This window comes from Mauremys reevesii, linkage group 24 (genome assembly GCF_016161935.1).
Source record: "Mauremys reevesii isolate NIE-2019 linkage group 24, ASM1616193v1, whole genome shotgun sequence".
Classification (NCBI taxonomy): Eukaryota; Metazoa; Chordata; order Testudines; family Geoemydidae; genus Mauremys; species Mauremys reevesii.
This window is the reverse complement of record NC_052646.1, coordinates 9821659-9891401: the sequence shown is the minus strand read 5'-3', so window position 1 is coordinate 9891401 and position 69743 is coordinate 9821659. Positions and strand designations below refer to the sequence as shown.

The following is a 69743-nucleotide window of genomic DNA, read 5'->3' as shown; positions in this document are numbered from 1 at the left end:
GGGGTTCAAAGAAGAGTCACGAGAATGATTAAAAGATTGGAAAACCTGCCTTATAGTGAGAGACTGAAAGAGCGGAATCTATTTATGTGAAAGAGAAAGTTAGGGGGTGACTTGCTCACAGTCTATGAGTACCTACATGTGGAACAAAACTTTGAGGATAGGCTATTCATTCTGGTAAGCAAAGGTATAACAAGGTCCAGTGGCTGGAAGTTGAAGCTAGACAACATCAGGCTGAAAAGAAGGAGCACAATTTTAAGAGTGAGGGTATCTAGCCACTGGAACAATTTACCAAGGGTTGTGGTGGATTCCTCCTCACTGGCAATTTTTAAATGAAGACTGGATATTTTTCTAGAAGATCTGCTCTGGTTCAAACAGGAATTAATTCAGGGAAGTTCTGTGGCCTGGGTGATCCAGGAAGTCAGAGTAGATGATCACAGTGGTCCCTTCTGGCCTTGGAATCTAGGAATCGCTTCCAGCGGCAGATGTAAATATGGGTCAGGTCAGAGCAGAGCCAGGATTTGAGAGGAGGAAGAATGTTTGAAAAGACAGAGTGAGCTTGGAGCCGAGAGGCTGTCACTGTCCGGAGAGTCAGCTGTCTCCTGGTCTAGGATTTTATAATGGCACCCAGGGCCATAGTATTGGTGTGCTCCATTACAGCAGTTTGTGTAGGAATGACACACCTAATTATAGGATTGTACAAGGGTTTTCCGAGGCTCGACCCCCTCCGGGGCAGCGGGGAGCCACACCGCCTCCCTACACACAGTTGATATTTGAGGGAATTAGTCTGGCCACGGGGTCTTCCTCGGCAGCCCCTGCGGTACTGGAACAAACACCGTAAGCCCAGGCCCTGGGTCAGGGCGGGGCAACAACAGCACAATTAGTAGCAAGCCCGGGCCCTAGGTCAGGGGCTCAGGCCCTCATGCAGGGCTGAGCAACAACAGTAGGCCCAAGCCTTTGCAGGCCTGGGAGAGGGGGAGACTGCCACTCACGAGGTGGGTGGCAGGGGGGACGCAGGCCCTCCCACTCCACTGCGTCCCAGCCCGGGGCCCTAGCAGTGGCAGAAGACCCGCTGCTTAGTCAGTGGGGATCCTGGCCGCAACACACTGACATGGGCTCTGACAGTGTTGCAGCCAGACTAGGGTCGGCTGCCACCGGGTTACTTCCTATCTCTCCCTCTAGAGGTACCTGGGTTCGGACGGCATCCTCCATGGGGTCACACACCATGGGCTCCTCAGGATAGCTGGCGAGCGGTAGACTTGGCAGCTCCTCGGGATAACTGGCATACAGTAGGCCTGGGAGTTCCTCGGGGTAATGAGCGAGCTGTAGGCTTGGCAGCATCTCTGGGCTTGGGCTAGCATAAGGCGTTGGCAGGTCTGGCCAGTCCTTGGGTCGGCCACCAAACTCCATGGTCTCCCCACCCAGAGCTACGCCACAAGCATCTGGTCGCTCCGGTGGCTGAGAGCCAAGTGAGCTCTGGGATCGGGCTTTTATACTTCCTGTCCTGCGCCCTGACCTCTGAGGGGCTGGCGCAGGGTTTGCTGGCTCCGCCCACTTTGGTGTCCAGAGAGGTTCGTCCCCCTCTGGGGTGGTGGGGAGCCAGACCACCTCACTACAGCGGCCTAGGCAGAATGCATGACAGATTGCTACTGATGTTCCTAAGCACCCAGGCAGCATTTCCCAGACACAGTCTTGCCAGCTGTTGCGATATTATCATGAGTCTTACAATGTATTTGTTGTTTTTGTTTCTGGAAGCCCTGGTTCCTAGAGTCAAAGGATCAGGTGAGAATCTCAGCTCTCATTTTTAAAACAAGGCAGTTTCTTGCCCTCGTGGTTGTAGAGAGAAGTTGGAAAAGGTGACCTGACTGTGACCCAAAGGCTCTGAATCCAGAAGGCAAAGAAAAAATCCAACTTTTTTTGTTTTTGTAAAAAATCTGATGCTCTTTAGGGCCTGACTCTTGATTCTTTAATGCCAGGGCCTGGTGTTGGCAAAGCTGCAGATGTTTGAAACCTGATCTCCCGTTCGGAACAACACCACAATTCATGGCCCCTCCCATCCCTGCAGTCCCCAGCACATGCTGTTAAAGGCCCGCACTTAAATCCTACATTGTCCTAGGGGAACATACTCCATTCTTTGGATAATTCTCCAGTAGATCTTCATGCACTCCCTCTCCTTCCTTACATGCTTTAATGAAATGGTTTTAAAGGCTGGCATGACCTGAATTAGCTCCCATTGAAACACATGGGCAGTTCTTGCCTCAGTTACTGTTTCAGGCTCTCTGCAGACCCAGGCAAATGTCTCTGCCCTGGTTACCCTTGGCCACCTTTTCAAGGTTTTCTCAACAACCAGAACAGCTGGAGGCTGACTTTTCTGTCAAACGCAAACTGAGACTCTGGAGGCCAGTTAAGAGACCTCTCTGTGTCCCCTTGCTCTATAAAATCCCGAGTGGGTATGACATACTGGAGCACAATCCAGACTAGTGGGGGACTCTATCACCTCTGCCCTGCAACCTTGGGTGCCTTCAGTGCCTTGCTGTAACAGCTCAAACTGGTCCTCTCACAAACAGCCTCCAGCATGCAAGCCACCCTCCAAGTGTCTGTATGTGACTGCTGCCTGCCAGCTACACCCTGACTCTCTCCAGCCTGCTTCATATTACAGAGTGACCCCAATACACTCCCAGTCCTGGATCTTCCCCCAGAAATTATGTCCTATACTGCGCAGCCCCTCTCCTGGGCAGTACAAATATATTCCTTTAAAGGAATAATATGCCAGTTTATTATCTTAAATAGGTACCCAGACACTTCAGTTTAAACACACCGGATTAGAGAAAACAGTAAAACAAGCTCATTAAGTGCAAAGAGACAGAGTTTAAGTGAGTACAAGCAATGAGGCACAAAAGTCAGAAATGGTTGCAAGAGACGCTCCTGCACTGGGACTAAAGAGGGGTCAGAGGGCTCTGCTCTCTGGGACTGACCCAGATGGACCAGGCTGTAACTTCCTGTTCTCTGGGCTAACCAAGGACTTTCCATGCTGTGTTCTAGACTCTCATAAACCTGCTGCCTTTACCACACTGGCTGAGAGTTACTGCACATTAGAGTTGCCAATTTTGTAATATTTTAAAACCGGACGCTCCAGCAGGTGTGCTGGAACCTCCCCCATCCCACCTCTTTCCGCAAGGCCCCGCCCCTGTTCTCTCCTCTGCCCCGCTCTCCCCTTTGCCCACTGCTTTTCCCCTCTCCCGTTGCCTCTCCTTCCCTCTTCCCAGGTGGGACAGACTCACTTGTGGAGCCAGGGCTGGGAGCTGCAGCCACCTGATGCTAGTAAGAGGTGGTCCCAGCTGAATAGGGGCTGGCGCGGATGATGGCCTCCCCACCTCCCCTGCCTACAGTAACCGAACTTTGGGTGTCCGGTCTGTAGATCTGACCAGACACTGTCAGGGCCCCTTTTTGAACCGGACATTCCTGTCGAAAACCAGGCACCTGGCCACCATACTGCACATGGTGAAGGTGGGGGTGCATTGCTCCCTTTGGGTGTTCAAGTCTCTCTCAGGTGTCCAACTCAGGTGGACTGGCTGAAGCGAGCTCATGGTGCAAAGTGGAGTGCTTAAGGCTCCGAGGTTCGGTCTAAGGAGGTGGTGAAGCCAAGAGGCTTACCCTAGTGAGAGTGTGACCCTAAACCGGGTCTGGGGCACTGAAGGGGTCCTCCCAGGGACCGGTCCAGAATTAATCAAAAGCACCAGACCCATGGATCCGTGACAAAGGGCACAGACGCTGTTTCAATGAAACCTAAATAGCAAAGTTCCTGCTTTAAACTGCCTCGTTATTATATCATTGGAGGATCTACAGAGCTCCAGCGTCCTTCTTGGCTTCATCAGGACCATTCAACTCCATTACCTGAATCAATACTCAGCCGCAGCATACAAATAATTAGTGATAATGCAGTAACGTCAGGCCTGCCATATGCTTTTGCATCAACATGGAGTTTCCGGGCTGGACTGGCAGCAGTTGTTTTGAAGAACAATAAATTCAGATACTTGGGACATGAACTAGATTTGACCCTGTTTAACGTTTTCGCTGGAAACCTGGGTGGGGTGTCTGGAGAGTTCTATTGTTTGTAAGTTGTGTTTGCTTTTATTGGGTGGCTCCACTCCCTATAAAAGGTTAGATCTGCAACTGGCGCATCAGAGCTCTGTCCCTCTGGTCAGAAGCTTCTGATGCTGAAATTTGCAGTGAGACACCTCAGTGACACTGGAACTGGGAACCAGGTGAGTCCCGGCCCTTCCCCTTAGTACATTCCTCAGTGATGTCATGTAGCAGTAGTTGTGATATGTCAACACGACAAATAGTAGCTTTAAAAAGCCCAAGGCTACATTGGTTTCTCTATATCTGTAAAATGAGGATAATGGTATTGAGCTGCTCTGAGATCCATTCATGAACAGCACTAGGCATTATTATTACACAGCAGCAACATGATTCTATCTGGCTGCCCAGCACACACAAGCCTCAATGCACTTATCATCAGAGCACCCAGTGAAGTAGGGATGGTTCTCAACCCTGTTTTACAGCTGGGGAGCTGAGCCCAGGGAGAGCCCATCACCTGCCTGAGGAGTGAGTGACAGAGGGGGGGACTTGAACCCAGCTCTCCTGAATCTGAGCCTTGACAAGCCCCCTCTGCCTGCCGCTAGCCCTGGTAGCTGTGCTCCAGGGCCCTTTGGCTGGGCTTGTGAAGCTGTGGCCCTGCAGTGGGAGGGAAGATGCCAGGGCATGAGTGAAATGTGTTGGCGTCAGTTCTGCTGCAAAGCAAGGAGAGAGAATCCTAGAAAAAGGTCTGAGATGGGACTTGGGTATTGATCCCCTCACTTCTCTTCCCTGGACCTGATCCCAGCACCAACTGGAGCCAGTGTGAGGCATTCCATTGACTTCAATGGGCTTCAGGTCAAGCCCTCTCTGCCTCATTTTCCCCATCATCAAAATGGGTATAATGAGACCTGGCCACCCTAAGGGGTGATGGGAGGCTCAGTTAGCAGAGGGAGTGCAGGGGGAGGGCTTGTTCTGGGCACATGATGCTACTTGGATTCCTCCCGGTTCCATGTGAAGGCACCATGGTCCCTGGTGCTCCCCTCCCAGCCCGGCTCACCTCAGTGGGCTCTGAAGATGAAAACTGCTCTAAGGATGTCACTGCAAGGCCATCCCCACTCCCACAAACCCCCGCTGAACTCAAGGGCTGCAGGGTGTTAGTGCCATGGGCAGGTTATGCAGAGAGCCCTGGCAGCGCTGGGAGCAGGAGGTTTGGGGAGGAGCCACTCCCCATCCCACCCCACCTCCTGTGCTCTGTGACACTAACTACCCCAACCTGGCTATTAACCAGCTGATTTACTGTTTCTCCTGCTGCAAAGTCAACAATGAAGCAACTCGCTCTCCTGCTGCTCCTCATCTCAGTGACCAGGGCGACCCCTTGCGGTAAGTGGCTGTTTCATTTTCCTCTTCTGGGAACTAATTCTGCCAAACTCTGACCCTGCCTCTGGAGTCAGGGCTGTGATACATGCAGGGGGAGAGCAGGGCGGGTTGCTACAGGGGAGGCTCTGCTGATACACAAGTGAGGCACCTGGACCAGGCCCCTGTCGTGCCAGGCGCTGTACAAACCCAGAACAGGAAGATGACACCAGTCCCAAAGAACTGACTGTCCAAGTTCACAAAGTTTGACTCTGAAGCTGAGTTTCAAAAGTGACGAGTAATTTTTGGGTGTCAATCTTGAGACACTGTGGAGGAGTCTCAGGTGTCTTGAGTTGGGCATCCAAAATCAGTCTGAAAATCTTGGCCCCAAAAGACTCCTAAATAAGTGACCTGATTTTCAAAAGCCCTGAGTCTCCAGCCACTGACACTCCAGCCAGTTGTGCAACCTAGCCGCTATGTCTGATTCTAAAATCTGTAAAGCTCTTCTACTGCTGATTTAAGGATGTGGAACAGGGTTTAAAGGTTTATATTTAAAATGCATCAGTTCCACTTTAAAGTCCCTGTGTGGGTCCCACCCAGAGCATTTCTACCTAGACACCTCTGCTCTGCCCCATCACAGAGTTATGCCCCTTCCCTGCCCCCAGGGCTTGGGATCTCCACTGGGTGCCATGATGACAAAGTGTCACCAGCTCTCATGATTTGTCATGAGTGACAGCATGTCAGCCGGGGCACAAGCTCCACTCGCTGCGACATGAGATGGTCCAGCCGCCCCCTTGGAGATCAGCCTTCAAGAAGCTGGCAGAGCCTCTCCCCCTCTGCTCCCCTTCTCACAGGAGGGGGCTAAAGAGCACAGCAGCTCAGTGCAGCTCCACGTTCCCCTCCCCTCCTGTGAGCAACAGGGACAGGACGGTTCCTCTGCTCCTCCCCCTCACCCCTGCAACACCCGACCTGGGAAGGCAGGAGGGGATGGGGGTGCCGCTGCAGCCCCCTAAGCCTGGGAGGAGTGACAAATCCTAGGCGCTGTAGGAGGAGCAGAACTGATGGGATGCTTGGGGGAGCTGGGCAAATGTGGAGCTGGGGGCTGGATAGGGACAGGATGGATGTGGAGCTGGGGCAGGGCTGGACAGTGGCTTGGCGCAGCCCTGGTAGGGGGGCTGACCTGATTTGAGGGCTGCGGGACAGACAGAATTGATGCAAGAGAAAGATGGGGGGCAGATCTGATCCTGGGAACAGGATTGATTTGGGGGTTGGGGTGTAGCGTTAATTGCTAAGCAAGCGAAGGGCATGTGGGGGGCGAGAGCTCCTGTAGAGGGGATAAAATCCCCTTCCCCGATACATTTGGGAGAGCAGGAAATACTAAACGTCACACAGCCATGGGGAGGGGCAGTGGGAATTCAGCTATCAAAGGCAGACTGAAAAAACACAATATAGACGTTCAATAAAAACCCAAAATCATGATTTTGGGGCAAAACATCCTGATTTTGGGAGGTCTAACTCATGATTTTGATCTCGTGAGTTGGCAAGGCAGCAGAACGGTGGGCTCTGCCATTCTGGCCCCATACATGGTAACAGAGAAAACTCCTAACTAACCCCTAGCCAAACCCTGTGCAGCCGAGAGCGTGGGTGTTGCTGAACTGAAACTCGCCATCCGTGACCTGCTGGAGAACTGGAAAGACACGTCCTCCTCCCAGAGTGGCCAGAGCGGCCAGAGCGGCCAGAGCTACCAGAGCCTGCCCCGCAGCTGCAAGGAAATTAAATCCACCCGGGCCGGAGCTGGAGGTGAGTGCGGAGGAAGCATCCCTGGACCTGCCAGAAGCTGCTTTGCCTCTGTTGGGTGCCTGCTCCAGACCCAGTGTAAAGGCCACAGCTGGGTCCAGTCGGTTTAGATGCACCCAAGCATCTCTATGCTGGGAGCAGGGGCACCTGCCTGCCCGTGGGCATGGTGGGGAAACTGCACTACCAGGGCTGGCTGTGACAAGCTGCTGTCGATACCCAGCACTGTGAGACACTCTGCTAGCCCTGCCAGCCCCAGCAAGTGGGGGGCACGCAGCAGCGGAAAGCTCCCTCCTGCTCCAGTCTGTCTGCCTTGCCAGCAAACTCCTCAGGGCCCTCCCAGCCTAAACCTCACCTAGCCGGTAACTCCATGAACTCCAGCCCCCAAGCTCCACGGAGACGTCTCTCTGCAGCACGCAGCCCCTAGCACTGCACAGGACAGGAACAACAGCTTGTTATCTTGACCGGAGCTAACAAGCCCCTCAGTTCAGTCAAAGCACGGGCTCGGGTTAGAGAAACAGTCAAACCAGTTTATTGAGTAAAGCGAGGGAGGCTTGAAGTGAGTTCCAGTAGACGGGCTCCAGACAAAGGGCTCCCAACAAACAAAAGTAAAACGACGCTGTCTAACGGCAAAGACGTAACTTCACAAGGTTTGTTCCAGGCATTTCCCGACCAAACTTCCTTTCCCAGCAGTGGCTGGTTAGTTCTTATCAGGATCCCCACAGAGTCCCAGGTTCTGCTTTTCCTTGTCTCCTGAGGCGAAGGAAACTTAGGCAGGGCCGCCCAGAGGATTCCGGGGGCCCGGGGTCTTCGGCGGCGGGGGGGCCCTTCCGTTCCGGGACCCGCCGCCGAAGAGCCCCGAAGACCCACGGCGGGGCCCCGCCGGGACCTGCCGCCGGCGCAGCTCGGTGATCTTCGGGCACTTCTGCGGCGGGTCCCCGCCAAATTGCCACCGAAGACCGGGCTGAACTCGGCGGCGGGTCCCGCTCCGTCTTCGGCGGTAATTCGCGGGGGGGGGGTCCTTCCTCCCCGGAGCTGAAAGACCCGCCGCCAGCGAAGACCGGGAGCAGAAGAAGCTCCTGCGCCTGGCCCTGCAAGAGTTTGCCGGGCCCCCCAGAGCGAGTGAAGGACCCCGCTCCAGGGGCCCCGAAAAACTCTGGTGGGGGCCCCTGTGGGGCTCGGGGCCTGGGGCAAATTGCCCCTCTTGCCCCCCCCTCTGGGCGGCCCTGAGCTTAGGGGTTCACTCCCCTCGCTTTATAGCCCAATAAACCTTTGAAATGGATCCGGCCAGCGTTCCTGTTCCTGCTGGGGTGGATGCTGGTCTGTCTTCACCCCGCAGGTGATTTCTACAGGGCAAACAAGCTCTTCCTGCTGCCTCCCATACAGATGACTCACCCACTGAATTTGGCCACCTCTGGTTTGAGCAGGGTTTGCTGGAACAATTTGTATAATGGGGGTGCTGAGAGCCACTGAACCAAGCTGTAAACCCCGTATAGGATGGAAACCACTTCAAGCCAGAGGGTGCTGCCGCACCCCCAGCACCCTTAGTTCCAGCACCTCTGGGTTTGAGGTGTCGGCCCCTTTCCTTTGTCTGGAGAAAACCTGTGGATCAACTCTCCTGACAACTGGTTTAAATGCCGTGTAGCTGTTGCTGTGTCAGTCCCAGGATAATACAGAGACCAGGTGGGGGAGGTAATAGCTATTACCAGACCAACGTCTGTTGGTGAGAGGGACGCGCTTTCGAGCCAGGCTTTCACAGAAGAGCTCGGTGCGGCTCAAACACTTCTCTCTCTCTCACCAACAGATGTTGCTCCAGTAAAAGATCTTCCCTTATCCCCTTGTCTATCTGGTTTCAACACATTTTACTCATAATTCCAGCACGTCCGGATAATCCTTTGGGGGTGACCATACAAACAAAGCCAGTCTCAGTTGTGTCCACAAGTCGTAGCGCTGTAACCACACCGGTATCATTAAAGTGCTACAGCTTGTGTGTGGAAAGGCTCAGGCCCCGTCCTTTTGGAGTCTCTGTAATTTGCACTCACTTCCCGCTGCCAAGGGGGCTTTAGTGTCCCTGGGAATCGGGCCGCTCTGCTCCCGGATGCAGGGGCAGGTCCTGCTCCAGTGACTCTGGGTTTGCGCCCTGCTGCAGGGCACTAGCAGCTCCTCACCTGAGCGTTTCCCATTTAATGGCTGGCTCCGAGAGGGACCTGCCCCTTTCCCCGGCCCTGGCTGACCAGCTCGGTGCTCCCCCCTTCCCACCCCGCCCCCTGCAGATGGGATTTACACCCTGCGCACCGAGAACGGCGAGACCTACCAGACCTTCTGCGACATGACCACCAAGGGGGGCGGCTGGACCCTGGTGGCCAGCGTGCACGAGAACAACATCTATGGCAAGTGCACCAATGGCGATCGCTGGACCAGCCAGCAGGGGAGCAACGCCAACTACCCAGAGGGAGACGGCAACTGGGCCAATTACAACATCTTCGGCTCCGCGGTGGGCTCCACCAGTGACGACTACAAGGTGGGGTTCCCTTCTCCATGGCCAATAGCCACCTGCTGGGAGAGAGGGTGCGTTAGAATGTGGTTCAATGCACATGGGCATGGAGGTTATATGGGGGGGATGGTCCAGTGGTGAAGGCACTGGCGTAGGGCTAGGCAGCCCTGGCTTCCCTGCCCTGCCCTGCCACAGGCCCCCTGTGTGACCTACGGAAAGTCACCTAGTCTCTGTGCCTCCATTCCCCCCCCCCCACAATGGGGATGGTGCTTCTCTGCCTTCTGGGGCATGAGCCACAGCTGGGGAGGTGCCCAGATGCCCTGGGGATGGGGGTTGCTGGGTAAGTACCAGGGATGTGGTTAAGAAGTTTCATCTGGGCCCTTGCTTTTCAGAACCCTGGTTATTACGATCTGCAAGCCCAGGACCTGTCCGTGTGGCACGTAACCAACAAGACGCCCCTGAAGGAATGGAAGACCAGGTCCATCCTGAGGTACCACACCGAGACCGGCTTCCTGTCCTTGGAGGGGGGGAACCTCTTCAAACTCTTCCAGGTGACGGCACGGAGCTGGGGGCTTTAGAGGGGTGTGTGCAGGAGGGACCGGGTGGCTCTGCTGGCCTCAGTGTATATGGAGGAACTGAGTTGGGCAAATCCTCAACATGCTACAAATGCTCCATGCTGGGGGGCCAGAGGCTGATAATGGGGGAAGGAGCCTTCCCCTCGGCGCATTGGAATCTGACCATGACCTTGGTGTGCGGGGAGCTGGCTGGTCTGAGCCACTTGCTGGTGTTCACGTCCCAAACCAGCCACCTGCTTGGCACTGATGTGCTGGCAGACTCAGCAGAGAGGCTGAACGGGCCACGGAGACTGACCCCACCTCACGCCCTGGAGACGGGGGCCATTGGACACAGGTGCTTTAGTGCTAGGCCAAGCCCTTTACCCACCCTTGAACCCAGCTTTGAGGTCCAGTGTCCTAGCAGGGGTATTTCCTGAGTGCCAGGGCAGCGGGCAATGGTGCTGGACACATGCTGATTCTCACCTATTATCATTTACTGCCCACATTGTGCCAGCCCCTAGCGGACACCCCACCACCAGACCAGGGCTCCATGGTGCTAGGTGCTGCATGGACCCAGAACAGAACAACAGCCCCTGCCCCAAACAGTCTGTGATAAATCCACTCCAAATGGCACCTTGACATGCCAGATTTCCCTGCCCACTGCTGGGATCACTGCTGTGCCCCAGGGCTGCCCTGTGTGGGAGGCGGCACTGACTGAACAAATCACCCACCGAGCATGTGTCAGTGAAGCTGCCTTGTCTGTGCTGGAGCTGCCCTGTCACAGGGACAAACTAACACTGGATTCTCGCTGCGTTTGTGGCTCCCAGAAATACCCAGTGAAATACGGCGCCGGCGTCTGCAAGACCAACAATGGCCCTGCCGTGCCCGTCATCTACGACTATGGCGATGCCCAGCAAACCGCCGGCTATTACGCTCCAAACAGCCAATGTAAGTCTGCAGTGAGCGTGCAGGTTCTGCCTCTCCACCTGCACTAAATTCTCATAGAGTATTTCCCGCAGCCCCCCAGTGTCTCTGCCCCCAACATGCTATAAAAACTCCAGGAGGTTAGAAAACATTTACCAGAGCTCCGCTCCGGACAGCTCCCTCTGAATTTAAGCCCTGGGCCTGTCGTTTCAGTCTGAACAACCTTCATTTTAGAGCAGTGAGACTCAAACCTCAGTGGTCCAGGAGCCAAATTAGCGATCAGCATTACCCAAAAGAGCCACAGGAGTGTGAAGTCATTGTTTCATTTACTATTGTACTAGTCATGTTTAAACAGCATGACAGGGGAACTATTTAGTTTATAGATATATTTATTATTCTCACAGCAAATAAGTTAATAATTTAGTGCCAGTTGATAACTTAGTTGGTTATTAATAAAAGCATCATTCATTTAGAGAAAGGGAAAATGATGAAACAAGAGAGAGCAAATGGAAAATCCCCAGGAGAGAGCACGGTGTGTGTTCCCCCCTTTAACATGATACAAGACAACTGAACACAAACCAGCTCTTGGGAATGTAAAGATGCCGTGACAGTGACAGATCTGTGAACAGCCCGGCTGAGCCTCACAGTTCCTGATCATTTGTGGGACTGGAGTGCCTGATCCTTAGTCCCTGGTCATTCCCAGTTCAACAGGACCAGTTGGGATCAGAGCTCTGGCCCTTCTCTCCACCTCTCCATGGCAAACAATGGCCCTGACCTGCCCTTTTCTGTCACCAGCTGAAATTGTTCCTGGCTACATCCAGTTCCGCGTGTTTAATGCTGAGAAGGCGGCCATGGCTCTGTGTTCTGGGGTGAAAGTGACTGGCTGTAACACCGAGACTGTGAGTATCTGGCCAGGGTGGGGGTTAGCTGTGGAACAAAGACCAGCTGATCAGCCTTGGGGCTGCCTAGTGTCACTGTCAGAGCTGGCCGGCTGCACAAGGACTCTTTTAGCTCTGCACTGGCACAGGGTAGGTTCAGTTTGTATCCCCTGTGCCAGCAGGGACAGCTGCGCCCGCAGAGGCAATCATCCCCCCGGATAGGCCAAGAGGGATGGATGTTACATCTTTTCTTTGAGGGACCATGTTGGGGGGAACAGCTCACAGGGGCTGTTGGCTGCTGGGGGCACGTTGCACCACTGGGAAGTCTTTCAAGGTGTCATTTCTGCCAGCAGGGGGCCTGCAGCCCAAGCTTTTGCCACGGGTAAGTTGGGAGTGAATCAGACCCACTCACGGTCTGCTCCTGACCCAGAGAGGGCCATGGGGCTATGCGCGATCGCATTTGTCATAATAATCCCTAGCTCTGGTATGGCTTTTTTTCATCAAATCTTAAATGCTGCACAGAGGAGTCAATATCATCATCCCCATTTTATAGAAGGGGAAACTGAGGCATGGAATGGAACAGCCAGGAATAAAAGCCAGATCGCCAGAGTCCCAGTCTAGTGCTGTATCCACTAGGCCACATTGCCTCCCCAGGTCAAGATTCGATTTCTGTTCCAGGGTGTGAGACATAGGTGGCAGATACTGCACCAATGCAGCCACTTCCCCAGCAGCCCCTTCTCTGGTGCCTTCACAGATCCACAGATGCAAAGGCCAGAAGGGCCAGTATGATGGATCTTGTAGTCAGACTTCCTGCATGGCACGTGCCAGAGAACCTCCCACAGGGATTCCTGCATCAAGCATTCTGGCCCCTGCCAACCTTCCCAGTACAGGTTTTTCCCAAACTTTCTGGTGAGGGTTGAACTGTGAGCTCCTTGGGGCAGGGGCTGTATTTCTGTTCTGTACAGCACCCAGCACCCGAGGGCCTGCCCAGGCCTGGGGCTCTGAAGCGGCACTGCAATGCAAACAATAAACACCACCACCACTCAATGGCCTAAACTGGCCTTGCCCCTTGTGCAGACGTTCACACCAGTGCAAAGGGAGTGGCAAATGCTGGCATCTGGGGACCCATTGCACCAGGGTAAGGGACTGCACAAGAGTTAGGGCAATGGAGACTTTGGTCCCAAGAGTTAGGAAGGGATTTAAACTCTCATGCTTCAGGGCATTAGCTGACCTCTGATGGGGGGTGTCAGGAGGTAACTTATTTTGTGGGCAGATTATTTGCCAACGGGCCATTGCAGGGTTTCTTGTGTCTTCCTCTGAAGCAGCTGGCACTGGCCTGGAGACAGGAGAGTGGCTAGATGGGCCCCTGCTGTGCTCCCATCTGGCAATTCCTCTGTTCTCTCCCCAGTACTGCATAGGTGGAGGAGGGTTCTTCCCAGAAGCGACTCCGGCTCAGTGCAGTGATTTCCCTGCCTATGCCTGGAATGGGTACGGAACCCATCAGGGATGGAGCGTATCCAAGGAGATGATTGAATCCGCAGTGCTGCTGTTCTACCGCTGAGTTCGGAAAGGCTGGCGCAACCCAGTGAAGGACTCTGCATCGCTCCAGACACAGCTACTCCCTGGGAGGAGAATTATGGCCTCAGCTGTGGACATCTGTGATGCAAATAAAGAAAGTGAAGTGCGCTGGGGTCTCGGTGTGATTTACACTCCCCTCATGACCCAGAGAGGGCTGAGAGGTTCTCAGCACCAGTCAGGATCAGGCACTGCTCTCATTACGAACACCTAGCCCGTAGCTAGCTCTCTGGATCCCTAGATCTCAAAGCACTTTACCAAGGCGGGTGGCGCAAATATCCCAACGTTACAGATGTGGGGAATAAGGCCCAGGAGGTGATGAAGTTGTCACGGCTCCTGAGTTAGCTGCATCTCTCCCCCTCACGTCTCCCTGAGGGACTCCCACCTTGATGTCAGGCCTTCAGCTGTCACTCTTCTCAGGACTGGATTCTGCAATCCCCTCCGTCCAGAGCAGGGCCTGGGCTGGAATTCACAACGATCAGCTCAGCAGAGGTGAGGTCAGTTCAGCATCTGCAGCCCTGTTCTCTGCCGGACCGTGGCTGGGTTAGGCAGTGACCAGGCAGCTCTCAGAAAGCCAAGTCCCGTTTATTCACAACAAAAGCATTTCCGAGCAAACGTCTCTGAAACTAATAAACAGTGTATCCGAGGTCTAGCTCAGCAGGTGCTCACCACCACCCCCAGGGTGACTCTGGCAGGTTTTTAAGTACTTCAGATCCCACCACAGGTTGTCTGGTCACCAGTGCAGGTCAGTTCTTGGACCCTCCTTTGATCAGGCTGAACTTTTATACAGTAGCGTTACTTTTTTTTTTCTTACGCCTCTTGACCCAGGTCAGACGAGTCAATGATATTTCCCAGTGGGTCAATCTTCACAAGCCTTATTACTGACATTGTGTCTGTGTTGGAGATTTGTGTTAATTACCCACCTGTTGTCTTTCTTTCCTTGAGAAAACAGCTCTTCTTTCATCCATGGAGCCAGGAATATCATCACTAGCCAGCCCCTAACGATACAGATCCCACTGATAGAGTTGATACATAAGTCTTTGAATGTTCCCTGTCTTCGTAGCTCTGCATCTGTCACAGATGTAACTTTCCCAAGGTCGTCCAGCAATCCGCTGACAGAGCCAGGAATAGACTGTAGGTCTCCTGAGCCCCAGTCCAATGCTCCATCCACTAGGCTATGCTCCCTCCCCTTGCTACAGGTGGGGCTGGTTGCACACCAAATTATTAGTGCCTCATACTGCCCAGGACAAGTCTCTGTTTTCAGCTCCATCTAACTTTGCCAGACTTCAACCCTTTGGGCTGGAGTTTTCCATGCCGGCTGTCTGCCTTGTGGCAGATTTTCAGCCAAATGGTTCAGTGGTTTGTGAGACCAAGAACATTGTTTTCCCCACATGGTGCCATTCTGACAACATTCTATCTGCACTGCTCTAGCCACCATGGCGTGGAGCTGGGAGTTGTGATGGTCTTTGGGTCAGGGATGTGCCTTTTGCCAGCCTGGTGAAAACCAGCCCAAGGTTGGCCAGAGTATAAGCCTTTGGGAAAACTGCACTTCACACGTGCTCAGTAGAAGCTTATTTCATTGTGGCAGCTAAATTCCCTGAAGATTCCCCTGTGGCAACCAGGGTCCAGACACTCCAAGAAGACAAAAGAAGGATTAAACTTCCAAAATAAGCAGTTAAATCCCTCGGATTGTATACACTGTTACTAGATTATAAAAACAGACCTAGTAAAATGTGACCCGAGGTGCCTGGGGCAGCCCTCACTGAAAATGCCAAGGTCAGGGAAGGCTGCAAAAAGGAGCTCAGATACTCCCAAAACTGGTGGGTAACACTGTAGTTACATTCACCAACAATCACACACTGTGCACCTGATCCTCCGCCCGCCACTGGTTATCAAGAAGCTGAAAAAGAAATCACCCAGCCCCCTTTATTGCATTCCAGGTCTCTAGCTTCCTATCAGCACAGAGGTCCAGCACAGGGAGAAGTTATTTAAAACCTCTGCTCACTATACAAAATGTTCTTCTTCTAAGCGAATCCACAGGTTCCATAGAGTCTCTATGGATAGAAATTTCATGCTCTAGTAAAAATATAACAGTAGGGATCTATTATCGACCACCTGACCAGGACAGTAATAGTGATGATGAAATGCTAAGGGAAATTAGAGAGGCTATCAAAATTAAGAACCCAATAATAGTGGGGGATTTCAATTATCCCCATATTGACTGGGAACATTTCACTTCAGGACAAAATGCAGAGATAAAATTTCTCGATACTTTAAATGACTGCTTCATGGAGCAGCTGGGAACCCACAAGGAGAGGCGACTCTAGATTTAATCCTGAGTGGAGCGCAGGAGCTGGTCCAAGAGGTAACTATAGCAGGACCGCTTGGAAATAGTGACCATATTACAATAGCATTCAACATCCCTGTGGTGGGAAGAACATCTCAACTGCCCAACGCTGTAACTATACAAAAATGAGGTTAGTTAGACAAAAGTTAAAAGGTACAGTGACTAAAGTGAAATCCTGCAAGTTGCGTGGGCCTTCTTTAAAGACACCATAATAGAGGCCCAACTTCAATGTATACCCCAAATTAAGAAAAACAGTAAAAGAACTAAAAGAGCCACCGTGGCTTAACAACCATGTAAAAGAAGCAGTGAGAGATAAAAGACTTCCTTTAAAAAGTGGAAGTCAAATCCTAGTGAGGCAAATAGAAAGGAGCACAAACACTGCCAACTTAAGTGCAAGAGTGTAATAAGAAAAGCCAAAGAGGAGTTTGAAGAAACTCCAAAGGTAATAACAAAATGTTTTTATACATCAGAAGCAGGAAGCCTGCTAAACAACCAGTGATGAAAATACAAAGGAGCGCTTAAAGATGATAAAGTCATTGCGGAGAAACTAAATGGATTCTTTGCTTCAGTCTTCATGGCTGAGGATGTTAGGAGATTCCCAAACCTGAGCTGGCTTTGTAGGTGACAAATCTGAGGAACTGTCACAGATTGAAGTATCACTAGAGGAGGTTTTGGAATTAATTGATAAACTCAACATTAACAAGTCACTGACCAGATGGCATTCACCCAAGAGTTCTGAAAGAACTCAAATGTGGAACTATTACCTAAGGTTTGTAACCTGTCCTTTAAATCGTACCAATGACTGGAAGTTAGCTAATGTAACGCCAATATTTAAAAAGGGCTCTAGGTGATCCCGCAATCACAGACTGGTAAGTCTAACGTCGGTGGGCAAATAAGTTGAAACAATAGTAAAGAATAAAATTGTCAGACACATAGAAAAACATAAACTCTTGAGCAATAGTCAACATGGTTTCTGTAAAGAAATCGTGTCTTACTAATCTATTAGAGTTCTTTGAAGGGTCAACAAACATGTGGATAAGGGGGATCCGTGGACATAGTGTACTTAGATTTCCAGAAAGCCTTTGACAAGGTCCCTCACCAAAGGCTCTTACGTAAATTAAGCTGTCATGGGATAAAAGGAAAGGTCCTTTCATGGATTGAGAACTGGTTAAAGGACAGGGAACAAAGGGTAGGAATTAATGGTAAATTCTCAGAATGGAGAGGGGTAACTAGTGGTGTTCCCCAAGGGTCAGTCCTAGGACCAATCCTATTCAATTTATTCATAAATGATCTGGAGAAAGGGGTAAACAGTGAGGTGGCAAAGTTTGCAGATGATACTAAACTACTCAAGATAGTTAAGACCAAAGCAGATTGTGAAGAACTTAAAGACACCATAATAGAGGCCCAACTTCAATGTATACCCCAAATTAAGAAAAACAGTAAAAGAACTAAAAAAGAGCCACCGTGGCTTATCAACCATGTAAAAGAAGCAGTGAGAGATAAAAAGACTTCCTTTAAAAAGTGGAAGTCAAATCCTAGTGAGGCAAATAGAAAGGAGCACAAACACTGCCAACTTAAGTGCAAGAGTGTCCAAAACTAAGTGATTGGGCAACAAAATGGCAAATGAAATTTAATGTGGATAAATGTAAAGTAATGCACATTGGAAAAAATAACCCCAACTATACATACAACATGATGGGGGCTAATTTAGCTACAACGAGTCAGGAAAAAGATCTTGGAGTTATCATGGATAGTTCTCTGAAGATGTCCACGCAGTGTGCAGAGGCGGTCAAAAAAGCAAACAGGATGTTAGGAATCATTAAAAAGGGGATAAGACTGAGAATATATTATTGCCCTTATATAAATCCATGGTACGCCCACATCTCGAATACTGTGTACAGATGTGGTCTCCTCACCTCAAAAAAGATATTCTAGCACTAGAAAAGGTTCAGAAAAGAGCAACTAAAATGATTAGGGGTTTAGAGAGGGTCCCATATGAGGAAAGATTAAAGAGGCTAGGACTCTTCAGTTTGGAAAAGAGAAGACTAAGGGGGGACATGATAGAGGTATATAAAATCATGAGTGATGTTGAGAAAGTGGATAAGGAAAAGTTATTTACTTATTCCCATAATACAAGAACTAGGGGTCACCAAATGAAATTAATAGGCAGCAGGTTTAAAACAAATAAAAGGAAGTTCTTCTTCACAGTCAACTTGTGGAACTCCTTACCTGAGGAGGTTGTGAAGGCTAGGACTATAACAATGTTTAAAAGGGGACTGGATAAATTCATGGTGGCTAAGTCCATAAATGGCTATTAGCCAGGATGGGTAAGAATGGTGTCCCTAGCTTCTGTTCGTCAGAGGATGGAGATGGATGGCAGGAGAGAGATCACTTGATCATTGCCTGTTAGGTTCACTCCCTCAGGGGCACCTGGCATTGGCCACTGTCGGTAGACAGATACTGGGCTAGATGGACCTTTGGTCTGACCCGGTACGGCCTTTCTTATGTTCTTATGACCCACGGGGCCAGTCACATTACCAGGTCAATGTTAGTTTGGATCTTACCCAAAATACCACGCTGCCAGCCAGTCCTTTAGTACCTAGAGCTAAAGGTTGATTATAAAGAAAAAAGAAAGAACAGGAAGGGAGTTGTTCAATAGTAAAGCAGTCGCATACATACAGAGACGTCAACATCCATCTATCAGATGTATTGGTGAGTTTGCTGGCTTGAAAGCCCCTCTGGAATCATCCAAAACTTGGATGGGTCATTCAGTCCTTTGTTCGGCGCTTCATTTTGCAGAGAAGTGAGTCCAGAGGTGAGAATCGGGATTGAAGACAAAATGGAGATGATGCAGCCGCCTTTTTATATCCATTGCCACGTGGCTTGTACTTCCTGTGTCCCAAACACCAACTCACAGCACATGGCATGGAAAAGCCTCGGAGTCCCCTGTGCACAGGCATGTCCCTACAAGTCCTGCTGACTCTAAGGTGTAGCCCCTGCTTCTTCCAATGGGTTCTTTGTACAGCTGATGACCCATGATGGGCCATCAAACAGGTTAGGCAGTGATGACACCAATCTGTCCGGGGGTGTCACCCAGAAACACAGCACAAGTTTTGAAATACAGATATACCCGGCATATCTATAACTCACAATGCAAAGGAGATACAAACATAAAAACAAGCCTATCATACTTGGCAAATCACACAGTTCCACTGACATCTTACACGGCATATCTGGCCCAATGCATTGCAATTTAATAATATTGGTATTAATAATAATACAAAGTGTCTCACATATTCCATACAGCATCACATAAGGTCTTTTATGAAAGCATATAATGTTCTAAATTCAATAATTATTATGAGATATGTATATAGACTGTGATTCTGAATCGATGTATTTGTGTCCAGAGAAAACTGCTTATAAATGTGTGCTATGAATTCCACTACACCTCACAGAAGGTGGGTGAGCAGTCAAATGGGAGGTGTTGATAATCGTAGCAGTGGAGATGTGTCTACAGGTTTTGCATCTGTTGTTTGAGCAGGGGCTGGTGCTGCTTTGAGTTGCAGGTCTTGGTCTGTGGGGAGTTTGCATCTGATGACGAGTTTGGCAAAGTTGGGAATACTTTAAAGGCAGAAGGGGGATGGAAATGATTTCTTTCAGGATGTGCTCCCCATCAAGGACAGGTTGTAACTGTTTGATGGTACGCCATATAAGTTGCAGAGTAGGGTTGTAGGTGACAACCCGGGGCGTGTAGTCATTGGGGCAGTTTTCTGTATTGAAGCAGGTTCTCTCGAGGTAGCTGGGTGGCTCATTCCATGATGAGATCGACTTTGCTGGTGGAGTGTCCTTGTTTGGTGAAGGCAGTTTTCAGTGTGTTAAGGTGTCTATGCCGGACGTTCTCTCAGAGCATGTCCTGTGGTATCTGCGGGCCTGGTTGTAGAGGGCTGGATGGCTTTCTCTGCCTTTGAATCAAGAACTGCCCTGTAGCGGGGTGGTCACCCCGCTCCTGCCCTGAAGGGCTTAAAAGAGCCCTGGGAGAGGGCTGGGGCAGGGGAAAAGCGAGGCTGATTGGGGGAAGCAGCCACAGGTGGAGGCCACGCCCCAATCAGGACACAGCTGGCTCTATAAGAGGGCTGGGGGCCAGAGACTGAGACATACTCTCTCTAGCTTCTTTGAGAGAGAAGGACCTGGCTGCCTGAGGAGGGTACCTAGGGTGGAGCAGTGCTGAAGAAGGGCAGAGGGAGCTGGGGAGCTCCAGCCTATCAAAACCCTGGGCTGCAGGCCAAGTTAAGGGCCCACGAAGGGGTACTGGGGCTGCAGAGGGGCATCCCAGAGACAGGCAGAGGCAGCTGCCGATGATGAGGGGTTTATAGACTGAAGTCTGCCCCAGGGAGCGGGGGCTAGATGATGACTGGCAGTAGCCACTGAGACAAGGTGGGGATAGAGGGTTGGGGGTTCCCCTGGGTGCGGACACCCAGATTGTGGGTTACTGCAGGGGCAGAACCCTGACATAGAAGGACACCGGGGTCCGGGAGAGACACAGGGGCGAGCAGCAGGCGAGACACCGGCCTGCAGAGGGCGCTGTGGGCTGGAAGAGCTAATTCCCTGGACGACCTGCAGGAGGTGCCGCGCCAGTGAGTCTTTGCCCCGCCACATGCCCCCATGCACTGCGCTGACTAAGAGGGAACTATATTTGACTTGTTGAGGTTGAGCCTGAGGCTCGCAAACAAAGGAATCATTTCAAGACTCCCCACAGCTGCAGCCCAAATATATAGCATGTGCCCAGCTGTATGCGTTGAGCCAACGACCACATGGATAGTTCCACAGCCCTCATGGTGGCCAGGAAATGCTGGGCTCTTTCAGAAGATCATCCACACAATGAGGTCATGATCAGTCTCAGTGATTCCGCCGTCGTCATGGTGAGGGATCTCTTTAGCACCAGAGAGCCCAGCAGAGAGCAGAGCTGAAGAAATGAGCCCTGGAAAACAAACCCCAGAAAGGAGAAGGCCCAGCAGGGATCAGATTCCGGAAGGCAGAAAGCCAAGGGAGAGTCCAGGAAGGGGAGAGTGCAGCAGAGCCAGAGACAGGAGGGCAGAAAGTCTAGAGGAGCTGGAGCCTGGGAAGCAGCACAGAATGAATCCTAGCTTGGTCATTATTTTTCTATCAAGGACAACCAGATCCACCCTCACGGCTAAGACAGGGGTAGGGCATGGAGACGCTAGTACTGCCATGGAAACGAACATGCCGTGACCTCTCAGCATGCTGACGCTGGGGTGACTTGTAGCTCACAAGCAGTGGTTTGGCCACCCCTAGACAGACCTACCTTGTCAAGGTGATTATGAGCCTGCATGGCCACCCCTCCTGGGCTGTCTCTGTGGGAGGCCACGCCTCCTCGCTGTCGAGCCCTTTGCCCTGCAATCAATTAATGGAGAATTAGCAGTCTTTAAAGCTCAGTCCGCTTGATTCAGGGGGCTGCTACCACAGCGGTAGGGTGGCAGAGGGTAGGGGGACTCGGGTCCACCTACTCCATCGGGTCCCAGCCCAGGGCCCTAGCAGTGCCAGGGTGGGTCAGCGGGGATTCCCCTGTAACACACTGACCTAGTATCAGCCAAGGCCCAGCCAGACTGTTGTCCAGTTTCCCTAGCTCCTTCCTACCTCCTTGCTGTAGGTGTCCTCCATCTTCCTGGGATCGGTGGTCAGCAGTAGCCCCAGCTGCACATCAGCACCTCAGTCGGCCAGCAGCCCTGGGAGCTCTGGCCAGTCTTCAGCTGGCAGCCCCAGGAGCTCCTCCTTGATGTCCCACTCTGGCAACAGGGAATAAGTGTCTCCCTCGGCCGCTCCAGCCCAACTGACCTGCAGGGCCCGCCTTTTGTATTTCTGCTTCCTGTCCTGCCCCTTGGCTTCCGGTGGGGTGGGAGTGGCTACCCTACCTCTGCAGCCTAAGGGATGGGCAGAGGTTCCTCCTGAGCTGTCTCCGAGGGAGGCCACACCTAGGGTGATCAATAGATACATTACCAAGGTGATCAATTGTGGCTGTTTTGAGTTAAAATTCACTCAGATCTTAGATGCAAGAATAATGAAATGTTGTTATCCTTATTGTACGAGTAAATCAAAACAGAGTGGTAAAGTCCTCATGGATTATTTTGCTTTGAAATGACATTTTGTTTAGAAATGTATTTTATTATGGTATACATTATTATATCTCAAATAGAAAATTCAAAACGGAAACGTAACAATTTGATTTTATAGAAATGAAATGTTTCAATTGAGCCAAAATGAATTTTTCCTTTTTTGAAAAATTTGGCTCACAGACAAACACTGGAATTGACCAGTTCACCTTGTTCTGGAACAAACCTCAATTCTGAAAGCTCAGAATTTCCTGTGAAACTGGAATTTTGGTTCTTGTGCAGCTCCACATGTTGCAGAATTCGTGGAGATATGTCTAAGTTTGTCCTGCCACCAGGTGGCTGTCCTGTAGAACTACACCTTTATCATACACCACTGAATGTCAGAGCTGGCTGGGGGTTGAGCTGTTCATAACAAATACCGTTTCAACGTATAATTTATAACTTTCAGCAACTGCCCTGAACAAATGCAACAAGAGAAGCCAGATCTAGATCTCAGTTACTCTTGTGTAAATCCAGAGTGACCGCATTGGAGTCCATGGACTTGTTCTGGATTTATACCTGAGATCCAAACCTGACCAGCCTTGGGGTGAAAATCCATTAGAGATCCGGGGATCATGCGGACAACTTTCCTTCAAAAAATGTTAATTTTTTCACAAAACAAACTGCTTTTGTTTCAATTACCTCTCTCTAGTCTGTCGATCTATCTAGGAGTATTGTGTGTAGAAGAATGTACTAGGACAGGCTGGGATCTCAGTGACACCAGCGTGAACAGGGGTGATTTCACTAACTGACCACTGGGCAACTCTCAGTTTTTGTATCGATTTAACTCTATCAGTTTAGAAATTGATCGAGTTAAATCTCTGTGCCCCCGGTGTGGAGACGGACAGAGCTGTCTGAAGCTGCTTGTAACTTTTGCTCCATGCATCTGAAGAAGTGAGGTTGTTTTACCCACAAAAGCTTATGCCCAAATAAATCGGTTAGTCTTTAAGGTGCCACCGTACTCCTTGTTTTTCCAGTGTGGTTTATTACTCAGAAAAACTCTGCTGATAGAAGGTGTTTATAATGGGGTAACTGCATCCACACCAAGGGTCTGCATACATTAAATTGCATCCGTTTCTAAATGGAACTAGTGAAAGCGATAGAAGTGCTGGGTGGAGCCAGCTCTGAGGTCAGACACTGGCCCAGAGAGGCTCTGTCATGGGAACCTGAGACCATCTTTTTGTTCCTGGGTATCTCGTGGAGGGGCTGGGGTCAGCCAGCAGAAAGTTGCTCATCTTCCCTTCCAAGGCCCTTCACAGCCACCTGCCTGTTATCTCCCACACACTGTTGAGATGTGGTCTCATAGGCAGTGGGTGTCAGTGGCCAGGGGAGGCTAAGCCTCCCCAAACAGCCTGCCTGCTGCCTGTGGAATGTGCTGCTGCCGAAAGGGTGGGTTCCCCGGCCGTGGCTCCGGCCACGTTCTGCCCCGAGGCCCTGGTCCCACTCGTCCTCTTCCCCCGAGGCGCCGCCTCTTCCTGTCCCTGCTCCACCCACATGGGAGCCTCATGGCAGCCGGTGAGGAGGCACATGCGAGTGGTGAGTAACCAGCTGGCCAGGAGGGGGGACCTGGGGTATGGCTGCGAGCAGCAGGCGGTGGGCCGGGGGATGGAGAAAAGAGGCGCAAGCAATGGGTGGCAGGGAAGAGGCACAAGTGGCAGGCGGGAGCCTTGGGAAAGGGGCCAAATGGGGCCAAAGGCGGAGCATGGGTGGGGCGTCTGGGGGAGGAGGCTGAATGGGGGTGGGCCTGAGGCCTGGCCACGGTCTCGGTGCGCTCAGCCTCCCCAAATGAAGGAGTTACATGCCACCCACGTGTGGACTCCCACTTCTGATCAGCCCGTGCTGCCAGCCTCCAGCATCCACTTGCTCCATTTTCAAACAAGCCCCTCGGTGCATCCCCCAGCTTGAGGGGAGGAGGAGAATCTCCCTGAGCATCCGCACAGCCCCTTCATCATCCTCGCTCCTCCGCTTTGCCCTGATTCCTGCAGAAACCTCACCAACCCTCAGGCTGCTCGTGAGCAGAGATTGCTGCCCCTCACACTGACCAGTTCTGTCTCATTGCTTCCCTGCGCTCCCCCTCAGGTCTGTACCTACCTGTCATCTCTTGCCCTAGACACAGACTGTGCATGGCTCAAGGCAGGGACCATCTCTCTGTTCAGTGGCTGTGCAGCACCTGGCACCGTGGGGTCCAGGCCATGACTGGGGCACCTCGGCACTACAGTAATACAACAACAAGAGACTCACATGGGGCAGGAGTCCCCATCCAGACACCTCACATGGATGGGCTCTGCCGGAGGTACACTGCCAGCCGTGGGTTCACGTGGCAGGTTGGCAGGCAGCAGGAGCATGGGAGCAGAGATCACAGCCCTGGAGCCTCTGAGCTCAACAGGGAGGTGAGGAAAGAGGGAGTTGTCCTGGGGAGGGGGGGATTGTTGGGGGACCACCTCCTTTTCAGCTGGGGTTTGTGCAGGGCAGGCTCTGAGCATGCTCACCAGATTGGGCCCCACAGGCAACGTCCAGCCTGGCCTGAGGGTCTCTCTGGTGCCTAAGCACTGAACTGCTCAGCTGTGTCAGGGCTGTGGCAGCTGCGTTCACGTCCACTGGTGTCCAGGTCTGAAGGCAGCGCTGCCGCCAGCAGCAGCGCAGAAATAAAGGTGGCATGATATTGATTGATGAGGCACAGAAAGGGATCCTGCTTGTACAGCACAACTTCAGGGACATGTCTTGCAAACACTTTCATGGCTACTTGATGAGCCATCAACCACTGCTGAGAAAGATTTGCTCTACAGAGAAACATGCATAGGCCCAACAGGAAGAAGTGCAGTAAAAAGGTACATTTAAATTTGATTTATATTTATTTTTGAGGCTCTTACACTTGTTATTTATAAATGTTAGCGGGACTGGTTTCCTGGAGTACAACCTGGACTAGAAGCCCTCTGTCCTACCAGCCTGCGCTTCCTCTCACACTGTGATGCTGTTGCTAAGCCACAAACCACTGTCAGGGATTGCCCTTATGCAGCCTTCCACAGGCAAGGACATACCCAACTGACCGCTTCTCCCTGCCATTCATGAACCAACAATAGAGAGGCTCCAGCCAATTCTCCCCAGCCTTGCACCCCAGAACTCTACCATCTTGCACCAGTCAGAAGTCTGGCCAGTGTAAATTCATTAAGTTCACCACTTCTACGAAGGAAAGTGGACATGCACCAGCCTTTGAAACCTGAGCCGATTTCCCAAGCACGTCAACCCAAACACACAGTTTTAGGTAAAATATAAAACAGATTTATTAACTGCAAAAAGATCGATTTTAAGTGATCATAAGTAGTGAGCATAGAGATCAGAGTTGGTTACCTAAGAAATACAATTAATTCCCAGTCCAAGTTCTATGAACTAAACAGGATTTGAATCAAGCAGTGTCTCACCTGGATAGACAGTACAAGCAGGTTACAAATCTTCAGTACATGGGCTGGAACTCTTCTCCACCTGGGACCACCTCCCCAGTTCAACGTCTTTTTTCTCCAGATGTGTTTCCAGGTGTTGAGTTGTAGGGGGAGTGAGGCCAAGTGATGATGTCACTTCCCCACTTTTATAGTTTCTTCCAGCTTGCTGGAAAGATCTTTGCTATGATCTGACTCAAGCAGTCTCCATTGTCTAAGTGCTCCCTCTGAGAAGTCTCCATTGTGGACAGTTCCTCGGATAGTCATTGGGAGTGTGGATTCCCTTTAATGGGTCATCAGCACATCTGGCTCCTCCATTGTTTCACCTGAAAGGCTGTTTGTGAGTGTTCCCAACCTCACAATATATTTCAGTAACACAAACATAGCAAAACATCGTAACTCCACATACAATGACAGCACATACAATCCAACAGGACATCAATGTTCAACAGATCAAGACTTTTAAAATGATACCTCACAAGTCATACTTTGTAAAGAACATGTCATAATTGTATGACAATGGTGAATATGGGGGTTCTAGACTGCTGCTTTGAGGTACAAAGTGCCACAGTTAGATATTCAAAATAGAAACAAACTGCACAGTAGGAATGGTACCCCTCTCCCTGTCAACTCCCCCCCTCCCCCCAGCAGTGTCCTCTATTTGGGAACTTGAAATGTGGTAACCTTAGACAGGGGGATTTCCCAGCACACTCAGCACTGGCCTCACACTGCTTCTTGGAGTCATCAGGAGTGTGGAGGGAGGTGGCGCAGGGTGAGGCCAACGCCGGGCACTCTGGGAAATCCCCCATGGAGAGCATAGAGGAGGGGCTGCCTTTTGCATTCCAGCTTTTAATACAAATTGCTGAGAATCTGGGTCTTGATCCAGAGTGCCCCAGCATCTGGGGTATTAGGCGCGGGGCGATGGGCCGAGAGAGCCCTGCTCACATGCAGTGCCCACACTCGGCATGGGATCACTGAGATACATACTGCACTGTGTGCATTAGCTGCAGCAGGGTATCAGTTAGCGGGATGCTTCTCTTCAGGGATCTACCCCCAGCCCTCACCAGGCCCTGGTGGAACTCTGTTTAGGTCAAGGCTGAGAGGGAGGCTGGCCTTGTCATTAGGGGACTGGGCTGGGACATGGTAGCCCTGGGGGCGGTGCCCAACCCTGCCACAGATGCTCTGTGTGACTTTTGGTAATTCACGTGGCCTCTCCGGGCCCCAGTTCCCCAGCTGCAAAGTTTCTGGTGAGACTGTGATCTCTTTGTGGAAAGGGAAGGGGAAGTGATCAGAGGTATGCGGGGGAGAGCCTGGGTTTGAAAGAGATTTTCTGTCAGAAGTGCAGAGTGAGAGGCGTTTCTAAGTGCTGAAGGCTGGGATGTTGTTGCCTCAGTAACACCGTTCAGGCTGCTCAGTGCTTTGGTGCTAACAGCTGCTAAGGCAGCCTGCTCATTCAGCAGACCTCGATGCTACTCATAAAGAATGACCAGCAGCGCGGTTCGGTGACAAAGGCAGCTGACCAGGTTTATTGCCCTCAAGGCACAGCCATAGCACCCTGGGGTACGTGGCAGCCGCTTGTTACCTCCCCTTGTTCTGATATCTTGGACAAAACCTCCCTATTCAGTATTCTGTCAAACCACCTGATCTTGTTCTAGACTGGGGTGACTCTGTACTAGCTGGAATACATTTACATAAATATCTAGTGCCTAGTGCACTAACAACAGTTTTGCCAAGTTCATGTACTAGATGTTTATCTGCTTTAATACATGGCCTGACTTTGGTTCACAGCCTCTGGTTCAGGCCTCAGATCTTGCACCAGGCCCAGTGCTCCAGGCTCTATCTCCCTACTACATCCCCTGCTCTTTGTCTTTTTATGGGGAGGATATTTACCCCTTGTGACGGGTTGTCACCCCCGGGGTGCAGTCTGGGAGCCATGGGAACCTCTGTGCCCCTCTACTCACCCAGCTTTGCTGGCCCTTTTCTCACACTGCTTTGCTGGTGACACACAGCCAGCCTCGCCAGGCCCTGTTATCACCCAGCACGACAGCAGCTGGTGCCACACACCCAACTGAGTTACCCGAGTCCAGGGGCTCGGGCCCTCGGGCCAGGCAGAGCACGAACAGTCTGATATCCTAGCTCTGGCAGTCGGCAGACAAACGCAGGCCTCTTGGCCTAAAGTGGGGAGGCTGCCACCCCAGAAGTGGGGTTGGCAGCAGGGGGAAGGGAGACCCAGGTCCAGCCTACTCCACTGGGTCCCAGCCTAGTGTCCTAACAGTGGTGGAGAGTTCTGCCACTGGGTCAGCAGGGATCCTCCTGAAACACACTGACCTGGGCACAAACACAACAACACAACCAAACTACTGTCTGGTGTCCCTGGGCTACTTCCTACACTCCCCTCGCCATGTACGGTTGTCCTCCGTCTCCCCAAGTGTGGTGCTCTGCTCTGTCCAATGTTGATAACAGACGGCTGCGTGTGTGTGTTTCCGCTGTGTGCTGGCCTGGCTCTGCGCAGATAGCTGGCACAGCAGACTCCGAGAGAAACCCCAATGACCACAGACTTCGATAAGGTATGAAGGCACCCAGCCAGGTTTATTGCCAAATGAAACATAGTCTCTAGCTCCCTGGATCAGAGGTCTACAGTTCTGCTAGTACATACGCGCTCCCTGAGAATGGACCTGCTCAGTCAGTGGTGAGACTTACCACTGCCCCCTAGGCCAGACAAAGATAACCCCTCAGAGGTCCATTTTTATACACAGATACAAACAAGTTACGCCTCACTCCTGACGTATTGAGGTACAACCCCTCTACGTGTCGCCTATTACCTTGTACATGTTGGCTTGAGCAAAACAACTTTATCCATCATATTATCCTTTTCACCTTGTTTTTCGGATGGGTCAGCATGCTCCTGTTATCTGAGGGGGAATGTGCTTGTGCTGGGGTGTTCTGGTACCATCCTGGCACGTGTTTACATCCCTTGTATGTATGTGTGTTTTTGCAGCATCAGCCCTCTTCATGCCAGATTCTGTGAGCAGGGCCTGCCTCTTGCTCACAGCTTAACTTTGTTTTATATCAGCAAAGTCTTGACCATTACTTTAGCTCAGGCCTCATACCAGGCCTCTGATACAAGGACTTATGTTTCAGAATCTCATCTTACTACTAACTTGCTGGCAAGAATACTGTGGGAGACTGTATCAAAAGCTTTGCTAAAGTCAAGATATATCACATCCACCGCTTTTCCCATAACCACAGAGCCAGTTATCTCATCATAGAAGGCAATTGGGTTGGTCAGGCATGACTTGCCCTTGATGAATCCATGTTGACTGTTCCTGATCACCTTCCTCTCCTCCAAGTGTTTCAAAATGGATTCCTTGAGGACCTGCTCCATGATTTTGCTGGGGACTGAGGTGAGGCTGACCGGTCTGTAGTTCCCCAGGTTCTCTTTCTTCCCTTTTTTAAATATGGGCACTATATTTGCCTTTTTCTGATCATCTGGGACCACCCCCGATTGCCACGAATTTTCAAAGATAATGGCCAATGGCTCTGCAATCACATCAGCCAACTCCCTCAGCACCCTTGGATGAATTAGATCTGGTCCCATGGACTTGTGCATGTCCAGCTTTTCTAAATAGTCCTTAACCTGTTTTTTCACCGAGGGCTGCTCACCTCCTCCCCATATTGTGTGGCCCAGTGCAGCAGTCTGGGAGCTGACCTTGTCCGTGAAGACAGAGGCAAAAAAAGCATTGAGTACTTCAGCTTTTTCCACATCCTCTGTCACTAGGTTACCTCTCCCTTTCAGTAAGGGTCCAACACTTTCCCTGACCTTCTTCTTGTTGCTAACATACCTGTAGAAACTCTTGTGACCCTTCACATCCCTTGCTAGTGGCAAGTCCAATCATGCCTTGGCCTTCCTGATTACACCCCTGCATATGCAAACAATATTTTTATACTCCTCCCTAGTCATCTGTCCAAATTTCCACTTTTGGTAAGCTTCCTTTCTGAGTTTAAGCTCACTGAAGATTTCACGTTTAAGCCAAGCTGGTCGTCTGCCGTATTTGCTATTCTTTATGCACATCGGGATGGTTTGTTCCTGCGACCTCAATAAGGCTTCTTTAAAATACAGCCAGCTCTCCTGGACTCCTTTCCCCCTCATATTAGCCTTCCAGGGGATCCTGCCCATCAGTTCCCTGAGGGAGTCAAAGTCTGCTTTTCTGAAGTCCAGGGTCCATATATTGCTACTCTCCTTTCTTCCTTTTGTCAGGATCCGGAACTCAACCATCTCATAGTCACTTCTGCTTAGATTGCCACCCACTTCTAGTTCCCCTACCAATTCTTCCCTGTTTGTAAGCAGCAGGTCAAGAGGAGCATGGCCCCTAGTTGGTTCCTCCAGCACTTGTCCTATTTGGTATCCAGGCCCACCCACTGCTAAAGGACCTCCCCCCAGCCTAAGGGGAGGATCCACAGGTCTGTGATACCAACTAATTACGTGGGACAACAAATGAAAAAAGCAGGATCAGGAGCGAGGTCATAGGGCTAAACGACATGGTTCCTGGAAAAAACCTCCCTATTCAGTATTCTGTCGAACCATCTGATCTTGTACTAGACGGGAGTGTATCTGTACTAGCAGCAATATATTTACATAAATATCTAGTGCCTAGAATACTAGCAACAATTCTGCCAGGTTCATGTACTGGATGCTGATCTGCTTTAAAACATGGCCTGACTGGCTCACAGCCTCAGGTCTTGCACCAGGCTCTGTCTCTCTCTCTATTACAAGGGAAGGGGAGCTCAGAGGTAGCTTGGGACCCCCCCGTTTGGGACTCAGACCCTCGTGCTGGCTCTGCGCCCCTCAGTTCTGATGGGGAGGGGGAAGGGAGTGAATTATAACACAGTCACTTTCTGCAAGTTTCTGCTAGGACCAAACAGGTGTTCACAGAGCAGCACTCAGCTCCCACGGTGGCAGTTCAGCTTCGGCCCCCAGGAAATCCCTTGATTTGCATAGTGGCAAATCCGATTCATCCAGCTGTGTCATGGCCTGAATAGCACCCAGCCCTGATTGCACGGGGCCAGCGACTTGTCACCCTTGGCACTTAAGGTCTGTGGTGGCTGGCGATAGAGGAGGGGTGCATGGAGGCAGACAGATACGTGCCTATGGAGACTGACTGGGGGTGAGCTCCAGTCTCTTTGGGGACATGGGTTTCAACCCCTCTGCTGCCTAGGTATGGAGTGTGGCCTAGCAGTTAGGCACGAGACTGGGACTCAGGAGCTGGGGGTTCAGTCCCAGCTCTGTCACTGCTCTGCTGGGTGACCCTGGGCAGGCTGCTTCCCTCCCTGTGCCTCAGCTGGCACATCTGTAAAAGGGGGGTAATGCTTTGGGATCTAGCGAGGAGACACCCTCTGCCCAAATGGGGGGCTACTGGAAAGAAATGTGGCCACGCTGCATTTTCAATGTATCATTTTTAGCACCATTTGCTTCTTTGTTTTGATCAGCCTCCCGTGTTTGCTCCTCACTTGAACTAGCGTGGCCGAGTGCCACTCGCTCCTCCGGGGCTGAATCAGGAGCGACTCCGTGGCCAGCCCCAGGAGCAAACCCAGCAAGAGCGAGATCGGAGTCAGGCCTGTAACGGGCTGGCTGGGAACCCAGCATTGTTACTGGCATTATAAACGGGGCAAACGAGCTGAGCAGGCCGGGAGTGTCGGGGGGGGGGTGTTGGGGAGCCAGGGGGATGCAGATCCTCTAGGGTCATGTGTAGGGTCAGCAGCTGAACGCTGGCAATGTGCAGAAACACCAGAGAGAGACAAGCACTCTAGGCTGGTGTAAATCACTCCATTGACTTCACTGGCGCCATGACAATTTACACCCACTGGGGTCTGGTCCTCTGTGTCTCGCCTGGTATATACAAGAGCCAGGACGAGGCTGAACCAAGATCCCCTGCCTGTGCCTGGGGGGTGGCTCCATATGGGGGTCAAAGATCTCCTGGCCCCAGGAGAGGCGATGGGTGGAACCCCACCCCCAGGGCTGCGGCAGCCCCATCCCAGGCTGGCTGTGAGTGAGTGCTGAGCTCCCATCAGCTGGCTCTGGTCCCTGGGTTGGGCATAGGGTGACCGGATACCAAGTGTGAAAAATTGGGATGGGGTTGGGGGGTAATAGGTGCCTATAATGGGGGTGGGGGGTAATAGGTGCCCACATATAGCAAAAGCCCCAAATATCGGGGCTGTCCCTATAAAATCAGGACAGCTGGTCACCCTAGTTGGGCGAAAGGTGCAGCCCCTGCGGCCGCAGGAGTGGAGCAGCCCGTACGCAAAAGGGAAAGCCGCTTCCTTCCTCTTTCCCTAGCAGAGACGTTATGCAAAGGGGAGCCTGTTTTGCTGCGGTGCGTCAGCAGGCCCCTTTCACAGCATCCAGGATGCCGGGGAGGGCAGCGCTGCTTGTGCTGGGTGAGTAGGGACTGGGGGGCTGGGTGTTGGGGGGGGCACGGAGGGGCAGGAGGGCTGGGTGATTGTACTGCAGTGCCAGGGCGCTGACAGCCCATGCAGGCTGTAGGGGGGAGCCCCTGTCCCAGAGGAGTTTAGTGAGATTCAGAGGGATCCCCCCGCTGCAGGGACGGAGAGGAGGACTCAGTCTCCGTGGCCCATTCAGTCCCTGGCCAGTCTGCAGACTGCCCCATGGGGGCAGTTAGTGCCAAGGAAAGGGCCATTTTAGCTGTGGGCATGAGGTGGCAGCGAGGTCTGGCGACAGCCAGGGAAGACATTTCACTGTCCGAGAGCAGGCGAGACATCCGCCCCATTCGCCGAGCCGCAGAGCTGGGGACACCAGGGGAGCAGCATGTGTCCTGCCCAGCTCAGCATGAGCTCCGCTGGGTTCGCTGGCTTCCCAGATCTTCACACTCCGGGGAGTGAAGAGAGCTGGGCTCCGGTACCGGAGGAATCTATCTTGGTCCTGGTGTCTCTGGTATCCTGCTCTGATTCTCAGCAGAGACTGTTCCTGTGCCTCACATACCATGTGCTGGGTTTTCTTTCTTTCTGCTCTGACTGCCCTCAGTGAGTTTGGAGTGCCCGTCCAGGTGGAGGGACATGCCATGGCCAGTGCCAGTGGGGCAGCGGAGCCAGGCACAGTGGGGTGGGGTGGGTGAGCTGCTGGGGTAGCTGGGATGTGCTGCCAGCAGGTGTCTCGTGTGACAAACCAGGCGCAGGCCCGGCAGCACTCCGAGTCCATGGGCTCACCCTGAGCCCATCCCAGCCGGGTTCTGGTCTGTGCTTAGTCCCGACGGTGCAGCTCTAGGAGTCTGGACACCTGGGCTCTCTCCCCAGCTCTGCCCCAGACTCCACGGGAGGCCTCGGAGGAGCCCCTGGCCCGTGTGGGCTCCGTGTCCCCATGTGCAGGGGAGGTGAGGGCTCTGACCACCTGGGGAGCGGGCCCCCTCCCTAGTTTGTGACGCGAGAAGGGACCTCTGTGATCCCCGTGTCTGAGTGGCTGCTCGACACAGGCCAGGTGGCTTCCCGTAACAGCCCCCACACTGGTGTCGGGGGAAACAGCCTCTGTACTCAGCCTCGCTCCTTCTCGTTTCTTTTGCAGCCCTTGGCCTAGCTGGTGAGTCCTGCTCGTCTCTGATTATTCCTGCCCCAACCCCTAATGTCCAGGTACCAGGGGGTGCTGCCCCTGCTCTCTAATACTAGACAGTACCTGGGTACCAGGAGGTGCTGCTGTGATATCACCTCACTGCCCCCTATCACCAGACAGTACCTGGGTACAGGGGGCTGCTGGGACATTACCCACTGCCCCCAATTGCCAGACAGTACCTGGGTATGGGGGGGCTGCTGGGACATTACCCCACTGCCCCCAATCGCCAGACAGTACCTGGGTACCAGGAGGTGCTGCTGGGATATTACCCCACTGCCCCCTACCACCAGACAGTACCTGGGTACGGGGAGCTGCTGTGACATTACCCCACTGCCCCCTACCAGCAGACAGTACTTGGGTACGGGGAGCTGCTGTGACATTACCCCACTGCCCCTTATCACCAGACAGTACCTGGGTATGGGAAACTGCTGTGACATTACCCCACTGCCCCTTATCACCAGACAGTACCTGGGTACGGGGGGCTGCTGGGATATTACCCCACTGCCCCTTATCACCAGACAGTACCTAGGTACCAGGAGGTGCTGCTGGGATATTACCCCACTGCCCCCTATCACCAGACAGTACCTGGGTATGGGGAACTGCTGTGACATTACCCCACTGCCCCCTAGTACTAGACAATACCTGGGTACTGGGGGTGCTGTTGTGACATTATCCTACTGTCCCTAGTACTAGACAATACCTGGGTACCAAGGGGGCACCACTGGGACATTACCCCACTACCCTCTAATGTTAACAGGACTCGGATGCCATGGGGCACTACTGTAACATCACCCCCTCCCCAGTGCCAAACAATACTTGATAACCAGGGGCACTGCCCAGGCGGTCAGGTGCCTAACCCCTTTGGCAATCCCAGCCTAGAGCATAGCCCTGCGCAGTTCCCTGGCTCCGGCCTCCCATGCTGAGGGCATGGGGTTCATCTCCTCCTTTACGCTGAGGTCGGCTCTGTCCTGTTCTCTCCCTCCCTCTCCACCGGTCCTTCAGCAACTGCACAAAAGTCCACGCTGACCCTTGACCCTCCATGGAGCACAATGTTTAGGGGGGAGAGCGTTACTCTGATGTGCAGCACATCCCACCGTCCTGGACAGAGATTCACATGGTATCGCAACGAAGAGTTACTCAGACGCCCAATAAAAAACAGCTACAGAATTGAAAAGACACAGATGCGTGATACAGGTAGATACCAGTGCCAGGCTTCTGGCTCCAGGCGAAGTGACCCCGTTCAGCTGACCATTTCTAATGGTGAGTAACATAACAGCAGGTCGGAGCCATTCTGCCCTGCTCTGACCTGTGGGGCCCTGTGGTGCTGCTGCCCATTCTGCAGTGGGGCAAACCCAGCCTCCTGAAGCAGTGAGCGGAGGGAAATGCCGCCAGCTACCTGCCACAGCTCCACTCGGGGTCTGGCAGGGATCTAGCCTGCAGGTTGGGGGGCCACTTTTGTTGGATGGAAATTAGGGAAAACCACATGAAAAATAAGGGACAATTTAGAGAAACACCATTTCCCTTAGCAGAGCATGTTGTTTTCTCACGTGCGCATTTCTACTACCCTCAGGAATAGTGCAATTGTCATAAGCTTCAATTTAATATTTCAAATGGTCAAGGGGTGTTCCTTAAAATAAGGGACAGGTGGTCACCCTACCTGGAGGCCCCCTGGCTGCAGTAGAAAGGACTTGGGGCACCTGCCCCCAGCTCACTGAAGCCGGAGCAGCAGTGGGGCAGGCAGGCTCCCGTCCCTGCAGTCTGGGGAGGCTGCTCCTGGGTTGGGTTGTGGTGGGGGATCAGTCAATAGAATCTGGGTTTGCTCCTAAATTCCACGCTGCACGCCAGGCGGCACAACCCCTCCCTCCCCCTCTGGGAGCTGCCATCCCACCTCCTCTGCTGCTGTTTCCCTCTCGCTCGCTCTCTCCAGAGCCCTGACCCTGTCTCCTGCCTGCCCCTCGCTCAGCCTGGACTCACCTTCTTGCTGTTCTCTGGGTTGCCTGCCCCTCCCTACCAGGGCAAATTAATGTCTGACTTTCTCCTGGCTAGAAAGGATTTTCTTGTGGTTCACGTTTACCTGCGGCCTGGGGAACTTTTTTGCCTGACTCTCCCTCTCCCTCCCCGCAAGGGGTGAGTGCGACTTGCAACCCACAGCCCGCAGAACCGAGTGCACTGAGTGCCCTGGTGCCGGGATCTCCGCGACCTGCTGCTCTCGGCAGAGGTGGATTAAGGTCTCCTGGGGCCCTGGGCTGGAGCAAGTGGGGGGAGAAGCTCGGTGCTGGAACCGTGGCCCCGCCCCTTCTGCCTGCAGCCCTGCCCACAGACCCACCCCATTCTGCCCTTCCCCCATGGCCCTGCCCCTGTTCGACACCCAGCCCAGCTCTGTCCCTTCCCCTGAGGCTCCGCCCCATTCAGCCCTGTCCCATTCTGCCCTTCCCCCATGGTGCCTCCCCCTGCTCGCTCCTTTCCACCCTTCTCCCCACCCCTCACTTCCCCCCCACTGCCCCCGAGACTTGAGAAGTTCTGTGCCCTGGGGCCATGGCGGGCAGCAAGAGCTCCTCCAGCCCCATGGTCATGGTGGGAAAAGATTTTTTCGGGGGCCCCAAATTGGCTGGGGCCCCTCAGCATGGGTCCCATTGGGCCATGCTGTAACTCACCACTGGCCCTCGATGTCTCTCTTTCAGATTGGCTAATTCTCCAGGCCCCGTACTATGCCGTGTTCGAAGGGGACCCGCTGCGTCTGAGGTGCTACGGATGGAATGGAGCAAAGGTGTCTTGGATAAGATATTACAAAGATGAAGCAGAGATTACACCATCCCGTGTGAACTCAGAGCTGTCCATCAAACAAGCAAGGACACGTGACAGTGGCAAATATCACTGCACAGGATCAATGATCTTCAGACCTAATGAAATTTCTCCTAGCGAGTCTATTTCTGTCCAAGGTGAGGAATTTTTGTGAATGAGGGGACTGGGCAGAGAGGGGGCAGTCCCAGCACACAGGACATACTCAGAGCTGAGCCCTGGTGCGTCTTCTGTCAGTGGTGCAAGGCGTGACCTTGCACTTATGGTGTGTGCGAGGTCATGTGGTGCAGAGGACACCATCACAATTGCTTGAGCCTGACACCTTTTTCTTCACACAATAAGCTGCGGACATCCTGCCCCGGCTTCCTTGGAGGGGAAGGCTTTGCCTTTACCTAGATGCCATTAGGAAAGTTATAATTTGGCCAAGTGACTTTAGTCCTAAATCTGGTCTCCCCTTGCTTTGACACTGGCGTAACTGCACTGGCTGCTACGACTGACTTCCCATGGGGTGAGGTCAGAATCGGGCCCTTTATCTTTAGCTGTAGGAGGAGCAGCGTTACAGCGCAGCAGGCAGGGACGGACATCAGCGCAAAATGGATCCATTTTAGGAACGTGCCGAGGTGGCGGGTTTGATTTTAAAGCTGAGATCTAACAGACTCGATTTGTCAATGTGATAAGAGCTGTAGCCAGTATTAGAATGGAATCTAAATGGATAACCCCTTCTACAAAGCCCCATGAGTGGTTTGCTTACTCATTTTAATGCTAGGTTCTTTTCAGGTCAGCTTTTCCCTGGGACAGTATTTCTCAGCTCAGGTCACTTGGTTATTCTTAACCAATCAACAGTTTATTAATTCACTCAGGACCACACCAGTCTGCCATTAAGACGGCACCAGTCAAGTGTACACACAGCCAGTGTTCTAGGCATGCACTGAACACACCAATACAGTCATACACTAGTGTTGAGGCTTGGCAGGTGTACTGAGGAAGAGTGCAGATCACCGAAATTTCTTACTACATTTATTTACGTTCATCAGTTCTTTAGACCCTCTGATACATTTCTCACACTTCCAGGATTTCTCCAGGGAGGAAAGATACGCTTGTCTCGAAGGCACTTTTAAGGCTCAGCGTGTGGGCCCTGCTATTTAAATAGTTTGTTGTGAAAGGCACAAGTTTAAAATACCGAAAGCAATTGCGTAACGGTATTGTTTTAACTTTCTCTTAGGCCAGTTTGCCTGGGCTTATGTCAGAGACCCCTGCGTATGGCATTAGTTAGTGAGGGCTCATTAAAAAGCGCAGACTCAACCAGTTAATCTGCAGTTTGGCATATTAAAGAATAGCAGGAGAAACACAATCTTTGAAATGAAATCCCCCCACTGACCCCGGTAACCCTGGCATAGGGGAGAGCCCTTTCCACCCAGCTGCTCTGGGCATTGGGTCACACTTCTGGATTCAGCAGCTTATTGGTAGGTTCTGTCAACTCTGCTTCATGCTGTGCCCATGGTGTGGGGGGAGGAGGGGAGAGAGTCTTTCCTACATGGAGGTTTAGCAAAGCTCTGAGGTCCACATGTGGTCACTGGTTATATCCCCTCTTATTTCTATCTGGCCCTGGTAAACAGGCACTCAGATGTCAGCTCTCCGTTTTTCAGCTGCTTCCATCAGTATCCAGCAGATGGTGCTGGGACATGACAAATTTCTTGGATGCTCCTATGCAGTGTTGTAGCCTTGTCGGCTCCAGGATATTAGAGAGACAAGTAGCGTCTGTGTGTGTGTAGGGGGGAGATCATTGCTTTTATTGTACCAACTTCTGCTGGTGAGAGAGACAAGCTTTTGGGCCACACAGAGCTCTTTTCCAGGGCTGGGAGTGTCACAGCAGATTGTTTAGTATTGGAAGCAGGGGCGGCTCTAGACCCCAGCGTGCCAAGCAGGCGCGTGGGGCGGCCGTTTCCCGGGGGGGCGGCATTTGGCTCCGGTGGAGCTCCCGCCGGCATGCCTGCGGCAGGTCCACCGGAGCCCGAGACGAGCGGACCTGCCACAGGCATGACTGCGGCGGGTCCCCGCGGCTCCGGTTGAGCTCCCGCAGGCATGACTGCGGCAGGTCCGCTCGTCCCGGGCTCCGGTGGACCTGCCGCAGGCATGCCGGCAGGAGCTCAACCGGAGCCGTGGGAAGAGGGGACCCGCCGCGGGACCGGGGAAGACCCGCCGCGGGACCGGGGAAGGGCGGCGCAGCGCTCCGCGCTGCTTGGGGCAGCCTACTTTCTAGAGCCGCCCCTGATTGGAAGTTAACACATTTCAAGGGGAAGTGGCCAGTTAACACCCCTCCAGTCATAGGGGAGAGGAAACTGTAGCAGGGGAGGCTAGGGGGTTGTAGATTCTTGTAATAAGCCATAAATCCAGTGTCTCTATCCGTCCATGATTTTTAGTGTCTAGCAAAGTTCTGAACTGAAGTTCCCAGGCTCATCTTTTGAAGGTGTTGTGCAGGTTTCCTTTGAGGACAAGGACTGAGAAGTCAGATATGCAGCGATCGTTCTGTGAAAAGTGTTCGCTCACAAGTGACAGGGTTGTTTTTTTTTCTTCTGTCATGTTTCTGTGTGAGTTCATTTGAGAGCGTAGTGCAGGGGTGGGGAACCTACGTCCCGTGGGCTGGATCTGGCCCACTGCTTAATTTCATCTGGTCTGCAGCAAGTCTCCACGCCATGGGCCGGAAGCCCTGAGCCTCAGTGCTCCCCCCTCACCCCAACACACAGAGCTCCTGGAAGCAGCCAGCATGTCCCTGTGGCCTCTAGGTGAAGGGGAGATCAAGGAAGCTCCGTGTGCTGCCCCTATCCCCAGCGCCGGTTCTACAGCTCCCATTGGCTGGGAACTGCAGGCGGGGGGCAGGGGCGGAGCCTGCAGGCAGTGCGCAGAGCCGCCTGGCCATGCCTCTGCTTATGGGCTGGACATGCCAGCTGCTTCTGGGAGCAGTGAGGAGACAGGGCAGGCAGGGAGCCCTGCCTTAGCCCTGCTGCGCCACCGACTGGGAGCCACTTGAGGTAAGTGCTGCATGGCTGGAGCCTGCACCCCGAACTTCCTGCCCCAGCTCTGAGCCCCCTCCCACACCCAAGCTCCTTCCCAGAGCCACCACCCTGAACATCCTCCCACACCCAACCCCCCTGCCCCAGCCCTGAGCCACCGCCTGCACTCCATACCCCTCGTTCCCAGCCCCACCTCAGAGCCCGCACCCCCAGATGGAGCCCTCCCCCAGCCCAGAGCCCCCTCCCACACCCTGAATCCCTCATTTGTAGCCCCATCCCGGAGCCTAGGGGAAGCCCCAAGCCTCCATGCTCCCCCGCGGGTCTGTGTGTGGCCCATGATTGATTTTTGTCTGTGGGTCAATGGTCCCTGATAGAAAAAAGGTTCCCCAGTCCGGTGTAGTGATTGTCTCATTTTACCCACATAGTTGTTATTGGGGCATTCAATGCGCTGGATGAGGTACACCACATGTTGGGATAGGCACGTGTAGGACCCATGGATCTTGACAGGTATGTTGTGGGGGGCGTGGATCATTGTAGCAGTGGAGCTTTGTCTGCAGGTTTTGCACCTGTTGTTCTGGCTGAGTCTGGTGCCGCTTTGGGTTGGTGGGTCCTGGCCTGTGGGCAGCTGAAAGACTCTAGAAAGAACTCTTTCCTGAACCTCCTCATCCAGCCTTCAAATAATTCCCCAGCCTCTTCAAGCTCATCAGAAGCCAGCTCCCCACAGACCAGGACCCACCAACTCAACCCTGTGACACTCCGAGGGCTTGTCTACACATAAACTGCTACTGTGACACAGCAGCATCGTTGCACCTGCAAGGCTGTAGCGCCAATTTAAGTTGCTACCTACACCAACAGACGGGGTTCTTCCATCGGCATAGGTAATCCGTCTCCCTGGGAGACGGTAGCTAGAATGCTCCCGTTGGCCTAGCCTTGTCTACACCGGGGATTAGGTTGGCTTAACTGCGTTGCTCAGTGGGATGGATTTTTCACACTCCCGAGTGACACAGTTATACCGACCTAATTTCTTAGTGTAGACTAGGCCTGGGGACCTTCCCCAGACCTGAAGAAGAGTTCTGTGTGTGCACGAAAGCTTGTCTGTCTCACCAACAGAAGTCGAGCCAATAAGAGATATTACCTCCCCCACCTTGTCTCTTCGATGCTCCTGTTAGTCCGAAGGTTTAATTCATTCCAGGGATTGTATTTCAGTATTAGCCTGGACTATGAACTGGGCTCCCCCCTTTTACATGCTTATATCTCTTAACATTCCTGCCTCTTGCTTGTGCTACACGATAGCTGTCACTTCTAGAGCGCAGCAACCAATTAGAAAGGAAACAAACAACCTCTTATAGTTCTCTAAATCAATGGACACGGGCCAGACATTCTTTGATTGTGTCTAATACCTTTCACATCACATTTTCCAGGGCTTCGTGGGACATGAGACATTGCATCAGAGGAACAAGACAGATTATTCACACAGAGATAAATCAGGCAAACGAATGTGCAGTGGGGCTGGAGGTGATGGCAGGTTGTTTGGATTTCTTGGGGAAACAAGGGGTTTACCCTATTTGATCTTCAGTTTTCTGGGTCTCCCAGCCCTCTGGCTCTGGTTGGTTTAACTCCTACAGCTTCCATCCTCCTCCCTGCCCTTGGTTCACACATAGGAGACACAGGGCACTCTGCACGGGAAAAGGGACAGTTATTCCTGTCAATCGCCTGGCAGGATGTTTCCTTAGCTAGACTAAAAGAGATGGGAATCTTAGCCACAAGTGAATGATGGGAGTCTTTGGTTTGGCTGGAAGATTCTTTATAAAAGATCAGAGCGTCCTTTCCTGGGAACTGTGTATGTTAATGTTAGTCTAATTAATGCTCCCAAGACAAGATGTCCCATCTGTTGGGATGGGGCTCCTGACTCTCTCTGAGGGGAAGCTAAGGGTTTGGAATATGCATAAGGGTGAGTGGTGACAATCTTACTTCCTGCAGATGGAAGGGCAGAGAATCAGTGGCAGATTAGTCACTGGGCCAATGTGGGGCGGCGGGGGCTGGAAAAATGGGTGCCCGCATTCCCTGACCCATTCCCCCCACTTGCCCAGTGCTCCTGACGGGGAGCAGGAGAAGCCTCTGCACCCCAACCCCACTCCCTGGCAGGAGCGCCGGGGGAATGTGAAGGGGGACTTCAGGCGGAAGGAGTGGGGAGGGGCCCCATTTGTTCTGGTCCAGGGTTCCACAACCCCCTAATCCACCTCTGGAAAGAAGGAGCAAGAGCCGTAGCTGCTAACAACGTATGTTTGAGAAATATTTTAATATCTGTATGTCTACATGGAGCAAAGCAAGTGAGGTTGGATAATACAATGAAAGACAATGATAATAATACTTAATAATGGCCTCACAAATGATCATCTGGCACCTGCTACCTCCCTCCCTCAGGGGGCCTCAGAAGACAGAGACCAAAACATGCATTCAAACGCAGGCAACTTTACTTATTAAATACCAGGAGCCACTAAATAAATATCAAAGTGGGCTCCGAAATCCTGCCCTCCTCACCTCCGAAACCAGCCCCCGCAAATCTCAGACAGCTGACAGGGAGAGAGAACACCCTGGGGTCCTGCTCTGGCATGACCTCCCCGTCCATCTGCACCGAGTCCTGGCCCTGCCTCCCCTTGCCCAGCATTGCAGGATCAGCAGTTCCATCTCTGGAGCTCCCAGCTGCCATAATGGGAGATAAAGCAGCAGAAGGTCCCTCCAAGGAGGCCCTTTCTGATGTGCTCAGAGGCTTTAAACACCAGCAGGAAGTCAATGATGGGCTGTTACAGGGGATCAGGACTCCAAATGAGAGTGAAATGTTCTCTCGCAGGGAAACAGGTTAATTGTGATGGGAGATTTTAGGGGTGGGGAGCAGAGATTGGGAATGGGGCAGGGGATAGATCCCTGTCTGTCTGTCAGCCTGAAATGCACTAGCTTCCAAAGCCCACCCTGGGCTCTGGTGCTGAACACTGATGGTGACCAAGTCTGATCTCCTTCTAGAGTTGTTTTCGACTCCGGTGCTGAGGGCAGCAGGCTCGGGTGACCCCATAGAAGGAAGCCCAGTGACCCTGAGTTGTGTCACACAGCTCAACCCCCAGAAATCGGACACACTGCTTCAGAGATTCTTCTATATAGACAACAGGGCCTTGGGAGAACCTAGGAGCTCCCCTGACTACCACATTCCAGTGGCAGGGCTACAAGACTCAGGATCTTACTATTGCTATGTGCAGACGGTGACCTCAAGTGTTCGGAAACGGAGTCCCGAGTTAAAGATTGCTGTTAAACGTGAGTATCTGGGGCAGGGATGCTGGGAGCAGGTTCTGAAGGTTCCCACCTACCTGGGATGGAAAGAAAACCACATGGAATCTATGCAGAGCTTCCTGTGGCTTCTGAGCCCACATGGGGCCAACCTGCCCCTGCCACAGTCCAGTGAATTTGCAGGCTGAAATCCGAGGTGCAGGGAAGACCCTGATAAATTCCATGGTGCAAAATAGAGCGGCAGACCCTGGGAGACAGGAACGGCGGCTGGAGTTGAATCAGCTCTGCTTGCAAAGGGCCAAAAGAGCACAGCACGTCAGCTCGTGGGAGAACCTGACCAGGGTGGGGGATGCTGGGGGCTGGATACAATGAAATCTTGGCAGAGAACTTGATGCCAAAGCAAAGGCTTGGAGGCCTCAGGGAGAAGGGCCAGTTGACATTGTCTTGGATTGTTCTGATTTGCTACTTTAACCCAGTTGAGGGGATAGGTGGGACTAGGGTGACCAGTGTCCTGATTTTATAGGGACAGTCCCGATTTTGGGGACTGACCCAGATAAAGGGCCTGGTTTGCTCCCGTTGGAGTCAATGGAAAAATTCCCCTTGCTACAGTGAGAGCAGGATCACAGCAGAGCCTAGACTGACTGATGGTGCAAAGGGGATCTCGGCACGTTTTTGGCAGGCAGATTAACCCTCATGTGTTAGGGCTGAAGCCGATTTGACCATCAGTGACAAGGCTGGGTCCTGTGGTGAGGGCAGATTATCCCCCAGCTGCAGGTTCTGACTGTGACGGGATCCCTGGGGTACAGCCTGGGACTGTGGGACCACTGAGCCCTCTAACTCTCCAGCCTGGGCTGTCTTTCACAATGCTTTGCTAGTGACAAGCAGCAAACCCCTCCAGGTGCTGTGCTCACTCAGCACAACAGCATGTGGAGCCTCCCACCGAGCTAAATTGCATGAATGTCCCAGAGCCACTGGGATTATTTAGTCTGCAGAAGAGAAGAGTGAGGGGGGATTTGATAGCAGCCTTCAACTACCTGAAAGGGCAGCAAAGAATCCTGTGGCACCTTATAGATTAACAGACGTTAGGATTCTTTGCTGCTTCTACAGAACCAGACTAACACGGCTACCCCTCTGATACCTGAAAGGGGGTTCCAAAGAGGATGGAGCTCGGCTGTTCTCAGTGGTGGCAGATGACAGAACAAGGAGCAATGGTCTCAAGTTGCAGTGGGGGAGGTCTAGGCTGGATATTAGAAAACACTATTTCCCTAGGAGAGTGGTGAAGCACTGGACTGGGTTACCTAGGGAGGTGGTGGAATCGCCATCCTCAGGGCCGGCTCCAGGCACCAGCCCAGCAAGCAGGTGCTTGAGGCGGCCAAGGGGAAGGGGCAGCAAGTCGGGCTCTTCGGCAGCAATTCGGTGGCAGGTCCCTCAGTCCCTCTCGGAGGGAAGGACCTGCCACCGAATTGCCGCTGAAGAAGAAAGCAGTGCGGTGGAGCTGCCGCAGATTGCGATTGAGGCTTTTTTTTTTCTCTCTTCAGCTGCTTGAGGCGGCAAAAAACCTGGAGCCAGCCCTGGCCATCCTTAGAGGTTTTTAAGGCCTGGCTTCACAAAGCTCTGGCTGGGATGATTTAGTTGGTGTTGGTCCTGCTTTGAGCAGGGGTTGGACTAGATACCTCCTGAGATCTCTTCCAACCCTAATATTCTATGATTCTATGAATCACACAGAGAAAGGCAGCAGCCAAATCCCGCCAGCTCCCAGCCTTGTACCTCAGGAACATACCGCCTTGCACTGCTCAAGATGAGCAGTGCGAATTTATTAACTGATTCACCACTTCATCAATGGAAAGTGGACATACACTAGCCTTTGCAGACCTGAGCAGATTTACCACACACTTCATGTGGGCCCATGATCCGTAGTGTTGTGGGCCTCGGCCCTGCATTCTGTCCCCTCCTCAAATCAATGCTCTACACCCAGGACCACTACCCTTACCTGGGGGCAGAAGTGCTGATCTGTCTGGGTGGCACCGAGCCCATCCCTTGGGTCACCGCAGCACGTCCTGCCCTCCTTTGTCCCCCTCTCCCACAGGAATCCCGGTGTCCCAAGTCTCCCTGGAGGTCCAGCCCCTCGGGGGGCAGGTGACGGAAGGGGAGTGGCTGATGCTGAACTGCTCTGTGTCTATGGGCACGGGGCCAATCACCTTCTCCTGGCACCGGGAGGGCTCCAGACAGGCTCTGAGAACAGAGACTCAGAGCTCTCAGAGGATGGTCTATGAGATGCCTGCAGCCACGGAGACCGACACAGGGGAGTATTACTGCATGGCCTCCAATGGCAACGTCCCAGCACCGAGCCCAAGGGTGAAAGTTGCCGTGAAGGGTGAGCCAGGTCCCAGCTGAGTGATGTGGTGACAGAGGCTTTACCCCGCCCCGGGTGGGCATGAGAGACTCTCCCTAGCCATAAGGTCAGCAGGGGGGCATTGGGGGGATACTCTTGCTGGCTTGGGCCTGCTGAGAGGGGCGAGGCCCATGGCTGTAGCAGCTGGAAGCCCCAGGGAGGGACGTGGCCTCCGCACGGGGCTGTGAATGGAGCTGGTTGAAATGCTTTTGTCAAACTCCCCCACAGGGCAGAGAGGCCTGTCACACACATCCCGGGGGGTACCATTGCCGACTGCCAGCCTCCCCACCCTGCAGAGATGCGGCATGTCACACTGCACCCTCGGGTGGGCTGCTGGCAACCCGGAGAACCAAGGATTGGGCTCTACATGTACGAGCCTCTCCTGCCTGAGTCGAAAGGCCCAGCTCGGCTGCCACGGCTGTAGCAGGCTCAGCCACCACTAGGCTTGGCTCAGACACCACTAGAGGGGGCAGAGCGCCAAGCTGGTGGGTGTGGGGTACGCTTGTGCACAACCCCCTGCCTCAACCTGCAGCCCCCTCCAACAACCTGAACCCCTCATCCCCAGCCCCATCCCAGAGCCCGCACCCCCATATGGAGCCCTCACCCTTTCCTGCACCCCACCCCCCTGCCCCAACCCAGAGCCCCCTCCCACTCTCTGAACCCCTCTGCCCACCCCCTAGCCTGGAGCCCCCTCCTGCACCCCAAACCCCTCATAGAATCATAGAATCATAGATTATCAGGGTTGGAAGGGACCTCAGGAGGTCATCTAGTCCAACATCCTGCTAAAAGCAAGACCAATCCCCAACTAAATCATCCCAGCCAGGGCTTTGTCAAGCCTGACCTTAAAAACCTCTAAGGAAGGAGATTCCACCACCTCCCTAGGTAACCCATTCCAGTGCTTCACCACCCTCCTAGTGAAATAGTGTTTCCTAACATCCAACCTAAACCTCCCCCACTGCAACTTGAGACCATTGCTTCTTGTTCTGTCACCTGCTACCACTAAGAACAGTCTAGATCCATCCTCTTTGGAACTCCCTTTCAGGTAGTTGAAAGCAGCTATCAAATCCCCCCTCATTCTTCTCTTCTATAGGCTATGGCTACACTTACTTCAAGCGCCGCTGCGCGCAGCTGCCCGCAGCCGCTGGCCAGCGCTAAGCGTAGTCAGCGCTCAGCGCTGAAAAACTCCCCAGCGCTGTCCGCAGCTCCAGCTCCTGGGAATATGACAGACAGCGCTGGCGCCAGCGCCCAGCGCTGGGGCTTTGATTACACTGGCGCTTAGCTGCGCTGCAGCGCTGCAGAGGCAGAGGGTGTGTTTCTGCCTGCACTGCTGCAGCGCTGCAAATTTGTAAGTGTAGCCAAGCCCTCAGACTAAATAATCCCAGTTCCTTCAGCGTCTCCTCATAAATCATGTGCTCCTGCCCCCTAATCATTTTTGTTGCCCTCTGCTGGACTCTTTCCAATTTTTCCACATACTTCTTGTAGTGTAGTCAGGGGCGGCTCTAGACCCCAGCGCGCCAAGCAGGCGCTTGGGGCGGCCGTTTCCCGGGGGGGCGGCATTTGGCTCCGGTGGAGCTCCCGCCGGCATGCCTGCGGCAGGTCCACCGGAGCCCGGAATGAGCGGACCTGCCGCAGGCATGACTGCGGCGGGTCCCGTCTTCCCGCGGCTCCGGTTGAGCTCCCGCAGGCATGACTGCGGCAGGTCCGCTCGTCCCGGGCTCCGGTGGACCTGCCGCAGGCACGTCGGCAGGAGCTCACCCGGAGCCGCGGGAAGAGGGGACCCGCCGCGGGACCGGGGAAGGGCGGCGCAGCGCTCCGCGCTGCTTGGGGCAGCGTGATCTCTAGAGCCGCCCCTGAGTGTAGTGCCCAAAACTGGACACAGTTCTCCAGATGGGGCCTCACCAGTGCTGAGTAGAGGGGAATGATCACATCCCTCGATCTGCTGGCAATGCCCCTACTTATACAGCCCAAAATGCCGTTAGCCTTCTTGGCAACAAGGGCACACTGTTGACTCATATCCAGCTTCTCGTCCACTGTAACCCCTAGGCCCTATTCTGCAGAACTAGCCACTCAGTCCCTAGTCTGTAGCAGTGCATGGGATTCTTCTGTCCTAAGTGCAGGACTCTGCACTTGTCCTTGTTGACCCTCATCAGGTTTCTTTTGGCCCAATCCTCTTATTTGTCTAGGTCCCTCTGTATCTATCCCTACCCTCCAGCATATCTACCACTCCTCTCAGTTTAGTGTCATCTGCAAACTTGCTGAGGGTGCAGTCCACGCCATCCTCCAGATCATTAATGAAGATATTGAACAAAACCAGCCCTAGGACTGACCCTTGGGGTACTCCGCTTGACACCGGCTGCCAACTAGACATGGAGCCGTTGATCACTACCCGTTGAGCCCGATTATCTAGCCAGCTTTCTATCCACCTTATAGTCCATTCATCCAATCCATACTTCTTTAACTTTCTGGCAAGAATACTGTGAGAGACTGTATGAAAAGTTTTGCTAAAGTCAAGATATATCACATCCACCGCTTTCCCCATATCCATAGAGCTGGTTATCTCATCATAGAAGGCAATCAGGTTGGTCAGGCATGACTTGCCCTTGGTGAATCCATGTTGACTGTTCCTGATCACTTTCCTCTCCTCCAAGTGCTTCAAAATGGTTTCTTTGAGGACCTGCTTCATGATTTTTCCAAGGACTGAGGTGAGGCTGACTGGCCTGTAGTTCCCTGGATCCTCCTTCTTCCCTTTTTTAAAGATGGGCACTACATTAGTCTTTTTCCAGTCATCCGGGATCTCCCCCCAATCACCATGAGTTTTCAAAGATAATGGGCAATGGCTCTGCAGTCACATCTGCCAACTCCTTTAGCACCCTCGGATGCAGCGCATCCGGCCCCATGGACTTGTGCTCATCCGGCCTTTCTAAATAGTCCTGAACTACTTCTTTCTCCACAGAGGGCTGGTCACCTCCTCCCCATACTGTGTTGCCCAGTGCAGCAGTCTCGGAGCTGACCTTGTCCGTGAAGACCGAAGCAAAAAAAGCATTGAGTACTTCAGATTTTTCCACATCCTCTGTCACTAGATTGCCTCCCTCATTCAGTAAGGGGCCCACACTTTCCTTGACCACTTTCTTGTTACTAACATACCTGTAGAAACCCTTCTTGTTACTCTTAACATCCCTTTGTCCAATCTTCCACTTCTTCTAAGCTTCTTTTCTGTGTTTAAGATCAGCAAGGATTTCACTGTTAAGCCAAGCTGGTCACCTGCCATATTTACTATTCTTTCTACACATCGGGATGGTTTGTTCCTGCAGCCTCAATGAGGATTCTTTCCTGGACTCCTTTCCCCCTCATGTTATTCTCCCAGGGGATCCTGCCTGAAGAAGTCAAAGTCTGCTTTTCTGAAGTCCAGGGTCCATATTCTGCTGCTCTCCTTTCTTCCTTTTATCGGGATCCTGAACTCGACCATCTCATGGTCACTGCCTCCCAGATTCCCATCTACTTTTGCTTCCCCTACTAATTCTTCCCTGTTTGTGAGCAGCAGGTCAAGAAGAGCTCTGCCCCTAGTTGGTTCCTCCAGCACTTGCACCAGGAAATTGTCCCCTACACTTTCCAAAAGTTTCCTGGATTGTCTGTGCACCGCTGTATTGCTCTCCCAGCAGATATCCGGCTGATTGAAGTCCCCCATGAGAACCAGGGCCTGTGATCCAGTAACTTCTGTTAGTTGCATGAAGAAAGCCTCGTCCACCTCATCCCCCGGTCTGGTGGTCTATAGCAGACTCCCACCACAACATCACCCTTGTTGCTCACATTTCTAAACTTAATCCAGAGACTCTCAGGTTTTTCTGCAGTTTCATACCGGAGCTCTGAGCAGTCATACTGCTCTCTTACATACAATGCAACTCCCCCACCTTTTCTGCCCTGCTTGTCCTTCCTGAACAGTTTATATCCATCCATGACACTACTCCAGTCATGTGAGTTATCCCACCAAGTCTCTGTTATTCCAGTCACATCATAATTCCTTGACTGTGCTGGGACTTCCAGTTCTCTCTGCTTGTGTATAGGCACTTAAGATAACTCGCTGATCGTCCTGCTTTCTCAGTATGAGGCAGGAGTCCTTCCCTCTTGCACTCTCCTGCTCGTGCTTCCTTCTGGTATCCCATTTCCCCACTTACCTCAGGGCTTTGGTCTCCTTCCCCCGGTGAACCCTCCTCACTAGGTTAGCCAGCTTGCTTGCGAAGATGCTCTTCCCTCTCTTCGTTAGGTGGAGCCCGTCTCTTCCTAGCAATCCTTCCTCTTGGAACACCATCCCATGGTCAAAGAATCCAAAGCCTTCTCTCTGACACCACCTGCATAGCCATTCGTTGACTTCCACGATTCGATGTTCTGTACCCAGGCCTTTTCCTTCCACGGGGAGGATGGACAAGAACACCACTTGCGCCTCAAACTCCTTTATCCTTCTTCCCAGAGCCACCTAGTCTCATCCCCAGCTCCACCCCAGATCCCGCATCCCCATATGGAGCCCTCACCCCCTCCTGCACCCCAATCCCCTGCCCCAACCCAGAGCCTCCTCCCACACCCTGAATCCCTCAGCCCAACCCCCCTGTCTGGAATCCCTTCCTGCACCCCAAACCCTTCTTCCCTAGCCCCACCCCAGAGCCTGCACCCCCAGATGGAGCCCTCACCCCCTCCTACACCCCAACACCCTAAGCCAGCCCAGTGAAAGTGAGTGAGGGTGGGGGAGAGCGAGCCACCAAGGGAGGGGGAATGTAGTGAGTGAGGGGCAGAACTTCAGGGAAGGGCCAGGGGGTGTGGCCTCAGGGAAGGGGCGGGGCTAGGGGGTTCAGTTTTGTGTGATTAGAAAGTTGGCTACCCTAGAGCAGCCTGCTGCCTTAGTGACACAAGGGGTAAATGGGCTGAAGCGCCAGGTTCAGAACATGATGGTCCTTCCCTTCGAATGACCTGATATCTGTACAGGGCAGTGCCAAGGAGCCCAGCCAGGGCCCTGGCCCACGGCGCTGGGCACTACACAGACACAGAGCCAGGAGATGCTCTCGCCCAGAGAGCTCCTAATCCTAGTGAATTCCCCGCCCCTCTTCTCAGATCCCTGGGGTAGAGGCTGAGCCTTGACCTGCCCTGATTCTCTGTCAGTTCCAGTGTCCCCGCCTCAGCTGACCGTCAGCACAGCCGGCGCCTGGGCCGCCATCGGGGACGTGGTGGAGATCCGGTGCGAGTCGCCCCGCGGCTCATCCCCCATCCTCTATCGGTTTCATCACGAGGGAGCCGCTCTGGGGAGCAGGACGGTCAGTTCCCGAGGGCCAGGATCCCTTGCTCTGAATGTGACATCTGAGCGGGATTCTGGGACCTACTCCTGTGAGGCTGATAATGGCATGGCCAGCGGCCCCCAGCACAGCGATCCCTTCCACCTCTCCGTGCTTGGTATGCCGGCTCCACGCGCTTTCTCGGGGGTGGGGGGGCAGGATCTGTGCCTGTAGATCGGGGTGATGGTGGGACTAGCTGCGGTGGTGCCTGTGGGAAGCCGGACATCACAGCATCCTGCCTCCCACATGTAGGGGCTCCTCCATGCTCTGCCCCTGGTGCTTCTGTGTGGTGGGCAGGATGGACCCCACGCTGCTCGCTGGGCTGCGGGACTCTGCCTTCGATCCCTGCATTGTGGTAAGGGAGCCCCCTTGGGTGAACAAGGTCCAGACATCGCTGCCTCCTGAGCCTGTTCTCTCTTGCATGGCCCAGCTGGGGTTACCCCTTTCTGGTGTGTCTGTATCTCTCCACCCCCAGCCCTGCTCTCAGGCCGTCTCCCTTGTGTTTGCAGTGCCTGTGTCCGGGGCCACCATCGCCGCAGATCGCATGGGGCCAGAGGTCATGGCTGGAGAAAGCCTGAATCTCAGCTGCTCGGTGGAGTCCGGCACCACCCCCTTGTTCAAGTGGCTTCACAACGCCCAGGAGCTGGCTGCAGCCTCGGGGCTCGACCCACCCACGGCTGTGGGGAATACACTGCATTTCGGGTCTGTGCAGCTGGGCCATGGAGGGAATTACCAGTGCATTGCCAGCAACCAGCTCAGCCCTCAAAGAGTCTTCCAGGCCCCCAGCGAGATCCTGGCCATCACCGTGATAGGTACCTGCAGGGCTTGGCTCAGGGACAGGGGAGGGAGAGGCCAGGCTGGGATCTAGACTCAGGTCCAGTTCACATTCAGGTTCAGAATTCAGATTCCAGACCCTGTTGGGATGGAATGTCCATGAGTAACCCCCTGGTGAGTGTCCCCCAGAGGAGCTGGGTCCAGTACAGCCCCTGCTAGAGAGGCTTGGCTCAAGCTGTAGCAGCTCCTGCTCTCAGCTCTGGAGGTCCCCAGACCAACCCCTGGTGTGTCGGCCAAGATGGTGGCCCTCACAATGACACCAAAACCAGATGGGCTTGCCTTGTGCAGCTTTGGACACAGGCTGCGAAACTCTCACAAGCCGTTCCCATGAGATTCCAGCCATGCTGGAATGGAAGCTGGGCTTGGATCTGACCCAGAACCAAAGCTACAGAGGCAGAGATTAAAATCTGAGCCTCCTGCACCTTAATCCTTACCCAGAAATCGAAGAGCTCTGATTGCTGGTGGTGGCCCTGTTCTCTCTTTTGATCCTTACAATAGTGACCAGAACAGAGCTCCTCATTGCTAGACCCCAAAGAGCAGATCAGGGTCACTGGCCCCATGCTCTAGTTCAAATGGGAATTATTTTGGGGAGGTTCAAGGGCCTGTGCTGTACAAGAAGTCAGACTTGATCACAGAGGCCCCATCTGGTTTTGAAATCTATGATTTATATAGATGGGGAAACTGAGGCACAGAGCAGGGACAGGACCTGCCCAAGGCCACACAATGAATCAGAGGCAGAACCGAAGAGAACTCAAGTGCCCTGGCTCCTGGTCTGAGGCCTGACCCACTGGACTGGGCCCTGCACCCTGTGGTCACTGGCAGAGGTGTGGTTCAACAGGCTCAGTTGGTTTCTGTCGGGAAGTCTCTTCTCCAGAAGCACTGTGTTTATCTGGGCATATTCCCTTTGTCTTCTCCAGAGCACGCGAGCCCCCTGGTGGTTGTGCCTGTGACTGTCTCCATCCTGTTCTTGTTCCTGATGGGTGTCACTGCGGCTCTGGTGTTCTACTTCAAGTGCTGGAAGAAAACAGGTGCGTGGCTCCTTCCACGGCGTGCGGCTATCACAATCCATTGGGTGCTCGGAAACTCACGGCCGTTTCCGAGTGTCTCTGGGAGTCTCGGCCATGCCACTGCTCCTGGGGAAAGGGAGCTTGAAATGGTCGGAGCCAGGGCAGATTCCAACGTCCTGCCAAATTCACACCATGAATTCTAGACCTTTGTCCCCATGCTTGTTCTGCTGTAATTTAGCCCTTTGGCCAACCCCATCCCACAGCTTTAGCCCTGGAGGCTCCTGAATGGGAAAAGGCTGATCCCTTCGGTCACATTTGGTGTCTCGTCTCCTGTAATGAGTCACCCAGGCCCCCTCCCTTGCATTCACTCCTCCTGAGAGCAAGCAGGACCTGGTGGCCAAGGTGACACGTCTGGAGAGATTAATGCACCTTTTTCTCACTTGCTTTGCAGAAGGAATGGTTTTCAATGCCCCGGGGAGGTGAGTCGGGCACATGTTGGGGTGGGGGCAGGGAAAAAGACGAGTCCAGGGTTGCTTTGATTTAAATGGGTCGTGATTTAATCATTATGTGACCCGTTGGTTTCAGCTCTTGGCTCTCCTGGCTGCTTCCCCTCCGTTCTATCTGGGCTCTCTGGAGCTGACTCTATATAGCACGTCCATTGCCTTGCACCTTGTGCGTCATTGTAAAGTGCCATCACATCAGAGCAGCAGCGTTTTACAGCCACACGGTGCTGGTGCAGAAGGACACACAAGAGACAGGGCAGCAGAGAAAGGCAAACATGGTACCTACCTTTAAAAGTGGGAACAAAGAGAACCTGGGGAATTATAAACCTATCAGCCTGACTTCGATACCTGCAAAGATACTGGAACAAATGATTAAACAACCAATCTGTAAGCACTTAGAAGACAAAAGGGTAACAAGTCATAGCCCACGTGGATTTGTCAAGAACAAGTCATGCCATACCAACCTAATTTCCTTCTTTGACAGAGTTCCTGGCCTAGTGGATACCCCCTCCACTAGGCCAGTAACTGTCAAAGAAGGAAATCGAACATAAGAACGGTCATACCGGGTCAGACCAATGTCCCATCTAGCCCAATATCCTGTCTTCTGACAATGGCCAATGCTAGGTGCTTCAGAGGGAATGAATAGAACAGGGCAATTATCGAGTGATCTACTCCCTGCTGTCCAGTCCCAGCTTCTGACAGTCAGAGGCTAGGGACATCCATAGCCTGGGGTTGCACCCCTGACCATCTTGGCCAACATAGGCACCGACTCTGTGGTGGTCCAGGGCTGGGGAATAACTAGGCAGTAGAACTCCTGAAAAGCACCTGGGGGTTGTAGAGGATCACAGTTTGAATGTCAACAGTGTGATGCCTTGCAAAAATGGCAAATGTCATTCCGGGAAGTGTTAACAGGAGTGCTTGCATGCAAGACACGGGAGGTAACTGTCCCATTCTACTCAGCGCTGGCGAGGCCTCAGCTGAAGTACTGTGGCCAATTTTGAGTGCCATGCTTTAAGAAAGATGTGGACAAATTGGAGAGAGTTCAGAGGACAGCAAGGATTCTATGATTATGTCTTGGAGTCAAAATATCTGGTTCCCCAAGAGCATATTGTTTGGAAACAACTCTTCTCTGCCTGTTCCGAGACAATCTGCACCTCTGGCTGAGCAGAGGCCAGCAGGCTGATGTCCATTCATCCATCCCCAGAGCCCCGTGGCACCCAGGAGAGGACCCCGTCCCAGAGAAAAGGGGCTACAGGATAGAATCCTAGAAGGAGAGGAGCCAAGAATGCCAATAGGCCTTTATTAAGGATGTGGTTCTACAAAGTTAGTTGGTGTTGGTCCTGCTTTGAGCAGGGGGTTGGACTAGATGACCTCCCGAGGTCTCTTCCAACTCTAATATTCTATGATTCTATGAAAGGGGCGTGGCTCAGTGGGTGGGGTTTGTTCAGGGTTTTGCCTGCCAGGAGGGGGTGGCCACAGAAGTCCAGGTGCATTTCTGACACTAGATTCACACAACAGTCACATTTAGTGAAGGGATGGAGAGGGCCCAGGACCCAAAAGCTGCAGGACCCCTCTCCCCCCCCCCGCCCCAACCCTTCCCCTGGAAATGTTCAGGGCTGAATTCTCATTACACTCAGCCCTGTCACCCCTGGCCCTGCCCTCAATGTGTACAAGCTCTGGCCCTCGGCATTTTCCTGCCTTCTCCATCTCGTGCCGGCTCTTGCTCTTTCTGGTCTATGTTTGCCCTGTTCTGCTGTGCTCACTGTGTCTTCCTATCCCCAGGCACACACAGCTCCCAGCCCAGCACGAACCCCCTGGCCAGAGGCTGCCTCCACCAGGGAGCTTGGGCCTCCATGCTGAGGAGCCATCTTACGGCAATGGTAAGGGGAAATAACCCGCGCTCAGGGGACATGACGCTACTGGAGGCCTGCGTGTGGCCGACACCAGAGAGAGGAGGCGGTGCCCCTGCCCCGAGGCGCGGGCTGGATCCCAAGGCTGTGGAGAGCTGCCCAGGCACTGTGGCTGTGCTGTTCTCTCTGTTGTTGTCTCTGAGAGGCACAGGTCAGACATGGCTCTGTGACGCTAGCCGCTGATCTGAGGGAGCCACGGTTAATACCGGTGTGTGGTTAATACCAGAGCCTTGTTGGCCTTGTCCACACTAGAGCAGGGTTCTCTGCCTTCCCCAGGCTGGGGTCTCCATTTCCATACAGGGACCCCTTGGAGCCCCCATCCCTCCCAGCTGGGACCCTGCCCCCTCCCTTCCAGTGAGCAGTGAGAACCCCAGCGCTAAAGAACTGAGCTGACCCCTTATATTGAGCCGGTTTGGGTGCAAACAGCTCAGTGTGCTCATGCTGGCCAGGCTGGGTCATGCTCTGAGTCTTTGCATGTCCCCACTAGTGCCATCCTTCCAATCGCAACACCGACTAAATACCTATCCCCCAATCCCTGGTGTGGGGCTGTGGTGGGAGGAGGGTTTGCGCCGTTTCAGGGAGCTGGCTCCACCCTGGCACTGAAAGGGTGCAGGTGGCAGTGGTCAGCGCTCAGCCCTGCTGTAGCCTGCTCGGATCCCAATGAAACGCGGCGAGTCGGCATGCTGCTGGGACGCCCTCCGGGAGTGGGAAGCAGGTATACTGCAGCAGCTGCAGGGAGAGCAGATGGTGCCTAGCGTGGGCACAAGGCCTAAGGGAGATATGGCTTTATTTTCACAGTGTGTCCCCTGGAGCCGGAGAGTGGAGACGTGGAGTATACGGTTGTCAACATCAAGAAAAGAAGTGGGGGTGAGTGGAACAGGACAGTGTCCTGCCTCAAGAGCAGGGGCAGCTCTAGGCACCAGCAAAGCAAGCAGGTGCTTGGGGCAGCCCATTTGCAGGAGCGGCAGCTGGCAGGGATCCAGCCTGGGAGCTGAGAACCGACAGGGGGCCCAGGGAGCTGTAGTTCCTTGGTTAGCTCCCTGCCTATAGAGCCAGCCCTGGAGCAGAGAAAGAACTACATTTCCCAGCATTCCCTTGGCCGCTATCAACAGGAAAGGGAGGGGGAGGGAGTATGGTAGCTGAAACATCATGCTGCAGCCTGCTGTTAATGGAGAGCTCACTGCTAGAGCAGGGTGGCACTGTGAATGGAGAACAAGTGTGCCCAAGGAGTAGAAGGCTTTGGCCCAGATATCCCCTTCAGAAGACATCCCCAGACTGGATTAGGGATACTGGTGGGACCTCACCTTGCAGCCCCCAAAGAAGGAATTGGGTGGACTCAATGGACAGTGCCCCTCTCTATCTGAAGCCTGGCAAGGGAGGTATGTGTATCCCACTAGAATTTAAAATGAAAAGTAAGGGAGGGGAGGCTCTGGACCTGGGCAGCGTTAGATACAGTACCAGGCACGTAGGAGGATTTCCACTTCTGAGCCATGGAAGCAGAAATTGACTTTTCCTTTCCAGATTTAGCTAAAATTCAGAAAGGGAATCTAGCATCTGCCTTCCAGATTTGAACACCTCAAAATTCAGGAGTGCTCAAGCTCAGTTTGGGCAGCTGTTACTTCATTTCTCCCAAATCAAATATACAGATCCACTGTAATTTGCTGTAGAAAAAGTAGGATAAAATTGAGCAAGAAATGCTTCCCAGTGGTTTTTAGGACTGGAACTGCTATTTTCAACAGCCATTGCCTTTTTTTTTAAGTTTTATTTGTTTGAAAGGAAGACAGTGAAATTGCATTGGCAAATTCCCCATAGAAAGAAAGAGTGGAACAAAAGAATAATAAAGGCATCTCAACTTTTCCTCATTTATGTAGGATAGTCTTATAATATGCATCCAGATATCCTCCAATCACACAAGCTGAAAATTGTTCCACTTTACTGCAGTTCTGTAACCATATGGGAACCAATCCTGTCTGTGTTCTGTGCACATCCAAAATTCCTGCTGAATGACCTGCCCTGGGAGCAAGTTTCAAGTGACCCAGGGCTGGGGAGGAAGGAGGGTGCAGATGGTGGGTGGGGAGAGCCCAGGCCTGGGGCGGCAGGGGGTGGGGGGCACTGGGGGGGGGGACGGGGGGAGCCCAGAGCTGGGGCAGAAAGGGGTATGGGGGTGGGGGGGGGAGAGCCCAGGGCTAGGATGGCAGGGGGTGCGGGGAGGGGGGGGCCCAGGGCTGGGGCAGCAGGGAGGTGCAGGGGGGAGCCCAGGGCTGGGGTGGGGACAGGCAAAAAATGTTTTGCTTGGGGTGGCAAAAAACCTAGAGCCGGCCCTGCTCAAGAGGCAACGAAGGATTTAATAGAGATGTAGGGGATGAGACAGGCAGATGAAGCTGATGTTTTGCTCACTTGCTTTCAGCAGTGGCTCCAGGCACCAGTGCTCCAAGCGCGTGCCTGGGGCGGCAAGCCATGGGGGGCGCCCTGCCGGTCCCTGCGAGGGCAGCAGTCAGGCAGCCTTTGGTGGCTTGCCTGCGGGAGGTCCACCGGTCCTGCGGATTCGGTGGCAATTCAGCGGCGGGTACACCGAAGCCGCGAGACCGGGGACCTCCCGCAGACAAGCCGCCGAAGGCTGCCCAACTTCCGTGCTTGGGGCCGCAAAAAAGCTAGAGCCACCCCTGCTTGCTCTGCGACTCTGCAGGCCAATTAACTGGTCCCGTGCAGGCTTACAGGTGTGGTTTGTAAAGTGTAAAAAGCCTGAAGTGGCCGAGAACTGAAAAATGGACGGTAACAGCCTGTGAGTCGCAGTGATTTGACCCTGGTGAAATCCTGAAGAACAAAGAGCTCTCGCTCCTGCTTGTAGCTGTTTCCATGGCCTCACTCTGACTCAACAGACACTCCAGGCTTCAGAGTGACAGAAACAATCCTGGAAGCTGGTTGTATAGATTGTGCCACTGATTTCTGTCTGTGTGTGCACAGGGGCAGAGTGAACACAGCAGGTGATCAGCAGGGATGTGTTTCTTGAGGGAGGAATTCCCTCCACACATGGCTTGGGCAGCCCAAGTCACATTTACAGCCTAACAGGCGACACAGGATGTATTTCACCCGTACACATCACTCCTCTCCACCCACCCTAGAAACACATCCCCTTGGGAGTAGTGCTTGCTGTGTAAATGGCACAGCCACAGGGCAGTGAGAGACAGGAAGTGGGGCAATACCACATCCGAGTCACTTAAAGGGACACTGTCAACTTGAATTTTTTTAAATTGACTAATTTCAAACAATTCTGTTTTGGGGGAGAGCCCCCTTTAAACAGTGCATCCCGAGTTGAACGGAAGAGGGGTTCTGTGCTCCCCTGTTGATGTTAAAGGGGGTCTGCTCAGTTAGTCATTTTCTTCTGTAGTTGACTGATTGTTCAAGGAAATTACTGTTCGAGTAGCCCCAGTCATGGCTCATCAGTGCAGTTTGAACCTGAGACTTTTAGCAGTAAAAGCACGGGCCTCTACCATTTGACCTAAAAGAGTAAGTCCATAAGCTGGTAGCAGTAGTAGACTCTTGTCCTCTATGTGGAGCAGGCATTAGTGGGGAGGACACAGCCCATGTAGCCAGAGTGTCATACTGTCAAATGACAAAATAAACAAAAAAAATGGAAAAAAGTATTTTCTCTACACTGACTTCCTACAGGTTCAGTCATCTCAAGTGTTACTCATAACATCATAACTACAAAACCAGCAGATGAATGTGATTTGCAAGTTGAACGTGTCCCTTTAAACCAGCAGGAAATACTGTGCTGGGTGAATCTCATGGGTTGGAATTGGGATGCTTTTCTGGATCTCGTGGGTGCAAATTTCTCCTGAGGTTTCTGGCTCTCCTGGCATCCAGCTCTGGCCTGGAATACTGTGGGAATGGTGTTTCCCTTGGCATTTTGGCTCTTGTGTTGCCATTCCCCATCAGAGTCCAGAAGCACCGAGGCAAATGCAAACACAAGGAATAGAATCATAGGACTGGAAGGGACCTCGAGAGGTCATCTAGTCCAGTCCCCTGCACTCAAGGCAGGACTGAGTATAATCTAGACCATCCCTGACAGGTGTTTGTCCAACCTGCTCTTTAAAATCTCCAGTGATGGAGATTTCACAACCTCCCGGGGCAATTTATTCCAGTGCATAATCACCCTGACAGTTAGAAAGTTTTTCCTAATGTCCAGCCTAAACCTCCTTTGCTGCAATTTAAGCCCATTGCTTCTTGTCCTAGCCTCAGAGGTTGAGAAAAACAATTTTTCTCCCTCCTCCTTGTAACAACCTTTTACATACTTGAAAACTGTGATCATGTCCTCTCTCAGTCTTCTCTTTTCCAGACTAAACAAACCCAATTTTTTCAGTCTTCCCTCCTAGGTCATGTTTTCTAGACCTTTAATCATTTTTGTTGCTCTTCTCTGGAATCTCCAGTTTGTCCACATCTTTCCTGAAATGTGGTAGCCAGAACTGGACACAATACTCCAATTGAGGCCTAATCAGCGTGCAGTAGAGCAGAAGAATTACTTCTCGTGTCTTGCTTACAACACTCCTGCTAATACAGCCCAGAATGATGTTCACTTTTTTTGCAACAGCGTTACACTGTTGACTCATATTTAGCTTATGGTCCCCTATGACCCCCCAGATCCCTTTCTGCAGTCCTCCTTCCTAGGCAGTCATTTCCCATTTTGTATGTGTGCAACTGATCGTTCCTTCCTAAGTGGAGCACTTTGCATTTGTCCTTATTGAATTTCATCCTATTTACTTCAGACTATTTCTCCAATTTGTCCAGAGCATTTTAAATTTTAATCCTATCCTCCAAAGCACTTGCAACCCCTCCCAGCTTGGTATCATCCGCAAACTTTATAAGTGTCCTCTCTATGCCATTATCTAAATCAGGGGTCGGCAACCTTTCAGAAGTGATGTGCCAAGTCTTCATTTATTCACTCTAATTTAAGGTTTCGTGTGCCAGTAATACATTTTAACATTTTTAGAAGGTCTCTTTCTGTAAGTCTATAACTAAACTATTGTTGTATGTAAAGAAAATAAGGTTTTTAAAATGTTTAATAAGCTTCATTTAAAATGAAATTAAAATGCAGAGCCCACCCAGACTGGTGGCCGGGACCCGGGCGGCATGAGTGCCACTGAAAATCAGCTTGTGTGCCGCCTTCGGCATGAGTGCCATAGGTTGCCTACCCCTGATCTAAATCATTGATGAAGATACGGAACAGAACCAGACCCAGAACTGATCCCTGCTGGACCCCACTCATTATGCCCTTCCAGCATGACTGTGAACCACTGGATGGATGGGAAGGATGGGAAAAGTTACCTTGGCTTTTGAGACCCTTGAAAGCTTGCTCAGAACTTGGTTCCAGATGCAGGCGGTGGGCTGGCAGTGCAGGGCTCTGACCTCTTGAACAGATTCACCCTGATTAGCATTTATGTTGGTGGATGTAACTCCCCAGGCTGGGATCTGGCCAGTGGCAAAGCCCTGAGATCCTGAGCACCTCAGCTTTGTGTCTCACACCCATCCCACAGCTGGGGTTGGTCACTGAGGAGCTGGGCTGCTGGTGACGGGGGCTCAAGGGGTGAACATTAATGCCTAGTCCTGATCCCTTCCTGTTCTTCTTGCAGATAAACCCAAGGGAACTCCACCAAGGGACAACGTAAGTGCAACATCCCCCCTCTCCCAGTTCTGCTGCTCCCTCCCTGCTGCTCTCTGGCCTTTGTCTGCCCCTGTCCCCGCACTCACTGTCCACGTGCCCTCTCCAGGAGGAATATTATGTCAGCTACTCTGTGCTTCCGGACCCCAAGCCCACCTGGGAGTCAGCCGCAGGAGCGAGGGCTCCAGAAGGGAAATCCCTACCCGACAGTGACATTTATGAAAACGTTCCCCACCTGTGACCTGCGAGTGACTCCAGCCCATCCCCTGGCCCAGCCTGGGGGAGCCTGACTGCCTCATTAACCCTTCACTCCCCTGCTTGGCATGTAGGGCATGGAATGCAGCACATGCAGGCTGGGGCCATGGGGGACTTGTCCCTGGCTGGTGCCCTCTGCATTGGGACTGACAAGCCGGAGCAGAGATGGAGGCAAATGCTCTGGGTCTGCACAGCTGCTGCTGCCTAGTGAGGCGTCGTGAGCAGATGATTTGCTGAAGGGGCCCAGGCAGCAGCCCAGATCTCTGTTAATCCCTGTGATGGGTCTGTGCCTCTCCATCCCAGGGAGTTGCCGGCTTGGCTGTTGTGCATGGAGGATCTGGCCCAATGGGACTTGTGACAACTGGGCTAATTCGCCTTGCCACCAATAAAGGTTGGATTTGCTACATGGTTTGTCTTTGAGATTCTTTCATTTGCTTAAAATGGCTTTATGTACAGCCCTTGTCCCCGGGGACTGACTCGCAGGAAGTGCCCTCTGCCTGTCCTGCTCGCCTAGACCCCGTGCAAGGACATGCTGAATAGAAACTCATCCATGGCTTGATCCTGGAGAGAGCAGGGTCAGGGTAACACCCAGTGAGCAAGTCTGGTCACTAGGGAACCTGCAGCTGGGAGAGAGATTTTCCATCCTGCTTGGCTATAATGCTGGAATACAGCACTAGACCAGCGTCAGGCCTAGTCCCTATCCAATACCCTAGCAGGAAGCCTGCCTGGGGAATGGCTGTATCCACGATCACGCAACATGGAGCATGACCCAGTGGGTGTCTGACCGTGGCGCTGGAGGTGATTTGCACATTGCTTTTCTCCAGCACAAGGACACCAGGTGGCCAGAGATTGCTGGAATTTCCCAACCTTGTCTCTCTGGAGGGAACTTGGTTCAGGTCAGCTTTACAAAGGTGTTTTCAAAACTGTTTCTTTTCTTAGAACTGGAAAAGGAATGAAACACCAAAGTGCCCAGAGCAGCTGGAGAGAGAACACTGTCTCCCCTTTCATAGATTCCAAGGCCAGAAGGGACCATTGTGATCATCAGATTTGACCCCCTCTGTAACGTAGGATAGAGAACTTCCCCCAAATAATTCCTTGAGCAAAGCTTTTAGAGAAACATCCAGTCTTGATTTTAAAATTGTCAGTGATGGAGAATCCACAATGAGTCTTGGTAAATTGTTTCAATGGTTAATTACTCTCACGGTTAAAAATTTACACCTGATTTCCAGGCTCAATTTGTCTAACTTCAGCTTCCAGTCATGGGATCATATTATACCTTTCTCTGATAGACTGAACAGCCCGTTATTAAATAGTTGTTCCCCAGGTATATACTTATACATCGTAATCAAGTCCCCCCGTTAGCCTTCTCTTTGTTAAGCTAAATAGATTGAGCTTTTTGAGTCTAGCACGATAAGGCATATTTTCTAATTCCTTATTCATTCTCATGGCTCTTCTTTGATCCTTCTCCAATTCATTAATATCCTTAATTGTGGCCATCAAAATCTACATTGTGGACACCAGAGCTGGACCCAGTATTCAAGCACAGGTCGCACCAGTGCCAAATCAAGAGGTACAATAACCTCTCTGCTCCTACACAAGATTCCCCTGTTTATGCCTCCCAGGATCACATTAGCTCTTTTGACCACAGCGTCACACTGGGAGCTCACGTTCAGTTGATTATCCACTAACATCCCCCAAATCTTTTTCAGAGTCACTGCTTCCCAGGGCAGAGTCCCCCATCCTGTAAGTATGGCTTGTGTTCTTTGTTTCTAGATGTTTACATTTACATTTAGCCATATTAAAATACATAATGTTTGCTTCTGCCAAGCTTATCAAGTGATCCAGATTGCTCTGAATCAGTGACCTGTCCTCTTCATTGTAAACCACTCCCTCAATTTTTGTATCACCTGCAAACTTTATCAGTGGTTTTGTGTTTTCTCCAGGTCATTGATAAAAATGTTATATAGCATAGGGCCAAGATCCAATCCCTGCAGACACCACAGGAAACACACCTGTTTGATGATGATTCCCCATTTACAGTTACATTTTGAGACCTACCAGTTAGCCAGCTTTTAATCCATTAAAGTGTGTCATGTTTACCACTCAAGAAAGAGATTTTGGAGCCATTGTGGATAGTTCTCTGAAAACATCCACTTAATATGCAGCGACAGTCAAAAAAGCTAAAAGAATGTTAGGAATCATTAAGAAGCGGGTAGATAATAAGACAGAAAATATTATATTGCCTCTCTATAAATCCATGGTCACCCACATCTTGAATACTGCGTGCAGATGTGGTTGCCCCATCTCAAAAAAGATATATTGGAATTGGAAAAGGTTCAGAAAAGGGCAACAAAAATGTTTAGGGGTATGGAACAGCTTCAGAGATTCATAAGATTGGGACTTTTCAGCTCGAAAAAGAGAAAACTAAGAGGGGATATGATGGAGGTCTATAAAATCATGACTGGTCTAGAGAAAGTAAATAAGGAAGTATTATTTACTTCTTCCCATGACACAAGAACTAGGGGTCACCAAATGAAATTAATAAGCAGCAGGTTTAAAACAAACAAAAGGAAGTTTTTGCTTCACACAACGCCCCGTCAATCTGTGGAACTCTTTGCCAAAGGGTGTTGTGAAGACCAAGACTATAGCAGGGTTCAAAAAAGAACTAGATAAATTCATGGAGGATAAGTCCATCAACGGCTATTAGCCAGGATGGACAGGGATGGTGTCCCTAGCCTCTGTTTGCCAGAAGCTGGGAATGGGCAACAGGAAGGATCACTTGATGACTACCTGTTCTGTTCATTCCCTCCCACTGTCCGAAGACAGGATACTGGACTAGGTGACCCAGTATGGTCATTCTTATGTTCTTATGAACAATCAGTTGCACACATACAAAATGGGGAATGGCTGCCTAGGTGAGAGTACTGCAGAAAGGAATGTGGGAGTCATAGTGGATCACAAGCTAAATATGAGTCAGCAGTGTAACACTGCTGTAAAAAAAGCAGACATCATTCTGGGATGTATACACACGCTGGGATTGTCCTCTCCAGCCTGGAACCACGTCCTCAGTTCAATCTTTGTCCTCCAGATGTGTTTCCAGGTGTTGAGTTGTGGGGGGAGTGAGGCCCCAGTGATGATGTCCCTTCCCCCTTTTATAGCTTCTTCCAACTTGCTGGAAAGATCCTTTGCTTTGACATGAGTCAAACAGTCTCCATTGCTTATGTGCTATGTCTAAGAAGTCTCCATTGTATACGGTACCTGGGACAGTCCTTGTGAGCGCATACTCCCCTTAATGGGCCATCATCAGTTTCTGGCTGCGTCATTATTGTACCAGAAAGGCCGATTGTGGGTGTTCCCAACCTCACAACATATTTCAGTAACACATAGCAAAAATAAATAAATAAATAAATGTGTTCGTCTCTAAGGTGCCACAAGTACTCCTGTTCTTTTTGCAGATACAGACTAACACGGCTGCTACTCTGAAACACACATAGCAAAACATCGTAACTCCACATACAATGACAGCACATACAATCCAACAGGATATTAATATTCAACAGATCAAGACTTTTAAAATGATACCTCACAAGGAATACTTTGTGCAAAACATATCATAATTATGGGGGTGCCAGGGTGTTGCTTTGGGGTACAGAGTGTCACACCAGGGCTTCCTGGGCAGCTCTTACCACAGCCCAGCTCTGGCTTCTGAACTGGTCAGGGGGAGAGACCTTGCGGGAAGAGGAGAAGCAGGGGTGGGGCCTTGTGGCAAGGGGGGGGCTGAGGCTCATCTCAGCCACCACCTCCCGAAAGGAAGAGGCTGGTGCTTCCCCTGAGCCAGCGTAGAGTGGTGCCACAGGAAATCTGGGACAAAGGTTGTCCTGGAGTCATTCAGCCCAGGAGTGGAACTTGAACTCTGCATTTCGGATCTGTCCCGCCCGATTCCGGACAGGTGCTCACCCTAGTGGTTTCTCCTGTCTGACAGCCCTCAGGTAAACATCCGATTCTGCACTCCTTGTATCACTCTTTTCTGGGATGCCCTGAAATACGAGTCTGCCTGGGTGATGCCCTCCCATGGCCATGTCGTCACCTCCTTGGACCCACTGCTGTTTACAGCAATTGTCCTGCAGCATCATTTCTATGAATGGGGCCAGCTCCCGAAACCCAAATCATACTGAGTTTTTTGTTTGTCCATCTCGGTATATGTCTGCAAGGCCCTGGTAACTGACACCAGTTTCTATTGGATCAGGCATGCTAGTTTTCCTTTGATCAAAACGTCAGCAGGCGGCTGACACAGGGCACAGGGCACCTTCATTAGCACAGCACCCAGAACACCATACCCAGGCATTGGCTCAGCATGACTCAAAAGGAAGAGCGCCCCCTTCTGAATTCCCAGCACCATTTCCTGTAGCACCTGTGATTAGATTTGGACGTTTCCTATCTAAACATTGACCAGGCTTGACCAACCCTGCTTAGCCTTGGAAACCTGTTAAGATCACATAGGCCATGGTGAAACCGCTGAAGGCAGAATAGGAGCAGAGGGTTGAAACAGTGAAGTGGACAGAGATCGATGATAGGCCATGCAACATACCATAATATTGTGCTAGGCGTGAAAATGAAGGAGACGTGAGAATAAAACAGTTTGCACAGACAGAAGTGTTGCTTTGAATCCCAGATGTTATCGGATCTGGAAAAATGCGGAGTGAGTAGCTGGAGTAGCCGTCTATTCCATGTACAGAAAACAGCTTTGTATTCCTGCTTCAACATCCAGATGCTGTAACTGCACAGTCTGTGCAAATGATTAACTGATGCTTGGGGGTTTTTTTTTCCCCGCAGTAAATTTATGTTACTGGCCCCACTCCCTTCCCCCTAAATCAGCCCCCTCCCAAACACACACACATACTTTATCCCCTTCTATTTAAATAGTGTATTGGAAATTTCCTTCCTGCATCTTGCTTGTTGGGAGCTTTTGAAAGAAAGGTTTCCTGGCTGCAAAAAGCTCCTGTCGGTTTGGGAAGCCTTGGCAGGTCTGCTACAGAATGAGAGTAGAGCCCTGCGTGGGACTATTTTTTTATCCCATTCCCACCCACTCCTGCATTGTTTCTTATGTTTTTATCCCATCTCCACCTGCAAAAGCCTAAGATCCCACAAACCCTGCAAGAGAGACAAATTTCCCCATGCTACTAACAAACAAAAACCAGCAACAGTCGGTTAATATATTATACATCTAAACAGAATTCAGACACAATTTTTACTACTAAATGAATAAAACAAATCTTGCTTAAACCATGTAAAAATACTTTAACTCCTGTTGTAATAGACATCAAATCTCTTTGTATTCCTCTCTTAAATTTAAGAATTAAAACCTTTATTTTTAAAAAAAAAAAGACAATCTCGCTTTACATTGCTGAAATTCACTTTATGACAAACTGCTGTTGTGTGTCTATCAGATGGGATGTCAAAACAAATTGCGCCACAATTTTGCCTTAAAATGTGCAGAATTTTTTTTAATGATCATAAAAAGAAAGTTGTTTAAAAAAAACTGGAAGTTTTTACACCACTTAACTTGACTGGTATGTTTCAAAGTTCTAAAAAAAGTATTTATCTATATGTCAGGATTATTATTGCTTTTGAAAAACATTGAATGGAAAAACTGCTCGCAGCACTAGGTTTTTGATAGAAATAAATTTTAAAACGAGGCTTAAACTAAGTGATCAACAATAAGGTCATCTTAACCAGGAGGTGTAGGTAACCTTGCGGTTTGTTTTCCTGCAAATTACTGCAGTCTGGGTATTTTGCCCACCCAATCCTGCCCGCAACAAAGTACATTTTACTTGCTCCCACTATTCATATTCGTGGGTATTCACCCACGAAAGCTCATGCTCCCAAACGTCTGTTAGTCTATAAGGTGCTACAAGACTCTTTGCTGCTTCCACTATTCATAGAATCACAGAAGATTAGGGTTGGAAGAGACCTCAGGAGGTCACCTAGTCCAACCCCCTGCTCAAAGCAGGGCAAATCCCCAACTAAATCATCCCAGCCAGGGCTTTGTCAAGCTGGGCTTTAAAAACCTCTAAGGATGGAGATTCCACCACCTCCCTAGGTAACCCATTCCAGTGCTTCACCTCCCTCCTAGTGAAATAGTGTTTCCTAATATCCAACCTAGACCTCTCCCACTGCAACTTGAGACCATTGCTTCTTGTTCTGTCATCTGCTACCACTGAGAACAGCCGAGCTCCATCCTATTTGGAACCCCCCTTCAAGTAGTTGAAGGCTGCTATCAAATCCCCCCTCACTCTTCTCTTCTGCAGACTAAACAAGCCCAGGTCCCTCAGCCTCTCCTCATAAGTCATGTGCCCCAGCCCCCTGATCATTTTTGTTGCCCTCCGCTGGACTTTCTCCAATTTGTCCACATTCCTTCTGTAGTGGGGGCCCAAAACTGGTAGCAATACTCCAGATGCGGCCTCACCAGTGCCGAATAGAGGGGAGTAATCACTTCCCTCAATCTGCTGGCAATGCTCCCACTAATGCAGCCCAATATGCCATTAACTTTCTTGGCAACCAGGGCACACTGCCGACTCATATCCAGCTTCTCGTCCACTGTAATCCCCAGGTCCTTTTCTGCAGAACTGGTGCTTAGCCAGTTGGTCCACAGCCTGTAGCAGTGCATGGGATTCCTCCATCCTAAGTGCAGGATTCTGCACTTGTCCTTGCTGAACGTAATTAGATTTCTTTTGGCCCAATCCTCCAATTTGTCTAGGTCACTCTGGACCCTATCCCTACCCTCCAGCATATCTACCTCTCCCCCACCTTAGTGTCATCTGCGAACTTGCTGAGGGTGCAATCCATCCCATCATCCAGATCATTAATAAAGATGTTGAACAAAACCGGCCCCAGGACCGACCCTTGGGGCACTCCACTTGATACCGGCTGCCAACTAGACATTGAGCCATTGATCACTAGCCATTGAGCCTGACAATCTAGCCATCTTTCTATCCACCTTATAGTCCATTCATCCAATCCATACTTCTTTAACTTTCTGGCAAGAATACTGTGGGAGACTGTATGAAAAGCTTTGCTAAAGTCAAGATATATCACATCCACCGCTTTCCCCATATCCATAGAGCTAGTTATCTCATCATAGAAGGCAATCAGGTTGGTCAGGCATGACTTGCCCTTGGTGAATCCATGTTGACTGTTCCTGATCACCTTCCTCTCTTCCAAGTGCTTCAAAATGGTTTCTTTGAGGACCTGCTCCATGATTTTTCTAGGGACTGAGGTGAGGCTGTAGTTTCTCAGGTTCTCCTTCTTCCCTTTTTTAAAGATGGGCACTATATTTGCCTTTTTCCAATTGTCCTATCCAATCGTGCCGGTGAAGGTGAGAGTCTCCTCTGAGCAGTAGCCTCCGTAAACCGGTGCCGCAGCAGCACGGAGCCATGGCTGCCGGCTCCGTCTTTGTCTCTGTCCTGCGGACCCCTCCCATTGCCATGTTCCAGCTCACAGCTGGCTTCCGGGAGGACGGGGACCCGCGGAAAGTCAACCTGGGGCTGGGTGTCTATTGCACAGATGAGGGGCAGCCCTGGGTCCTGCCAGGAGTGAAGAAAGTTGAGCAGAAGATCGCCAATGATTCCAGCTTGAATCATGAATACCTGCTGATCCTCAGCCTGCCTGAGTTCTGGGCCAACGCTTCGAGGATTGCGCTTGGGGAGGACAGTCGTGCTATCAAGGAGAATCGTGTAGGAGGCGTTCAGTGCTTGGGCAGGACTGGCGTTCTGCGCATCGGAGCAGAGTTCCTGAAGTGCTGGTACAATGGAACTAACAACACAGCAACTCCTGTCGACGTCTCTTCTCCTTCCCGGGAGAACCATAACTCTGTGTTTGTGAACGCTGGCTTTAAACCGTTCCAATCATCCAACCGTCCTATGATGGCAGCGGGTCCTGCATTGGGTTGCCATCATTGTGTTTCAAAAGTAAGGAACTGTTTTCTTAGCACTCCAACCCCATCCCTCCTCTCAATAGTATTATTATCATGATCATTGTATTATTATTAATAATAAGCAGTATTCACCTACGTTCACCAGGAGTATTTCTTGCTGCTTTTTGCAGCGCTCAGTAACTCCCAATCTTGTTGTACAGAGATGAAAAAATAAGGGATGTCCCTTGTAATAAGGGACTGTCTGTTGGCAACCCTAGGGTGGGACGCGTGGGATCCCAGTCCCCCTGCAGGGATCTGGTGCAAACCATGACACTAGGCCCTGAGCTTTGCAGCCCCCTCTAGTGGGGATCTCTGGGTGAGCCGCTCTGGCTGACAATCCAGCACCAAGTGCATCCTCTATGAAGGAGCCTGGAAGTGCCACTAGCTTTGCTGTTCATGTGGGTTCAAAGAGCTCTGGTGCCACCTAGTGGATGCTCCCACCAATGCCTCTTCACAAAATGCTCCTTATTCCCTTGGCCCAGATCCACAAGGGTATGTGGGTACTTACGCCCACCAATTTCAATGGAAGTTAGGAGCCTTAAATGCCTTTGAGGATTTGGGCCCTTATGCCAACCTGAGGATATGTCTACACGGCAACTAGCAATGTCATTTCCAGCCCGGGGAGACATACCTACACTAGCGCTGATTGAGCTAAACACAGAAGTGTAGTCATGGTGGCGTGAGAGTGGTACAAGATAGCTGCTCCAGTTACCCCATCTGAAACCTTAGATACATATTCACAGGGCCGGTACAACCTATTAGGCGACCTAGGTGGTCTCCTAGGGCGCTAGGATTTGGGGGGCGGCATTTTCTTTGGCAGTGACTGCGGTGGCCAGATCTTTGGCCACCCCGGTCACCACCAGAATTTAGGTGGAGGGAGCTGGGGCAGGGGGACGCGGGGAGGGCTGCCTGCAGCAAGTGGGGGGGGGTGGCACACGGGGGAACCCCTCGCCCCAGCTCACCCCTGCTCTGCCTCCTCCCCCCGAGCACCCTGTTGCTGCTTCACTTCTCCCGCCTCCCAGGCTTGCGGCGCCTAAGCTGATTGGCGCCACAAGCCTAGGAGGCGGGAGAAGTGAAGCAGCAACGGGGTGCTCGGGGTAGAGGTGGAGCAGGGGTGAGCTGGGGTGCGGGGGGGGTGCTTCAGGGCAGAGGGGGGGATGGGGAGCTGCTGCAGGGGGGCACCTCAGGGCAGGGGGGAGCGCCTCAGGGTGGGGGCTCAGGGACGGGGGAGGGCGCAAGGTGGAAGTTTCGCCTAGGGCGCGAAACATCCTTGCACCGGCCCTGCATATTCAGGCAGCTACACAGTCCTGCTGCTCTCACGGCAGTGGCTACACTGCTGTTTTTAGCATGCTAGCATGACCAGAGCTAGCGTGGGTGAGCCTGAAGCTAGTGTGGGTATGACTTACTGAGCTGGAAATTACCCCTCCAGCTCCAGTGCAGACATATCCTGAAGGGGGGAGGGTTAAATGTCTCGGTGCTACACACATCAGAGAGGGAGAGTCCCTTTAAATGAGGGAAGTGGGGCACCAGGGATCCTTTAAGTGAGTCCTTAAACACCAAGGTTTTGTCTGTTCCACATGTGAAGC

General features: G+C 52.0%; 2 protein-coding genes and 1 long non-coding RNA gene across 11 annotated transcripts in view; 2 read left to right on the top strand and 1 right to left on the bottom strand.

The window, feature by feature from the left end:
* Nucleotides 1-13754, top strand: part of LOC120389986 (intelectin-like protein) — a 16707-nt gene extending 2953 nt beyond the window's left edge. Inside the window, exons 1-8 of one of the 4 annotated variants that reach the window (XM_039512166.1) lie at nucleotides 4198-4262; nucleotides 5394-5457; nucleotides 7063-7230; nucleotides 9498-9745; nucleotides 10111-10269; nucleotides 11100-11220; nucleotides 11992-12095; nucleotides 13483-13754. In XM_039512166.1, the coding sequence (XP_039368100.1) occupies nucleotides 4212-4262; nucleotides 5394-5457; nucleotides 7063-7230; nucleotides 9498-9745; nucleotides 10111-10269; nucleotides 11100-11220; nucleotides 11992-12095; nucleotides 13483-13635 (1068 nt within the window). In that variant the 5' untranslated portion in view covers nucleotides 4198-4211 and the 3' untranslated portion in view covers nucleotides 13636-13754. Of the gene's footprint in view, nucleotides 1-4197; nucleotides 4263-5393; nucleotides 5458-7047; nucleotides 7231-9497; nucleotides 9746-10110; nucleotides 10270-11099; nucleotides 11221-11991; nucleotides 12096-13482 lie in introns of those variants that run through there. The other 3 variants (XM_039512165.1, XM_039512168.1, XM_039512167.1) reach the window with 3 other exon arrangements.
* On the bottom strand, nucleotides 9655-24356 carry LOC120389987. The gene is made up of 4 exons (XR_005591005.1): nucleotides 24258-24356; nucleotides 21655-21989; nucleotides 21323-21411; nucleotides 9655-9780 (listed from the first exon to the last, which is right to left on the bottom strand). It is a non-coding gene; the product is annotated as an uncharacterized LOC120389987 (long non-coding RNA).
* A 7517-nt stretch (nucleotides 24357-31873) lies between these two features.
* Nucleotides 31874-60589, top strand: LOC120390424 (Fc receptor-like protein 2). 6 transcript variants are annotated; one of them, XM_039513098.1, is made up of 14 exons: nucleotides 31874-32035; nucleotides 33174-33188; nucleotides 34221-34412; nucleotides 35900-36157; nucleotides 42050-42334; nucleotides 44394-44681; nucleotides 49848-50135; nucleotides 50527-50829; nucleotides 51769-51879; nucleotides 52310-52337; nucleotides 54144-54241; nucleotides 55070-55138; nucleotides 59902-59933; nucleotides 60260-60589. In XM_039513098.1, exons 1-14 carry the CDS (start codon nucleotides 31945-31947, stop codon nucleotides 60404-60406), a joined length of 2205 nt encoding a protein of 734 aa, XP_039369032.1. In that variant the 5' UTR covers nucleotides 31874-31944; the 3' UTR covers nucleotides 60407-60589. The 6 variants fall into 6 exon arrangements, with proteins under 6 accessions (XP_039369032.1, XP_039369035.1, XP_039369034.1 ...); XM_039513096.1 differs by having other exon boundaries at nucleotides 31877-32035; nucleotides 34221-34478; XM_039513099.1 differs by having other exon boundaries at nucleotides 31877-32035; nucleotides 33174-33238; nucleotides 34221-34478.
* The last annotated feature ends 9154 nt before the right edge of the window (nucleotides 60590-69743 follow it).

Bases quoted from the DNA above. Each gene is read 5' to 3' on its own strand.
- LOC120390424 (XM_039513096.1), top strand. From the start codon at position 31,945: ATGCAAAGGGGAGCCTGTTTTGCTGCGGTGCGTCAGCAGGCCCCTTTC. The intron at 52,338-54,143 runs GTGAGTCGGGCA...TCCTATCCCCAG, and splicing joins GTTTTCAATGCCCCGGGGAG to GCACACACAGCTCCCAGCCC. The intron at 55,139-59,901 runs GTGAGTGGAACA...TTCTTCTTGCAG, and splicing joins CATCAAGAAAAGAAGTGGGG to ATAAACCCAAGGGAACTCCA.